We start from the raw sequence: 72,089 nt of genomic DNA, 5'->3' as shown, positions 1-72,089 counted from the left end.
TCTGATGATTTTTTTCATCCTAAGAACAAGAGAACGAGTTCTATCAACACTTTCCTGCTAAAAATTAACATCCCAACACTTTCCTTATGGAAAGTTTGAACTTTTTGACACCTCCATCCAAGCAGATCTCTAGAACCTCATGTAATAAACTAGAAGAGACGTTCCTAAAGATGGTAACGATGTATTATGCTGATATCTACTATGAAAAAGGCGTTATCAAATCAATTGTGATCCCTCATGCATCGACTCTCTCTACACCACTGAGATTCCCAAACCAATTAATGATTTTAATTATATATTTGCTTCTTAATCATTTTTTATCGAACCAATAGTGGGTCACATATTTCCCCCTCATTGCAAGTTATGTGATTATATATATTTGTCCCATCCACTATGCGGCAACACACATTCTTATCCCAAGGAAGCTCAATCTTAGGCAAGTGTCAAAAACCGATGTGGTAATGACATGGTTACTAGCCAATAAAATTTATTAAAAAAAGGGAAATTAGGGTAATAGTCGCAAGATTTAATTCCAAAGGAAAGGAAGTGTGTTGTTACTATATAGTGAGCTAATTACAAAGATTCTTATGAACGTTTGAAATTAGAAATGAAAGACTCGATTGGGAATTTAATAAAAAAATGGAAACACAACATAGGCGAGATCCAGATTGAAGACAAAAATAGGGTCTTGGTACATAAAGGCTCTAAAGAAATTAATAAAGATTTTCAACATCAGCAAACACCAAATCAACATCAAGCGTCTTAGCATGCCGGTACTTCAAACCCAAAGGAATTCATGAAGTTCCTTATGGAATAATTCAAATCAAATATCCATGAAGAAAAGCCCATAAGAATTATTCTATATAAGGAGCTCTTTCCTAGCTTGGAAGACGCGGATCATACATTGAAGATATATAGAGTTTAGGGTTCAAAAGAGTCATTGTTATTTTCATGTACACCACTATGTTTCAGTAACTTGGCATAGTAGGTTTGTCTAGTTTAGTTGTAAAATTCAACATCACTCATAGTTGTGATTGAGGTTGATCACTAGGGATTAGTGATTGGAAGTCCAAACACTTGGGTTAGTGTTTGATAGAAAGTGAGAGGGGTTCTTATATTTAGGGGGAGACCTAAATAGAAAGTCATTGGATAGTGTTAGGAAATGACATAGGATAACATATGGTTTGTTGTTACTCGTAAGACTGGTTGTTATAAGCTACTAATAGTGATTTTCCTTTCTTAGATTGTAAGCCAATCCTTCAAACGTAAATGCATATAGCATCAAACCGGGTTACCAATTGTTTGTGTTATTTATTGCTTTTCTGCTCCATCATCTTGTACAAGTTATTTCTGGTGACTCTGGTTTAACTTGTCGTACCAATTACTAGGACATCGCGTGAGACATATGTCTCTTGAGGAACAAAATTTCAATTGGAATAAAAGCAGACACCTGTTTTGGACACAATGAAAGATGGAGGGTCAGTCAACAAACCACCTGTTTTGGATGGCATCAACTATGATTATTGGAAGTCAATGAAGATTGTATTTCTCAAATCCATAGACAAAAAAGCATGAAAAGTCTAGATACAAGGATGGAAACATCCAGTGGTTACTTCTGAAGATGGTACAACCAGTTTGAAATCATAAGGTTATTGGACTGATGTTGAAGATGTTGATGCTCTTTAAAATTCCAAGGATTTGAATGTTATTTTCAATGGTGTGGACAAAAATATGTTCAGATTAATAAACATGTGTTCAGAGGCCAAATAAGCATGGGATATTCTCAAAACTGCATATGAAGGCACATCCAGAGTTCGTATGTCAAGGCTATAACTCCTTACCATCTAGTTTGAGAATATATGGATGAATGGAGTTGAATCTATTAGTGAATTCCACATCAGATTACATGATATTTCCAACACCTCTTTAACCTTAGGAGAAAATACGTCTGAAGAAAAGCTTGCCAGAATAATTCTCAGATCATTTCCTAAGGAGTTTGATATGAAAGTCACTACAATTTAGGAAGCTCAGGACTTTAGCAGCATCAAGGTTGATAAACTCATTGGTTCCTTACAAACCTTTAAAATATCCATCAATGAAAGGGATGAAAATAATAACAAAGGAATAGCCTTTGTTTCCAATACTTGGGAGAAAGAAAGTCCTGGTGATAAAAGGGAGAGCATGTCAAATGATATAGCTCTTCTTGGGGGGAAATTTTCATAAATTGCATATGATAGCCCATGTTTTTGGAGAAGGGAAAGAAATTGCATATGGTAGTCAACGTTTTTGGAGAAGAGAAAGAAATTCTAGAAATTGCATATAATAGTCCACGTTTTTTGAGAAGGGAAAGAAATTCCAGAAATTGCATATGAGAGACCACATTTTTGGATAAGGGAAAGAAATTCCATAAATTGAATATGATAGCCCACGTTTTTGGAAAAGAGAATGAAATTCCATAAATTGCATATGATAGTCCACGTTTTTGGAGAAGAGAAAGAAATTCCAGAAATTGCATATGATAGTCCACGTTTTTGGAGAAGAGAAAGAAATTTTATAAATTGCATATGATAGTCCACGTTTTTGGAGAAGGGAAATTAATTCTAGAAATTTTATAAGATAGTCCATGTTTTTGGAGAAGAGAAATAAATTCTAGAAATTGCATATGATAGTCCACGTTTTTGGAGAAGAGAAAGAAATTCCATAAATTGCATATGATAGTCCACGTTTTTGGAGAAGAGAAAGAATTTCCATAAATTGAATATGATAGTCCACGTTTTTGGAGAAGAGAAAGAAATTTCATAAATTGCATATGATAGTCCACGTTTTTTGAGAAAGGAAAGAAATTTCAGAAATTGCATATGATAGTCCATGTTTTTGGAGAAGAGAAATAAATTCTAGAAATTGCATATGATAGTCCACGTTTTTGGAGAAGAGAAAGAAATTTCAAAAATTGCATACTAACCTTGCTAGACTGACCTTGTGCATGTTATCCTTTCAGAAATTTCAGAAATTGCATATTTTGATGCTAGCTCTTGTGTTGTTGTTCTCATGATATGGTTTTGTATGTTCTAACATACTAACCTTGCTAGACTGACCTTGTGCATTCTATCCTTTATGCATGCTGACTTCTTTGAAGAATTAACCCTTTGCCAAATTATGGTAAAAGGGGAGAGTAATGGTGAGAAGTGGTGTATCTGCTGTGTGCAGGTAAATCTGGTAATTGTTTAGTGTTGACTGTTCAGGAAGTGTTAATGTTGTGCTTCATGATGAAGCATCGGGCAAGACATCTGGCCCTTGTATTTGTGTAAACAGATATGAGTGTTAGTATACTTGTGTTAGTAGACTTTACATACTAACACTTGAGTTTATAAGAGAGATTTTACATACTAGTGATGTGGGTGACCCATACTTAGGAGAGAGATTGTTGAATTTCAAGTGTGAAAGTATTAAAGTCACACATCGACTAGGAATAGAGGAAATGTTGAGTTTATAAGAGATGTGACTGATACTACCATTATCTTAAAAAAATTGGTGTATCCATGAATATTTGACATATTAACACTTCTGAACCTCGTTCCCCAGACTTTCCCAAGTCCCAACAAAACAATAATTTGTTCATCATCGAAAGAAAACAACTTTTTTTTTATGTTTTTAAGCTTTGACCAAGCTTTAACTTGTATCATCTCTTTTTTTTCTTTTTGTTTTTTTCATTCAAATAATGTCAATGAAACTAAATAGATAATTTCATGAATGGAAACTAATTTGAAGAGCATTTTATTACTTTATATTTAATTTATAATTCTTCACACTTATAAACAGTTCCTAATTCAAATGTACATATAAAATTTTTTTTAAGGGTTAAATATATTAAGTCCCCAGTCAGCAATCAAATGCCACCGTGGCCAGTGCATTATTACCAAGTTAGCAAATAGGATAAAAGGGAGTGATAAATCCAGGATTTATATTTTATAAGGGACCTTTAAGAAAAAAAACTTCCGGGAACCTAAATCAAAACACACTACAATGGCAGGGAGACTTAATATATTTAAAACTTTTTTTTAATAAGCAAAATAGATTAATGAAAATGAGCATAAGGAATACTCAAAAACCACAAATACAATAATGCAACTTTAATAAATTTAAAGAATTTTTTCACTAATCATATAAATTAACAAAAGATTTACTCTTAAAATCTATAGCCAGCCAACTCCATGAAAGCACTTTATATGAAAAACTATGTCTTCAAAATTGAAAAGTTCCTCCTTGAAGAGAATTTTGTTTCTTTTGAGCCATAAGCTCTAATAGGTTGCCATCCAAATCACAAATTTCCTATGCTTCTCGACTTTACCATTCAATTGATCAAAGAAACTCATCAAATAGTTAGGGACTTGAGATTCTTGACAAGTCTTCAAATTCATTCATCTACAAATCCTGTCCCACACTCTGCTTGAAATGGGACAGTTGAAAAGCAATTGTTGCGGAGTTTTCAACTCCTCAAAACAGAAAACACAAACTGCCTCGTGATTAGAGTGAATTAAACCTCTTCTTCCTAACTCACTCCTGATTAGAGTGAAAGGAATTTTGTCTAAACTACAAGACAGGAAAATAGAATTTGATTCCAAAAATTGCATTCTAGTGTTCAGGCCAAATAACTTACTCTTACAAAAGTTTACCTTGAGACCAAAGATAAGTTCAAAACCTCTCCTAAGGCATAATCGCTTTAATACTCCACAGGTTTTGCCAATTACTTTCCCCTACTAAGAAGGTATCATCCGCACACTGTTACATTTTTTACTCCACCTGATCATTCAACATAATACTATAGACCCCCATCCCTGCAACTCTCTCAACCAATCCAATCAACTCCCTTGGTGCTATAACAAGTGCAACATTATATCCAAATTGTGTTATTATTGGTTGTTTTGTCTTGTTGTTTCTATATATCTTAAAGTCTCACGTTGTTTTGCGAATAAAAGTAAAATGTATTTTTTATGAGAAATTCTAGATACACAAGATATCACCAGTATATAATATACAACACTCAAAATTTTCAACACTTTTTTAAAGGGTAAAACTGACTTTTATCACATCCAAAACAAAAAATAACCCATATTTCGGAGACAAGATCTTCTCCATTTTTTCCCTTCTCCATTTTGTGCATTACCAAAGTTTTTAAAATATTAATGTAATAATGTGACACATAATGAATACATTTATTTTTTATGCACTACATATGTCTCCAAAATTATAGTAATGGAGAGGGAAAATAGAGAAAAAAAATTAAGAGGATCCTTTCTCCATATTCGGACCCTTCAACTACTAAACTAAGAAAAGTAATGCCTCTATTATTTACATTCTAATCCCATTATAATCCATAGATTAGTGGCATTTTAAGGATAAATCTGTCATTACGGGGTAATTGCATTTTCATTAATGTATTAAGTTTTTAAATTATTAATTAATTAAGATTTTAATTAATGTTTTACGTTTTGTATACTGCAGACACAATCATCACATAAGCTTTTTCCAATACTCAACCATTTGGTGCAATATCCCATGCGCCTATTCTCATCCTTTCCAACTTCCGAAATCAATTTTCAACAACTTCCAATGATTCCTTTCATCCGTTGCCCCTTCGGTTTCTTATACTTCATCTATATCAATTGTACCAGCAACAGAATATTTCATCTTGCATTGTCCTCCTTAAAACAAACAAATTAAGAAAAGGATTAGGGTTTGGAGTATTTTACGTTCTCTTCTTCAGACTTCCTTCTCTCTCTCTCTCTCTCTCTCAAAAAAGCTCTCGGCGGCCGACTTTCATCGTCTTTCTCCGGCTAGCTATTTTCGTCCCTTCTCCGATTTGGTTCACTGATGATGAACACCACCCTCTTTTGATTTCTTCTTCTCACCGTCGAACGACGACCGCCTCTTCAAAACGGTTCTGAATCTTTAAAATAGGATGAGATCTTTTTTAATGTTCTGTTCTTTCTTTAATCTCTCTTCTTCTCTCTTAACGATTCTGAAGGATTTTTGTGATAGGAAAATGATGAACAAAATTTCAAGGGTTTTTTGTATGAATGTAAGTATGGCGTTTTTTATGGGGGGTTTCTGTTACCATTCAAAAACTGAACTCGGTAAAGGTAATATTGTGTTTGAGTATTTTTTAACTCGGGAATTTTTTATACTCTCTTTATGATTAATTGTTAAAAATAATGAATAAAATGAGATATTTGGGAACAATTTTGTGTAAGATTATGCATGTTTTTAGTCAGCCAAATCCAGTGATGAATAAATGCGTGAAGGATTCATTGCTTGCACAGAAAACAGGATCGGACTGCAAAGGAGTTTGCAAAGACAAGAGCCTTAGCCATGATAATCTATTCTCCACTTTGAATAAACTATGTATGTGGGAGAAGAAGCTATATCATGAAGTGAAGGTACAAATTTTTGTTAAACACAATAGCAGTAGTTGTGCAGGAACCTGCTTTGCACGTCTCAAGGAAAATCATAATTATGTAGTTAAAGAGATATTGAATCTGTATGTATAAACTGATATGCCTTCTTTTAGTTTTTTCAGGCTGAGGAAAAATGCGCATACTTCATGAGAAGAAGTGTACACAGTTGAAATGTATGACTAAGAAGGATGTGGATGCTCAAAAAATTGAATCAAGTTGTACTCAACATTTGCAGCTTCCAAGAGCTCCTTTAATGGAAGGATTGCCCCTGCCTCCGAACATAAAGGTAGAAATGTAAATTATTTAGTAGTAGCATCCTTGCAAATGTATTTTATGTTTTCACTATTTTAGATTGGTTTGATTTCCTTATTTTGTTGCTATGATGAAAACTCAAATTTATGTTTCAAGTGTTTCAGATTACTGTGATTGTATTTACTCTATTTCATTCTCAATTGCTTTCTTATTTCTTATCATTGTTTATTTGATTCAATTTGGTTCGATTCAATTCAATTAGGTATCTAACCAATGACGTTTGGTGAAGCTTCGTGCGACTAATCTCAAAGTGTTGACACGTCTGCCACACTTGATGGTGATAAGGTATCTAAGTTCTTTAGAGATTGTCCTGTATTGAACAACCATGTAATTTGGAATCAGAAAAGTTACACTACCCATAACACTCTACTCGACCAAATCAAGCAGGGAGAGGATACGTCACTCACGAGGGAAGATGATACAATTTTTGTTAAGTTTCTTGATTGTGATATTTGTGATTTGGCAGGTTGGTTTGAAACTTTAAAGGCTGTTTATTTTATAGATTAGAGAAGGTACAGTGGTAGCTAGAATCATGAAAAGTGTTACTAAGTCTCATAATTCAACAAAACCAGTTGTCTCTATTGGTTGTATATATATATATATATATATATATATATATATATATATATATATATATATTTTTATAATTATTTGTTAATGTTATTAACAGAAGCTATAGCTTAGTATAATTTTTCATTGATTTAGTAATAGCTGTGTCTATTTAGTTTGATGATTGATTTCAGTTCTACATGCCATATGTGATTCAGTTCTGTTTTGACTTTTGTTATCTGAGTTGGTTCTGCTTTCGTCAAAATTTCTCCTTAGAAACTCTTCTCTTGCTGATATGATTTTTGTTCCTCTTTGTACAAAAATGCAGAATTCTCAAGCAAAAGGAAATTCTTGGTGTTCTTGAAAAAAAAACGTCCCACAACCTAATATTATCCTCTTTTACTCTCAGAGATCCATTGGTTCTAACAGAGGTCTTCTCATAACTAAAGCTATTGGTATCTTTGACACTGCTCACGGGTAAATAATAATAACTAATTTAATCATTCTTCTAAATTATGCTTTCATTTTTTTTTCTTTTTTATGTATATCATGTGTTGGTTAAGTTACTTTTGTCATGTATATTATTATTTGTAGGAATCCCGATACACCAGGTATATGAACTAAAAAGCATGTTAATGCTTGGAAGCCTATTGTCGAGGTTATCAAAATTTCTTTGCATACATGCTTAATATAGTTTTTTTTTTAATTTTCATTTAACATAAATGAGGAATTATATTGATTTGAGTGACATGCAACTAACAAATTTTATTAGGATAAATATATTCGTCGAAAATGCAATTGTGAAAAGAATTGATGCAAGAAGTTAATAGCATAAATAATGATATGATGTATACTTTGACAATAAGGAGTATTAGGTATTAACTTAAGTGAGAAACTTTATTGATCAATTTGTAAATATTGAGCAGCTCGAGATAAACTACAGTTTTCATGTATGATGAATTTGCTTCCAATGAAAAGAATCCAAGGCCTGGTGTTTAGGCCAAATCACAAAACATTTTTGTAGTCGACATGAATCGATGCGTTTGTTACAAAGCATTAGGATGAAATTCATATTTTATGTTTGTCTCATGTATTTTATGTTTCCACTATTTTAGATTACTTTGATTTCCATATTTTGTCGCTATGATGAAAACTCAGTTTATAGATGGCATTCATAGAGTGCTTTGTGATACTTCGGCAATCATGTCAAACCTGAGCGGTAACCTGAGAAAATTACCCAAACTTTATTAATTCTCATATATTTTATGTTTTCACTTTTTTAGATTGCTTTGATTTATATATTTTGTTGCTATGATGAAAACTCCGTTTTTTTGTTACTGTGATTGTTTATATTTCAAGTGTTTTAGATTATGTTTCAAGGATAAAAGGTTTTTATTGTATTGTATTTACTTTCCACAAGACTGTCATATGTTTCTGTTATTGTTTTCTATTGACTTCTGCTTTCAGGATGATATGAGAACTTATGACATGTAATGTATAACTATGAGCAAGAAAGACCTTCAAAGGTAGACCTTCAAAGTTTTGTTTCAGAAAATATTGAGCAAGAAAGACCTTCAAAGATCTTCAAAGTTTTTTCTCATGTATTCCTTATGTAACAGGAAATATTGAGTTTCTTGGAGAATCGAAAAGAGAATAGATCATGGTACAAAAATATTGAGTTTCACATCTGCAACCTCTTCTGGGAAATACAATAGAAGAGAAAGACGTGGAGGCACTGAGATGCATCATGAGAGTTTGTTCTATGTGTTGCACCCCAAAATTTGCCCTCTTTCTCTGTGCTATAAGTTATGAAAGGACGTTTATTTCGTCGTTCAACAATCAAAGAAAAATACAATAAAAGGTTTTCATTATTTCTGGACAGTTTGGTTCAACTGATTGTGTGTGGTGCAAGTCATGATTTTGGGGATGTCGTACCAAGAATTAATTCGAGATCATGAGGAGTTTGTGAATCATTGCAAATCCAAGGCATACATCATTATTCAAGGTCTCAAATCTAAATATTCTTCTTTCATCATTCATGAGATTGGTATGTTGGTTCAAGGATAATGGATACATGATTAATCTTGATTCAATTTCTTATGAAAAGTAAAAGCTTCAAATTGGAAGGGAAACTACTTTGAGTATGTGGAATTCTTTATTTGAATTTGAGCAACAAGTTGAAAATAGTCCATTCAAAATTCAACTTAAATCATTCAAATTGCTTGCAAGAAACATTACAATTCAAACCTGAGACATGTTCATACAATACATCCAATTCTAATTTCCATTACAAAGGCAAATTACAGAGAAATGGTATTACAAAAAAGAAGAAGATAGGTTTACATCCATAACGAAGTCAACCCGTGCTATGCCAATTTCCCATCAAACTACATCACGGTTTAAGCACCAGAGAATCCGAGCTGAACCAAAAATTTCCACAGAACCCTACCATCTAGAAGCTGGTTCAATTCTGCAGCAAAGTAGAACAAATAAACCGAATAAAAACTGGTTCACACAAGAGAACAAGAGAAAAAGAAAAAGAGGGATAGCAGCATAACAGAAAATTCACGAGAAATATTCAACAAAAAAAAGCTAACAAACTTTCTGAATTTGCCACCTTCATCATCTTCATCTCATCTCATAGCAAAATCTTCGAACAACTTCATAGATTCATGAACCTTTATCAAACGCTTCTTTCTCTTCCTTCATATTCTTCAATTCATCACAAAACTCAGAAAATCAACCTTCACCATTCGCCTAATTTCTCGCAAGAACCTGCAATAGAAAATCACTAAACTCTACAGAAGAATAACAATCTTCCTCACACGAAAATCTTCGAGCAACTTCAATTTTCTCACCATCTCTGAATCTCTCATCATCGTTCTTCAACCTTCTCGTCACAAGACTTCAATCCTCATCGTTATCACAGAGCCTTCGTCACTTGCATCCTCATCGTGTTTTCAATCAACATGATCTGCAACAATTAACGTCATCGTCATCACCACATATCTACATAAAAAACGCAACAAGAATTCAATAAGGAGAAGAGAAGAATCAAACCTGAAAACTTCATCATCAAACCTCCTTCATACACCTCCAATCTTCGCCGATCTGAAACTCACTTCTCACAATACACCTTCGGCATCAACAATGCCACGACCTTGACTTCGGCCACAACAAACAACACAATATCATCACCTTCAATCTCATCAAACTTCTACGCATCATGAACCATCATCATCATCAAGAATCTGTGAACATCAGCAGCAATTTCAAACGGGCATCAACAACAACAACCTCACCACCACACATTATCATCGCCGAATCACTTCACCAAATCGTACGTAGCGACCTTCATCAATTCTTCAGCAATCGTCCCTGTAAGAGCATTCAATTTCATTCAATCGCTATAAATTTGTTCCCTTCGTCAACAATACAACAGCATCATCACGTAAAGTTCGCCGCCAAAGGAAAATGCGAGGAGGAAGAGGAAATCAGAGAGAGACTGTTATACCCCAAAATTTGCCCACATATTTTTCAAGAAAACTCCAATCTGAAAATTAAGGGTCTCATATAATCATGGATTTTTATTTCAACAAATGTCCTAACATATGAAACACTTAGTTTTTAGAATTTTTCGTATACGGTAATTTGGCCTGCAGTTGAATTTATTCTTACGCAAACACCAAATACTGTTTATTACTTCACACATGCTATTTATTTATTTACAGATAAATAGTACTGACACAATTGGTACAGAGTTAAATCTTTTTGCAGGCGCAGAATCAGGAAACTCAGACTGTACTGGTAACAATTAGATTATTATTATCTTTTGTTTCCCACTAATTTTTGTACTATATTCCATTATTTGCAAAAATCTTTTCAAATCTCTTTTTCAAAAATCAAATCTCTCTTTTTCCCAACACTATCTCCACTTTCTTTCAAATCTTATTTCCACTCAAATTTTCCTTTTGTACGGAATCACATCATTCCCCAACGTCTCTTTCCTTCTTTCCATTCTATAAATACCTCTCATTTTCTTTCATAAAATCTCACATCAAATTCTAACTCATCTTTCAAATTCCTACCTCATATCTATTTTTTCTTCTTCCCTGACAAGAATGGCAAAGTGGATAGAGACACTGTTTCTTACAGTCATCACCATTGCTACGGTGATCATGACTTTCATCTGCCTGCACAGTCCTGAGGAGTGTGGACCTGCAATGGTTATGCTCCCAATCATCTACATGTTATTGTTCATAGCATGGGTCATTAATCGTCATTCTTAAAATTTGCCGTATCTCTTATTTCTTAAATGTACCGTTTATTCGTCGTACTGTTCAATATAGTATGTGATATTTGTACTGTCAGTATTAAATGTTGTACTATTTGTCATAATATTGCTTAGTTACTAAGATAATATTTTGTGTGTTTTCTGCCAGTCAAATATTCCTATTTCTGTGCATTAAATGATTTTCAGGGTTATTATCGGTAATTTTGCCCGCATACCGTAAATATTAGTTATTTATTATGTCTGTGTTTGTCTAACAAGTCATGTAAATAAACTTTCATTTTTCACATAAAACAAAAACAAAAAACAACAAAAAAGAAAATTAACTTTGACTGTTGATTTTTCACTCTAACTGCTACATCAATACCTGAACAGTCAGTCGACAGCCAAACTGCTGGCAGTACAATTCTCAGTGTTTTGTACCATCAATCAAATCAATCTTTCACAATTCAAAATTCCAAGATTTTTGTTCAAAGAAGTCTTCTGAATATCACATGATTAGCAGAGACTCAACACTGCACAAAAATCAGGTACGCTTAACTGTCTCCTACACAAACAGTCCCTAATCAGGGTTTTTTTCTTGTTTTTACAGGGGCAACAAGTTTTTGAGAGCTCAAATGGATTTCATATACATCCATATATCTCAAAGTACCATCATACAAATTTTCAAACTTCAAATCACTCAGACGCACCGTCAGCAGCTCAAACAGTCAACAGACGACCCGTTTGACCAAAAAAGTCAACAGACAGTCAAAAATGAAATTTTTTGTCAAAGTCCATATTTTGTCAAAGGATTCATCATTTGATCATTGGATGATCATAATTCATCAAGGAAAGATCAAAAATCAACAAAACCCTAAGATTCAAAATTAGGGTTTTTGCCTGAAAAGTCAACTCAACTTTGACTGATCATAACTCTCTCACCCTTCATCCAAAAAATTCAAACCAAAGCTTGTTTTGAAGGAAATTCAATTATCTTTCAAATGCCATTGATCCCATGGTCATTGGATTCACCATTTGAAAAATATGACCAAAGACATTACAGGTCATTTTCAAAGTCAACAAAAAGACACTTTTTTCAAAAGGACACACAAGGAGCTTCAAAAATCATTTTGACATGAGACCAAAGACATTGGTTAGAGGACTCTTTGAGGTTTCCAAAAAGTGCAAGATCTCCTTCATATGACAAAAATTGAAGGATTTACACCTTGTTGAAGTTGGCTAAATTTTGGTAAAATGCATGAAATCAACATTGCTCAAAAATGTATTTTTTCCAAATGGGGCCAAGTTTTCAGCATTCAAACATCATTTCCATGTTACTATGGGCCTCCCACGACCAAGACTAAGCCCATACCTTTTTTTTATCCATTTTTGCATGATTTTATCTTACTTTAAGATTAAAATTAAAAGGAAAATGCATGGATAAAGGTTAGCTTACAAATCAAGCATGACTCACCTCAAAGAATCTTCATCTTTCTGCAGAGAATTGAAGGGCAAGGCAGGTGCATTGAAGGCAAGATGACTTGGTCAAGAATTCAAGCTTTTTATATTAAAAAATGCAAAGTTTCAACAAAGGCAACTAAGACACATCTTAGCTTCATTTCTAAGCACACATAGCTTATAAATAAGCTATCTTAGTTCAGCAAAGAAGGGGACACGAATTCAGAAGCATAGCATAGCATATAACACTTGTAATCACTTCAAAAAATTCAAAGAAAAACTCAAATTCGAATTTGTAATTTCAGTCCATTTCAATACAAACTAAGCATTCATACACCTTCCTTAAACATCACTGAAACTATCTCAATCAATTACAAGCCTTGAAGCTCACTGAATCGAGCTACACAGGTCAAAATTTGTTCAAACTAAAATCAATTCGTATCTGGTTATTCACACATGTTTAACAAGATGTAGACATACTATTGAGTTTGGTTTGAGGTGTAGATCATTTCTGGAAACTTAATTGAAGTTTGGACACGTATAAACGAAACTACCATTTTAGGGTTCATAGCTTCAAATTTAGGGCTTTCCAAATTAGGCAAAATTAGAAGTTCTAAATAGCACCATTAGATTCGTATGGACAAAACGAATTGAATGGTACCATCGCGCTAAATGTATGTGTGCGTTTGACCCTATTCGCTATTTTGCAGGTTTAGTAAGTAACCAATTACAGCGCTTTTGGTAAGAAAGCGCTATTAAAAGTCTTGTCTGAAGGTTGAAGACGAAGACGTGTCCCCCCCCTATTGGTTCTGGCGCGCGCGCTTTTTTTGAATATAACCCTTGGTTTCAGTGTTTTGCAGGCGTGTCATAAGTGATGTTCCCTCACCATCTGGACCATCTGATCTCATTTATGACTCATCCAACGCTCCTGATCACGCATGCACACCATGTTCCCTCACAAACAACCACACAGGATCAGTATCCTTTATTTCTATTTTATTTTCTATTTTTATTTTAATTTCTTTGTTAAATTAATTAAAAATAGTTTTAAAAATCCAAAAAATACACAAAAAATATTTTTAGACTTCTAAAATAATATACTATTTTCTGAAATAAAAATATTTTATTTTTCTTCATAATTTCAATATTTTGCATAATTAATTAGTATATATTTATATATTTGCTTTTTAATTATTCTAACCAATCAAAAAAATCATAAAAAATTTGTTCTTTATATAAAATATTGTTTATATATTATAAACTAATTTTGTACATATTTTGAATAATTTTCTTTTTAAGTTTTAATTATTTGTATAATTGTTTACATAATTATGTTTTAATTAACTTAAATCAATTCCCAAAAATTCCAAAAAAATTAGTTTTGTTTTTAAAATTAATTGATAAATATTTTGTACATATTTTAAACTTAATTTCTAGGTTTAAATTAATTTTCATCTTTTTTTCTCCATTTTTAATTTAATTAATCATACATTAATTATAATTAAAAGAAATCATAAAAAACCAAAAAACATGCCTTTTACTTTTCTTGCAATTTAAATTCCTAGATAAATGTATAGGATGTCAAATTCATGTAAATAGGCTAGTTTACATTTCCTGCACAATCGATGTAATAGCGTAGATTTACCTTCCGCACTTTACATTTCCGCATTTTAATTTCCAGCACATATAAACTGCGTGTATGTCAAAGATAAAATTGAACCGTTAGATCACTAACTTCAAAGATAAATATCTGAATCCAACCACAATCACACTTGCACCTCTTAAGGTAATCCCTTCACAATCTTTCAAAATCAAAGTCAAATTCTACTGTTTCGAGTACAAAATCGAACCTTGCTTTTATATCCGGTGAAAGGATAGATTTTTAAAGGAAATAGGATAAAGACCTTACAACTCAGGGTAGACCTCCTAGTTTGCTTGCTCAAATCAAAACAAACAAAATTCTCATACAATGTTGATTTTTCAAAACTTTCAAAAAAGACAATACTTTGTATACATCCAAACACGGGTTATTACAAAGTTAACGTTCTTTTCAAAACATCTTTCGAAAGATAAACAAGCATTTTGTATACATCCACACACGGATCATTACAAAATTCAAATTACAAAGGTATTTGAAACCACATATGAGCAATTTCAGAGCAATTGAAAAGTGATCGAAAAACAGGTGAGCTAAGCAAACTTAAGAGCCCATGGATAACCATGGATACAAAGGGTGCTAACACCTTCCCTTTGTATAACCTACCCCCTTACCCAGAATTTCTTAAAGGTCTTTTTTCTGTTTCTTTTATAAACCTTTCCTTAATTGGATAAAATAAAAGGTCGGTGGCGACTCTGTGATATTTTCAAAAAAATGCGAAAGCATTAAGCGACAAAAAAGAGTCAGTTCACGTATCTCTACAGATCAGAGGTATGGCCCGGTATTAAAAAAATCGGAGGTCCACAGAGACGAAGAGAAAAAATGAGAGGTTGATTTGTTGTCATGGTTCACGGCGGCGATTGAGGAGTCTGCGCCGGAGAAGTTAGTACGGCCGCCGCTCGCGTGTCGTGAGAGAGGGAAGAGCTTGTTCTGGTTCAGAACTCCAATGGCCACAAATATGTAAACCTAATCCTCTTCTTTAATCTTAGTTTGATGATGATTTTGACTAGGCCAATAGGAATTAATTGATATTGATTATGTTTAATGGATCATAAAGTCTGAGCTAAATGTGCATTTGATATGATTAATTGGTGGATCAATTGAATACTGAGATTATTGTCAAGAAAAATCTGATGTATTTGGATCAAACAAAAACTGGGTATACTCCTAGGGGCCATCGAATTGCCGATATAACACCCCCCTAAGGCCCACGCACCATTCTCTTTTTGGTGTAGATCAAAACTATACAAAAATACAACTGTTTGGGCCACCAGCCTGAGCCCTGCGCCCTATTTTCTGTTTACACCATATTTCCAGCATTTAAACCCCCCCTGACCAACATTTTAGCTTATTAGAGTTTAGGTTTTTCACATAGTTTTCTCCTATTTTCTTTTAGATAATAAAACATATAAAAATCAAGTAGTTTTGTTAGATTTTTGCATGATAGAAAAAATATCAAAAACATGTTTTCCTTGTTAGAATTTAGATGTTTAGTCACATAGTTTTGTTCTATTATTGTTAGATGAAAATGTCATAAAAAAAAACAATTTATTCTTGTTAGATTTTATTCTTAGAATTTAATTAGAATTTTACCTCTATTTTGTTTCACAATCTGATTAAGCGACTTTGTTCGCATTTCCTTGTTATTTTTAATAAGTGTGCTAGCTTGTGCAAGGTACTTTGAGAGAGTTTGATTGGAATTCAATTGCGTCGTGTTCCACTTTATTTGTGGGACACGAACTTATTCTTGATCTCTCATCCATTAAGATGTATTCCTGTATTGTCTGGATTGTATTTCTTGCAGGTTGCTTGTGTGGTTGCGTTTGATACGCACCACATAGCGGTTGTGATTTATTTTCACACCGCATCGCTTTGATGCTTATGCTAGACTCCTGACTTTGCTGGATGTTAGATTACGTGAAGTTTCTTAGATCTTCTTGCGTTGCTAGCTCACTGCGGATTTGCTATCCGTTCGGTATCCCCTTGGTCCCTTTTACTCTTTTGCGCACCATATGATGCCATGAGAAGTAGGGTAGGCATGCAGCATCATTCTTAACATGAGAAGTAAGGCAGACATTCATCTGGCCAAGCCCTCGAAAGAGGCTCTGTTTTTGCTTGTTTATTATTCCTCGCTTCTTTCTTTTACTTTCAGCCTGTCTCGGGTGGCTTTCCCCGTTGACAATAGCTTCGGGTGGCTTTCCCCGTTAGCTAACAGTCTGTGTTATGCCTGTCTCGGGTGACTTTCCCCGTTGACAGTAGCTTCGGGTGGCTTTCCCCGTTAGCTAACAGTTTGTGGCGTGTTTATCTCGGGTGGCTTTCCCCGTTGATAATAGCTTCGGGTGGCTTTCCCCGCTAGCTAAGAGTCTGTAGTGTATCTATCTCGGGTGGCTTTCCCCGTTGATAGTAGCTTCGGGTGGCTTTCCCCGTCAGCTAAAGCACTTCCCCTGTCCCCAGGTCACTACTTCGGTAGTTTGCTTGCTTTACGAGCCGAGCTCGTTTGTGTGCTGCATTTGCATTGATTACTACTTCAGTAGTTTGTTTGTTTCTCGAGCGGAGCTCGATTATTGCCATATGGTTGTGATGCTTGTTCACTATCTTCTTATCTGCTATGCCTGTTAGTATGATATCTTTGTGATGCTTGTTCACTATCTTCTTATCTGCCATGCCTGTTAGTATGATATCTTTGTGATGCTTGTTCACACCTGCACATGTATGCCTGTTACATGTTGTTTGTGATGCCTGTTCGCGTTATCACTTGTGATGCCTGTTCACACACTCACGTTCGTGTATGCCTGTTACATGTCTGTTTTCTGTTTGCGATGCATGTTCGCAAGTTCTTATCTGTGATGTCTGTTCACATGCCATGTTTGCTAGGATCTTTGTGACGCTCCTTGTTTGCATGCTCCCTTAGGGTGCTCGGTTCCGTTTCTCTAGGAGACGCGAATCGAGATAGAAACAAAAACTTTTGAGCCGAACTACGGCGCTCTAATTTCTCCACTGCACGTTGGAGGTACGTAGGCACAGGGTACGAACACCCTAGCGAGCGACTTTTCTCTTTTTCTCTATTTTGTTCGAACTTTTTCTTTTCTTATTTTCGTTCGACTTTCTTTCTTATTTGCTTATTCCTTCCATTGCGTGTTTCCTCTTATTTGTATATCTTCCATTGCATGTTTCCCTTTGCACATAGTATGATACACACACACACCCTTATATTAGAAAACTAGCAAGAATGGATCCTGTGGAGTACCACAGACGTGAGGGGTGCTAATACCTTCCCCTCACGTAACAGACACCTTTACCCGTTCTCTGAGACCTGTGCTGTTATTTGGTTTTCTTCGATATTTTCCATTCCTTATTGTAGAATAAATAGATGTTCAATGGCGACTTCATTGTATTTGTTTCGATGAGTTTTCCAGTTGCTTCACTATGCTATGTAAAGATGCCCCTAATCACAAGGACAACAGTTTTTACTATTAGGTCAATTAATGCCAGTTTTGTTGAAAAAAAAATCCAAATAACCATGTTTAAAAAATAATTTACACCAAAAACCATGTTTTCGGCAAAATTACCTGTATGACCAGGTTTTAGAGGTGGTCTCCACATAGGAGCCACCTCTGGTGGTGCCAATGTGCAAATCCCTTAACCAATGCGCCACCTAGGGTGGCTTCAACTTATATTTTGTTCTTCCAAGCCACCTGGGGGGCGCCTTCTTGTTGCCCTTTTTTTTAAAAAAAAATTTTTGTTTTTTTTTTATTGTTTTTTTACATTTTTTTTATTTTTTTTATTTATAAAATTGTTTTTATTTTAACATATTTAAAAAATATATATATTAAATTATAGCAAATAAGATCAGTGAATCAGCTAACTCGAGCGTTCATGGAAAACAATAGTTCATTCATTAATTAAAAGGTACATAGAAAATAACCAACAGAAAAAGATAAACTAAAACATCTAAGAAATCACTACGGTTAAAACAATGTCATTGGTTCCATGCATCATTTGAATGCAATCAATGTCGTATTCCACGTTATCCCAGAAACTTATCGTTGCTCTAGTCACAACATCGACCCTTGTTTTAAGCCTCTTGATGCTTCTTATCTGTTCGCCGGATTCGTACCCCCCTCTAAAAAAGTCATGAGAGTCCTCTTGAGTTGCTTGAAGGAAGAGATATTCCAAAACATAACCGGCATGGGAGGTTTGACGGGTGAGAATATGACATGTTTGTTCCTTCTGCGATACTCCGGTTCAGGTTCGATACGCCATGTTGATCTCCGGGGCGACAGCTCTGTTGTCCGGTGACATCCATCTGGCCGAATGCGAGACATTGATGTGTCTGTGTATTGGTGTTTAGTGTTTGTGTTTATGTGTGTAAACTCAACCCTGGGAACCCTAATTTATAATAGTAGCGGGTAGAAAAGTAGTGATGTTGCGTACTGTTTACAAGCACGCCTAACCTGTATGATAAATGCAAACACACTGATCAATGACTGACTTGATGGGACTAGACGAAAGCATGTGTATTTGACTGTCCAAAATAAAGAGTGGCAGTATGGGCCATGAAGACAATTTCACTACGAGACAAATACATAACTAGTTGATTTAATAAAGGATAATACAAATACAAATACAAATACAAATACAAATACAAATACAAATACATTGTCAATAAAAATACAGATACAAAATACAAATGACATATAACTAATTGTTGGTGGAGTTTGATCCACGGTTAGGACAGGTATTTCTATTGTGCCCGACTTCACGACATATGCCACACTTTCGTATCATTTTCTCATGATCCATCTCGGTTTTGATCTGGGTGTTGTTTGGGCGACCTCTTTTCTTTCTCCGCATGCTGTCATTATGCCAAACCACGTCCCCTTCATACGCAGGCCAATAATCCTCCTTTGCCATCACTTGAAATGCGTTTTTGTACACTCCGAGCAAGGTATCCGCCTTGTAAATGGGAGATAAAAGTGCTAACGGATCTTGATGCGCATACGAACATGCTGCAATTACATGAGAGCATGGCATGCGAAAGGCTTGAAACTTTCCGCAATCGCACCACCCTTCCTCTATAAGAACCCTGTATTGTTGTCTCGGAAGGCCCTCGTTATGGTCAATCGTTTCTTTAACACTGAAGGTCCGGTTGAATCGATCGAAAGATGTCACAATGTGGCTGTTGGCTTTGGCAGATTGCTCTTTCATGAATTTGACGCATGTTTCGCTGAATACTTGTCCGGATTCTAGAACTGCACTCCAACGCTCACCTCTTCTTGCGAAAAGAGAAGCCATCCTATAGTATGTTGCTTCCACCAAGGTAGTAATCGGAAGGTGTATGATGCCCTTAAACACTTCGTTCATAGACTCCACAAGATTCGTAGTCATGTTCCCCCATCGCTTCCCGTTGTCGTATGATCTGGTCCATTTCTCTCTAGCAAGACTGTCTACCCATCTTCCTGCATCTGGATTTGCCGCTACAATTTCATGTCGATAATATTGGAACGTCGGTTGAGTCAATGCATATCCGACATTGACAAGAGTCTTCCGAAGAGCCCTGTCTATCTCTCGCATGAAATTTTGTGCAATGTGTCGAATACAGTAAACATGCGTTGAAGTTGGGTTTTGCCACCCGTTTGCTGGATTGTTGTACGCACTCTTGATGGAAGCATGTCTGTCTGAAATCAAACAAAGTCCAGGTTAGGGGGTAACGTGTGTCCGAAGATTTCTGAGAAAGAAACCCCAACCTCCAGCAGTTTCTCCTTCCACAAGAGCGAACGCAACAGGAAAAATGTTACTATTTCCGTCTTGAGCCACAGCCATCAACAAGGTGCCTTTATATTTTCCGTACAACCAAGTTCCATCTATTTGAAGAATTGGTTTGCAATATGAAAATCCTTGAACACATGGGCAAAAAGGCCAGAAAAGCCTGTGGAATATCACATTTCCTTGAAGGCACGTTCCGTCTGGAGATTGCGCCGGAAGGGTCTCTAAAATAGTAACGGTTCCAGGAACTTAAATTTGAAGCGCATATAAGAAATGTGAGAGTTGTTTGTACGAATCCTCCCAATTTCCATACACAATTTCGATCGCCTTGGTCTTCGCCAGCCACGCCTTTCTATAAGACGGAGTGTAATTGTATGTTGCAACGATATGAGAGATTATCGTTTTCACCTTTAACGATGGATCTTTTTCAACTAGAGGCAAGATTTCTTGACATATAATGTCATAACTTAACTTACGGTGATCTTGTGAAACATTTGTGTTAACACACGTGTGATCTTGGGAAATATATCCTATAACCCATGAATCACTTCTCTTCCTGTGTGATGCATGCAACTTGAATCCACAATCAGTGTTTCTACAATAAATTTTGTACCTCTCAACATTGGCGCGATCAACTCTGAAATCAACATTGTTTGCCATATGAAATCTTTTTATGGCCATGATACATGCCTCCTTTGAACGAAATCTGTCTCCTTCTTTTAAGTGTTGATCTGTTTGAGTGTATGGATCATAGAAAATATCAGTCGATGGTTCGTCATCCCCATCAAAATTCAAGTTCCTTATGTGCGCTGGAGGCATATGCACTTGATCTGGTGGTACAACAACTTCCGGTTCGTCTTCACTTTCCTCGTTGACCAAGTTATCAACTTCTATTTCCGGTGCTTCTTCTTCTTCATCTACAACGTCGACCTCTGCTTGCTCGTCTTCAAGTGCATCAATGACTTGTGACTCAACCATTTTTGTGGGTTGAACTTCTGGTAGAGTAACATACAGTTCTATGCAGTCGTAACCAGAATACTCATGATTGGCGAACATATTTTGTATGTCTTCATCATCTTTGATCTCAACTTGGATAAACTTGACCGGGTTGTCCCCACGAAGAAATCGATATTGGTAAAAAAATTGGGATACACCACCCATTGCAAGCTTCGTCTCTAATCTCTCTTTGAAGTAACTGAAATTTGCTTTTCTGCTTAAACAAAATCGTTTAACCTCAGTGTTTCTAAACAGAAAACCAACTTCTTCGTTGTCATATGTCTCGCCAAAAACATGAGCGTTGATAATGTATTGTGGAGGGGCTATTGTTGAGTGGGTAGAGAGTGTTATTTCAGATGTGTAATGAGATGTGTAATGAGTTGTGTTATTTTTCACATTAGAGGCTTCCTTCATGTAGACGAAAATTGAGTGATGTCAATTATGAATGCGAATACTGTACAATCACATGCGAATAAAGTTGATGGAAAATGAATGTCTGTATCGTCACAAACGTACTGAGTTGATTTGAGGTATGCATGACATTGGTGAACTGCTGCACAATCGACTTGACCAGACTGCTGCATAGTTGATTTGAGGTATGCGAATACTGTGCACTAATTATTTTCGTTGAAACAGCAACAAGAAAACCCTAAACCCTAAAATTAAAAAAAATAACAAAGAAAACCCTAACCCTAAAATTTACAAACAAAAAAAACACAGGGTACATGTATTCGCCACCCCAGGTGGCGCATTAGTGTATTTTTTAATAGGTAGGCGCCACCCCAGGTGGCGCATTAGTGTAGTTACTTTTTTTTTGCCTTAATTTTGTTAAGTGGTTCCCACACGCAAAACAAATAATGCATAGTCAATTCAGCACATAACACGGGATGCAGGCCTAGTCTATTCTGCCAAAAACAAAGAATGCATAGTCAATTCAACACATTATGCATGTGAACCCATCTTTATCACTTTGAGATCTGTATCACATGCATGCTCACCACTTGGCTATCATGCACTAAACATCAGCAACCACCACCCCCTCTATAAATACTCTCATAGAATACTCTCTTTTCACCAACATTTCATCTGTTATCTCCACAAATACTTTGCATTTTCAAATCCGCAGAAAAGTTTCAGAGTTCTTGAAAATGACTCAACAACTTCTTACCATGGGTGAAACCCACAGAGGAACTAGAGCGAACTTGGCGACATATGTAAGTTCATACTTATTTATTGCTAAACAACTATACTTATATGATATCCATTTTAATCTATTTATTTGTGGTTCTTAGGTTGTTGACCGATTCCGTACACGTTCTCACGCTTATGTTGAACCCGACGAGAGGATTATTCCGAATCTACAAGCATGTGGCTTCGGACATATCATAAAAATGCACAACAACACCATAGACCGAAAATTCATCCTTGCCTTACAAGAGAGACGGAGGCCTGAAACCCACACGTTTCATCTTCCAATAGGTGAGTGTACGATTACTCTAGAGGATGTTTATATGTTGCTTGGTCTGCCCATTGATGGCAAGGTTGTTAATGGATCTGTTCAACAAGCTAACTCACTGTGTGAGAGAGTGTTGGGAAGAGATCTAGTTGTGCCTACTCAAGGTTCAAGAGGCCAGGGTATCAGTCTGGACTCCCTTAGATCTTACTATGATGAACCCATCTTGAGGGACAACTCTACCGAGGACTATGTTTGGTTAATGACTAAGGTCTATATTATGCTAATGTTTGGTAACCTTTTATTCCCGGAGTCGACAGGTAACACTGTCAACTTTTTTTATTTAAGTAAATTTGATAGTATTAGCAAGATTAGGAAATATAGTTGGGGGTCTGCCGTTTTGGCGATGTTATATCAATCGCTTTGTAAGAACGCGGTTGCCGACAAGTGCACCTTCTATGGATGTGCGTTCCTCCTACAAGTATGGGGTTGGTGGAGACTGCCTACGCTATCCCATGCAGGCAGGAACAACTACACGTTCCCTTATGCAATAAGGTACGTCTTTTTCAATACTATCCCTTGAATGCTAACTCTTTTTTACATAAAAATCTGAAATGACATGTTTGCTCCTTTTTTTTAGGTTCTGTGGTCCTAAATTGGATTACAGTAAGAATCCGAGGGGGGGTGTTATTTTGTATCGGGACCTATTGGATCACCTCCGAGCTGAAGATGTATTACCACTAAACTTATATATGATCATATAGATGTATTACAATCCATCATATTTTTTAATAATATATTATTTTTTTCTCCTACGCAGTTTAATTGGAGACCATACTTGATGCTAGACCATGAGCCAAACGAGAGTGACCAAGAAGTTTGAACTGCAGCGACACCTATAATAAGGTTCAACATCGTGGAGATGCACCAATCTGACCGTGTGAGACTACAGTTTGGCATGCATCAACCAATCCCGGATCCCCCCACTGATTTGGGTCGCTGGCATATTAAAAGAGTCAATCACCAATGGGATCACGCAGATTATCGTACATTCGCACCTGAACTTTGTGAGATGTGGAAGCAGCGTCGCCGCCGTCTACTACAATTCCCTGTTGCCCAAATCCCCATGTTTCCAACCGCGGACTACGTTGCTTGGTATAGAACAGTCACAACCCCTGATATGTATGTGTCCGACCCCTACTACCTACACGACCCCCGCCAACATCAATACAACCAACAACCACCCCAACAACGCCAACAACGCCAAACCTCCGAACAACCTTACCATGAAGAATATCAAACAACACCAACAACGCCCTACCAAAGTCAACCCATCCAACAACATTCATGGGGCTTCACCCAACAACTCCATGACGCCGACCCTTCCACTAGGCTACCCATCCAACAACAATCATGGGGCTTCACCCAACAACACTACGACGCCGGCCCCTCCATCTCCACTAGGCGACGCCGGCCCCTCCAACTCCAATAGGCAACCCAGCCCCGACATGGGTCTAGATGATGAATACGACCCAAACGAGCAAATGATCACTCAATCGTCACAATACCAACAACATGGCTACTCCACATCCCAACTATCACAACACCAACAATATGGCTACACCACACCCCAACAAACAATGCCTTTTTTCCAAGGCCAATCAAGCGCTGGGTTTTACCGACCATATGACGCAACTCCACCGCCAAGACCAATCTTTGAGGGCACGGGGACCCGACTATTTGACAACAGGATACAAGACTACATGTCCAACGAGCGCATGGAGGGGCTAATCCGAGGCCCACCTACCCAGACACAACAAGAACAACCAAGGAATAGGGGGGTCGTCGAGAAGTGGGTCGTCGAGAACCTTCCAACCGGATTCGAACAGTTCCATATTGCGGAACTGACGGTCAGAGGGGTCATGATCCGGGTCGGAGGGGTCATGGTCCGAGGAGTCATGAATAGCATAATATCCATGTTTTAAAAATTTTTTTTTTCGTATTTGTAATGTTTGTCCCGTATTTCCCATATTTGTAATGTTGTTTCTGCATTTCTCGTATTTGTACTGTTTCTACCCTATTTATATCATTAAACACTACGTGTCTAATTATTTATTTAATTTTTTTTTAATTATGTTAAAACAATTTTTAAAAAATCAAAAACAAAATATAATTAATATATAGAAACAATTAAAAAAACAAAAAAAAGGAACATACACTATGGCGCCACCTCAGGTGGCTTGTATGTTGGAAATACACTATGGCGCCACCCCAGGTGGCGCATTGGTTAAGGAATTTGCACATTGACGCCACCAGAGGTGGCTCCTATGTGGAGACCACCTCTGAAACCTGGTCATACAGGTAATTTTGCCGAAAACATGGTTTTTGGTGTAAATTATTTTTTAAACATGGTTATTTGGATTTTTTTTTCAGTTTTGTTTACTTACTAAGAAATGTGAAATAGTACAATTTTTTTAAACATAGGTAGAAATATATAGTTTTACTAGCATTTTACATTCTACTAATCTAATCTCTTACCTTTTACTTTTTACAATCTTCAGGAATTTTTTTTTTTGTAAAAAAGGTGAATTCAATATAATACTTTAGTATTAATCTAATAAAAATGACATCACATTTTAGGATTAATATGTTTAATTAAACCAAAATCACCACATATTAAGTTTAATTTCTCTAAATATTATTTATATTTAGGCTTTAAAGTATTATTTGGAGAAGTAAATATTTATTTTTAAAATAGGTTATACTCTTAAAACCTGCAATATTTGATTCTCCGATATATTAGTATAGTAGCAATAAAATTCTAAAATAACTCACATAATATTCACTCACAAATACAATAAAAATACTATATAACAATCCATTTATAACATACCTTTTTAGACTAATTTATTCTTTAAATTTATCTATAACTATCAATCTATATGTGATATGTGGATAATAATGAACAATAATATCTATTTAAATTTTTAATACAAAGTTATAAACCTTCCTTAATAGTGAATCATTTGATTTTTAAGAAATTTATTTACGTGGATCCTTATTTTTATAAAAAGAAAAATATTGTTTATATTATTTAGATTTAATTTTTAACTAATATGCAATTGAGTAAAGTGACGATAATAACGATATATTAATATCGATATTGTGAATTAAAATGTGACAATAATAACGATACACTATTAATATCAATATTGTGAGTAAATAATAATCAAGTTTAATATCTATTTTTTATTACTATCAATACTTATTATTTAATAATAATAATATACTATTATAAATATTATTAATATTTAATTTTTGGAATTTTTAAAATTGAAAATTTAATATTTATGATATATTTTATTTTAAACCCTAAACCCTAAATATTTTAGTTAAATTATAATTTATTAATTTTAATTTAAAGTTCTTACGCAACAGTGATGGTTACTACTTTTTTTAAATATTTTTTAATTAAAAAATAAGAAATTAAATAAAATTCATCCTCATATTCATTATAATTATTTTTAAAACATATCATTAAATATTTATTTAATATATGATCATAAAATCATATAATATCAATAAAATCCATAAATTTACAATATAGAATTTTTTAAAATTATAGGCATGGCCGACGGGCAGGCCCGGCCCAAGGGAAAGACAAGCAAGACCATTATCTTGGGCCTCACTTTTTTGGGCTATATATGAGGCCTCCAAATAAGTTAACTAATAATTATAACCCAGCAAAATCATAATTTTAACATAAAGTGGATAGTGATCTAGCGGTAAGGTAAATATAATAACTTCTTGAAAGCAGCGGTTCAATTCCTAGTAGTGTTAGTTATGAAAGTTGCATTTTCTTTCATTCTTTTCTTATAAATATGTGCAGTTTTGGTACAAAGTTATATTTTATTTTTTATTTTAAAAAATATGTGCGATTTTGATTTTAATATTTCATCTATTTTTATTTGGTCATAAAAAATTGACCAATATCTACTATTGTTTTCACACTAATAAAATAAATATTTTTAGTGAATAATTTTAAATAAATTTCTAAAATAACACTCTCTTTTTGATGTAATACTTAAATTATATAGATATAATAAGTAATTATTTTTATAATGTAACTCAAGAAATACATAAAATTATTAAATTTAATTCATACGATTAAGATAATAAAAAATAACATGAATTTTTTAATATTAATTAAGGATTAAATCAGTATATTTAATTTTTTTATTATGTAGTTATTTAAATAAAGGAAATAATAATTTAAAATTTTTCTTGATGGTCTTTGTTTTAAAAAAAATTAATAATATATATATATATATATATATATATATATATATATATATATATATATATATATATATATATATATATATTATGTTTAAAAGAATTTCATTTTAAATTCGCCTTAGGCCTCCAAATCCGTTGGACCGGCCCTGCCGACGGGCCGAACCTTTTTTTCTAACGGGCCGATAAAATATTTACTTAAATTGAACATCATATCATATGTTCTAACGGTGCGACAAAATATAGGTTTTTTAATCCATATATTAAATTTTTTGAATTTTTTTCAAACATTTATCTCAATTTGTTTATAATTAAAAATCAAAATTTTTTAAACAACTAACTTATAAAATAAAATACAAGAATAGTAAATCATTAAGGAATATTTGAAAAAAAAAAGGAATTAATTGATTCAGTAATGTAATATTTGAACATTTTTACGATGAATTTTTTTTTATATATAGAATTGGTGTATTTGTTGTATTTATAGTGGTCTTAAATGTCAATAGTCATTATTATTAACATTGAATGATATAATTAAAAGACAATTTTAATACAATATTTGCACATGATATAATTTTATCTATAAATATTATTTATTTTTTATGTTCTTTTTAAAAATATATGTAATATATTAATTATATTATATTAAAATTTGTGTGTTTCATAGCTTACCTATACATTTTTTGATGGGCCGAAACTACTTATAAAATTGCATTTAACATGAGACAATTATGATTGGTGGATACATAATTTCTTATAAAAACAAAAATTTGACGGGCCGAAACTACTTATAAAATTACATTTAACATGAGACAATTATGATTGGTGAATACATAATTTGTTATAAAAACAAAATTTTGTTATTCTTTTTGCATTTTATATACATTTTTAACCATCACTATATTATATTAATTTACTATTTATAACAACAATGTATGAACCGTATGTTCGCACGGGTAAATGATTTTTTAGTTATTTTCTGTATCTTTCTATTAAAATATACATTTTTCGACCGGTCAAAGCTACTTAATCTGTATATATTTTATTTACATTTTTAATCATCATTGTATTATATTTATTTACTACTGATAGATGACTATTTAATTATTTTCTTTATTTTTATATACGTTGATGTTAAATTAATGTTTATATGGCATTCAGAATTTCAAATATTATATTTTTTTAACCATCAAAGTAGTATATTTATTAAAAATTTTAACGATATTCTGCGACCCGTACGAACACACGGATAGATGACTACTTAATTATTTTATTTATTTTTGAACTAAACTATACATTTTTATGGGTCGAGATTACTTAATTTATATATCTTTTATATACTTTCTTAACCATCACTATACTATATTTATTTATTATTTATAATGATATTGTGCGATCCGTATAAATGCACAGGTAGATGACTAATTAATTATTAATTATATCATTTATTCTTTTTACTAAACCATTTATTTTTTACTGAACGAGACTACTTAATTTATCTATCTTTTATATTCTTTTATTAATCATTATTATAATATATTTATTTATTATTTATAATTACATTTGTGCGACCCGTGCGAACGCACGAGTCTGTTGCTAGTTTAAAGTCATTTTTTAAATTTTAAGATCCAAATTTTATATTAATAAATTTTTTCATTTATTTTTTTCTTATCACCACCGGTATAGTCCGGTTCGGATAATAAACTTTGGCATCGTGAGTCAAGCTCTTCCGGATAGCAGTTGCATTTTTATATTGAGATTTATTTGTAAGAGACTCATCATTAATGAACCGAATTGTTTTTAACCGTCAAGCAGAATTCAACCAAACTATGTTAAAATTCAGGAGAAATTTAGCCTATTATTTGCGTATGTAACTTGAACCAACTTGATATATTGAACTCAAATACAACACAAATCGACCATTCCACCGAGATTAAATTGTTTAACCCTTCAACCGAGACACTTTCAAACACATTCTAAGGGCATATAATTAATTTCACAAGAAATCCTGCGCGCACAAGCAAAAGAATACTATAAGAATGAGCTAAGTTGAGTTTTCAAAATCATCTACATATTAAATTAAGGTAAATTAATTGCAGTTTTCTTTTTGTGAAGAGATTTGGTAAAGATAATACCTGATATATTAAATTTGGCACATTGAGATATCATGTGGCGAGCCAGCAAACTCCATGGCCCAAGGGATCCTTTTTTTTATTTTAAATTTCTTTGTCCTAATACTTCTACATGTTGAAGATATTATAATGTTTTAGTCGTTGAACATAAAATATTATAATTTAAAGCCTTTTTTTGTTCAAGGTATTAATATAAAATTTCATTTTTTTTTTAAATTTTTAATATGTATCTTGTTTCCGTTTTTTATAAGTTAAAGACGGTTTGTAATTAACAAGTACCTTATACTCCTTATTATCAGCCTAACAGTTGCCAAGTAATCATTGATTTCAGCTTACATCATTATAAACAATACATTATTCAGTAGTCAACTTGTAATCTTGAACAGATACGGTTGGAACTTGCAACCTGATTGCAAACTGTCTTCTCTTCTTATCCTTTTGCAATCAGATTTTCAAATCTGAAAATGGCATGTGACATTATTATTATTATATATCTTCTGGCTCCTAAGAAAGAGCATGGAAATGCAATTTATATCTAAGATATACAATTTCCTTGTTTACCATATAAATAAGTGGTCATGACAATGAGACCTGCATTTACACATTATATATACTGCGATATATTCAAAGTTCAAACACTAATTATTTATACTTTGATGTACTAGTATATATATACTTTTGCAACTACTGATTATTATGTATAAAAAAAGACTAATCAGACAGAAAATGGTTTTTCCTAATAGTTACAAACTATACTAATGTGGAAGTGGATTCCTCTCTTACACAAGTCTCTCCTATTTATATATACACACACTAAGATATATAAGAAAGAAAAGGTTGTGTTGGTTTAAGGACTAATTCAACAAATAACAATATGTATCCTGCCGTAAATGAAACCGATCATGATCATGTATATGCAGCTAATAATCATAGCCATCCCCCTCAAGGCTATGTCATGCAAATGCCAAGTTATGGCATACCACATCCTTATCCTCCTCCTCCCCCTCCTCCTCCATATAACAGCAGCAGTTCAAGGGCCATCCCAAGAACACATCACTGGTCAACTGGTCTATGCCGTTGTCTTGATGATCCTGGAATCTGTAAGAATCATGTAGTAGCTAGCTAGATTCATTCACCTTTCTTTAAAACAGTACCATAAAAAACTGTGGTTAATTATATATTCTTTTTCTACTAACAAGGTTTGGTCACTGCCTGCTGCCCTTGTGTTACTTTTGGATTGATAGCAGAGATAGTAGATAAAGGCGATCCAAGTAAGTATAACCTTTATATAAAATTTAAGCAATTTAGTTACTACTATGTATCTAGAATAATTATTTCTCATGGTTAATTTGGTACTTTTATATATGAAGGTTGCACTTGTAATGGAACAATTTATGGGGCACTATTGGGTTTGACAGGACTTGCATGTTTGTATTCATGTTATTATAGATCCAAACTGAGGGCACAATATGACTTGCCAGAGGCACCTTGTATGGATTGCTTAGTTCATTTCTGTTGTGAAACTTGTGCTCTTTGTCAGGAATATAGAGAGCTCAAAAACCGTGGATTTGACTTGAGCATAGGTGCCTAATTGTTTTTTCTTTCTTTCTTCAAATACTACTATGGTTTTGTTTTTGTTTGACCTTTGATTTGTTTCTGACAATCAACTGAAATATATAGGGTGGGAAGCCAACATGGAAAGACAAAGACAAGGATCAGTTACAGTTACAGTGGCACCACCAATGATTTCACCAGCTATGACGAGATGAAAAAATAATGAAACCTTTTTAGGAGCTTCTTTCACTAGCCATGGCCATGGGAACGGTTGATGTTGTTTCAACTTTTTGTTTTGTATATATTTTGTTTGTTTTTTGGTTTAAGTGGTTTTTGTTAAACTCATATTTTTGTCTTATATCAGAATGTAATCCAAAAAGTTTCTCTGGTCTAAAAGTCAAAAGATTAGGACATACTATTTGACAGGACAACAATAAGTTGAATTAGTTGCTTTTATTTTGAGAGGAGGGTTGTTGTTCTTAGGAGTTTACCTCTTGTGTGAATTGTGTTGTGCACAGTTGGGACAGCAATCAAATAAAGCAATTCAACAGGTTGTTAAGCTCAACTTGATAGTGTTGTATACTTAAATACAATATGAGGCCTCATTATATATTCATCATGTACTTAAACATTTGTAAATTGCAAATTTTATGTCAAAAAAAAATTATGCAGACAAGTGTTAATTAGTTTTGTCAGGGCAGGGAGAAATCTTAAAAGAAGAATTGAATCTTAAATTTATTACCACAACCTTTAATGTCTTAACTCAAACCATTGGACTATTACATTGATGTTTTTAAAATTGGAACCTAGAGCAAAACTTCGGAGCTAAAGTTCATTTGATTTAATTTCAAGTGATTATTAATTTTATGTCTCTAAAATTCAGCAAAATTTTCAGTATTGTCTTACATGCGGGGCGGGGGCATTGCGCGCGGGGTGGATGGTCAAGTGCGAGATGGGCGGGTTAAGTGCACCGGGTGTGTTACGGGTTTGAAAAATAGGGGTTTTTGGATTCTTTGTCTTTATAAATGCAGTTCTAACACTTTTGCTTGCATGTGATGAAATTTTAATGAGAGAAACTTAGAGTGACAAAAGGTATGAATTCTTAGGATTCGTTGTTTTAAGAATTAAAAGACCTCTAGGAATATTCAAAGGGATTGGAAAAACACTCTTAAATACCTTGAGAGGAGTAGAGATTGGAAAAACTTGGTTAAAAAATAGATGTTCTTATAAATTTAGAAGACTACTTTCTTGTAAGTGGTCTTGTAATCTCTTGTAATAACTCTTGAAATATAATGGATCAAAGAGTTGTTATCTTTTCTATAGTAGATTGATTTGATTGAACTGGGTACATAAACAAATCGAGTGTGTATTCGTCTTTTATTATATTCGTATTCGTGTGGATTTGCTAACATTGTTTGGTACATTAGCTTTAGTTGGGCAATGTATTTTAATTGTCATTATTCTTTGTCTCACACATCAACATTCTTGATGTGACTCTTTCAATCAATTTTCTCAATAAGGGGTTAAGTTTACAAATAAGCAACATGAATTTTAAATGGGATATCAAGAAGTTTTCTAAAGACAACGATGTTGAGCTGTGGAAAGTGAATATTTAAATAATATTAACTCTACAGAGGTGTGTATAAGCATTAAAATGTGAGACATTGATGTCTCCATACATAACACAAGCAATGAAGACAAGAATGGTGAATATGGTCAGAAGTGTCATTATCTTGTGACTCAGAGATGAAGTCTTAAGAAAAGTCGCTAAGGGAAAGACTGTGGAGGATATATCGGCCAAGCTTGAACCTTTATATATGAAAAAGTCGTTAGCTCACAGATTATGTCTGAAATAACAACTCTACGCATTTCAAATGGTAGATAATAAAATCCATTATGGAGCAACTAATGTAACTCAATAAGATATTTAATGACTTGCAAAATATTTAGGTGAAGCTTGATGATGAGGACAATGATCTACTCTTGTCGAGATCAATTCCAAAATCCTTTAAGTATTTTAAATATGTTTTTCTTTATAGTAAGGTAGGCATTATCTCATTTGAGGAGGTCTGGTTGGCTATAAGCTCCAAGTTTCTATCGAAGATGAAAGATTTATAGGTTGACGATAATATGAAGGCTTGAGTGTTTCAAGAGAAATGAGTGAGAGTGTGGAGAAGTCTAAATCCATGGATTTCGATAAGTCAGATTTAAAATGTTTCACTTGTCATAAAATCAAACACTTCAAGAAGGACTGTTTCGAGAGGGGGAAAAAGAAGATTTTATTAAGATTATAGTTTTCTTATACGAGTATGGTTATGAGAGTGTTGGTACATAGAACATGGAGACAAAGAATAGTTGGGTCATAAACTCAAAATGCTCTTATTATATATGCCCAAGGAAATAATATTGAGACTTTAAATTTGGAAGAAGGTTGAGTCATCTGACTCGGTAACAATAAGAATTGTAAAGTTCATGGTATATGCACAATTAGACTTAAAAAGTTTGATGACCATGAATTCCTTCTAAGAAATTAAAGGTATGTTCTGGAGCTTAAGCAAAATTTATTGTCCATAAGTGTTGTGAAATTGATAGAATAATTAATCAGAAGAAATTATTTACGGTTCAATCACACCAAGAAATTTGATGTGTGGGGACAATGAACAATGACAACCAAAATAAATGGTCTTCAACAATAATAATCAATCAATAAGAAGAAAATATAACAGAAGAAAATTAAAGGTATGTTCTGGAGCTTAAGCAAAATTTATTGTCCATAAGTATTGTGAAATTGATAGAATAATTAATCAGAAGAAATTATTTACGGTTCAATCACACCAATAAATTTGATGTGTGGGGACAAAGAACAGTGGCAACCAAAATAAATGGTCTTCAACAATAATAACCAATAACTAGAAAATATAACAGAAGAAAATAAGGCGAGAAAGACGAAAGATTTGTTTACCTAGTTTAGTAAAAAAAAATTATGTTTGGCAGAGAGAGTGACTCTCCATTTCACTATACTCAAAAAGTTATTACAAGAGATTACAAATGAGTTACAAGAAAATAGATTTCGCCTTCAAATTTCTCAACCTCTACAACTCTCAGTATATGAATCACTCAAACCCAATATATCAAGAAGTATTGTCTGACCTATCTAGATAACACTAAAAGGTTTCCTTAAACCCCAAACTCCTACTTTTCTCTTTTGCTCTAAAGCCTAAAATTGTTATACTGCAAACACCTAAATAGATATATATTTATAATTATTAAAACCCAACATATCTATAACAAAACCCAAAACAAAGTCCATTAATTCTTAGAATAAAATATTATAAATATCTTATAATATCATTTTATATTAATTTATAGTATCTCAAAATTAATATAAAATATATATCAAATATTCTAACATTAATGAATGGATCCGCAAACTGAACAACCTAAACTCGATATTTGCGAACTGCCCGTACCGAATATTCTTTATGTTTTTTGGCTTCTAGTTTTTGTCAATCTCGAAATGTTTTCTTTCTCTTTATCACTTTAAGGTTTTAAGACATACTTCTGTTTGACAAAGACAACTTATCTAGAGAGGGGTGAATGATCCCCAAGTTAAAAATGTACTTTTAAAAAACTATTTTAGAAACATGCAAAAACCATGGCAATCGGAAGTGAAATCCTATATCAAACAAAATTGTCTAATCCGAACCAATTATTGGAAACTCAGATATGTGTAAGAAACAAAATGGAATGGGAAGACAATGATAAGAACACAATACAATATTTTCTTAATTCATCGTTTTACTATGATCACAATGATAACCCATTTTCAGTGAAATCAATTGATACACAAAATACAAATATCCAAATTATCAAACATTTAGTGTGCACTTTGATATTTCAGATTTTCCTTTTTGACTTTGTTAATATGAAAGCTCAATTACAATTCTAAGAATTGTAATCTAATCAACAAAACAATTTCAAGTTTGATACAAAGGATTTTTCTATATGTATCAATGCACAATCAATAAATTCAACAATTTGCGATTAAATGTAAAATAGAGAAGTAAAGAGATAGAGATAGAGAAAGAGAGAGAGGATACGAGGATTTGTTTAGGCAGTTCACCAATCGTCCTCGCTAGGCTATGTTTGCTCTCAATTTTAAAGTAAGTACAATAATCAATCTTACTATGCAAAATGTGTTTTACAAGAGAAATGTAGCAATCCAACCCTACAAAGCCTATGTTTGATGTTGATCTTAGCACTTTTCTTCCCTTTATCCGAGTTTGATCAAGTCACCCAATAATAATAATATGATTCACCGTATTGCACTACTCCTTTGTAAGAATCCATCGTTCTTCAAAGCCTTCACTCGGTCAAATCCATATTTCAAATTATCGTCACCCAAGATTTCCAATTAATTCACCGTCTCACGCTACTCCTTTGCAAGAACCTCCCGTTCTTCAAAGCTTTCACTCAATTGAATCTGAATTGCAAATATCTTGTTAAAACCCCCAAATCAACATCTTGATCTTAGAGGATAAACCTTCATAATTTTTTCAGTGAAACTCCCAAAGATTCTCAATCCAATTTGTCTGGTACACAAACCTAAATTGGACGTCATCAAACCGAATTTAGACGACACCTAAACAAAAAATGATTATGTGTAGTTTGTTTGTGTGTATGTATAGATATGAGGTTGAAGAGTAGTTTTTGAATGTGTTTATAGTTTCATTAGCTTTTGAATGGTGCATGTATGAGGTATTTATATCTGTGCAAGTTAGAGCCAAAATGAAATAAGAGGTTTAGAAAAATTATGTAGAATTTCTAGTTTGTAACAACATGTGTCAATACATACGAGTCTAGCTTCAACTCATGTTAATGCATATGTTGACCTAATTAGGTCATGTGTCGAAACACGAGAAACTGAATCTACACGCTTTAAAAATGAGTAGCAAGTATCGACACGTAAGTCGTATGTGTCGACTCATAGAAGAGTAATTTCTTCTATATGTTGACCAGAAGGTACCCATGTGTCGACACATCCAAACAGAAGCTACAAACTTTAATATTGATTCACATATGTCGACTCACAGCATGTATGTGTCGACACATAAACTTGTTTTTCACATAAAAACTAATTTTTACTGAATGAATTATTTTCTTAATGCACAAAACCTTTTCTAAACACATTCTAACATATTGTTATGCTTTCTAAAGCTAAGATGCACATCACGACTCATATGACACCGTCTAATGTACAATAAGGCTAAAGATCTTAGTTTTGACATCATGCAAAACATCTAATTTGTGAAAGTGCACTCACAACTTCAACAATCTCCGACTTGACGTGAAACCTTAGTGATGTCAATTTAACCATCAACCACCTTGATTCTCTCTACCGTATTGAAACTCTAATCAATAACCTTGATCAAGTTTAAGGCACACTTGAACTTTGATCTTGCCACTTGCATCCACTTGTTTCCAATTATCCTTTTCTGCTTAGGTAATCTGACAAGACCATACAAGCATGGTTATTAAACCACCATTGACTTCTCATACTTTCGAATGTCTCCCTAAAGTTCCATGTTTTTGAATTTCGCAACCCTTCACCCACATTCAAAGCATAACATCCAAGACTAGCATAATCGTCCCTTTGAGATGCTACAACCATCCTCCTTACCTTAACACGAGTCAAATCATAATCATAGATCTATGTATCTGTTCCTTCAATACTACTAGTATCCATAGTATAAAAATCCACTTTAAACCGAGTTTTCTCCGCCATAGTTTCTAAAAGGTTTATCCCTTGTTTTTTAAACTTCTCCCTCTTAAGAAATTCTATGCCAACTAAGTAAGTTTTTTTGACATCAGCTCTACCCCAAAAAACTCAATAACAACTCAGCGGTCACATACATTTTTATCTCTTGTTTTCTACAAAATTCATTATACACTTCTAAAATAGTCTCCATACATTCATAATGCCTTGACCTCGAATCTCATGGCTTTTTCTTGTCATGAAAGTCTACACTAGTTAATGATGAGTGAGCAACAACATTTGAACCTTATAAAATATAGACCACATATTTTAGACCCTTTTTCATTATGCAAAATTTTCAACACTCCACATTCAACTCTAGTGCAATATCCTCGATCATCAATTATACTTATATATAACAAATTTCGCTCGAGCTCTGGAACATACCTCACATTATGAAGAAGAAGCTCATAATCATCAAACATTTTAAGTCTAGTCGTACTAATACAATGAACCTTGCAAGCCTAATTATCACCAAGACGAACTATTCCACCTTGCTCTAGCTTCAAAGTCTCAAAGTATTTTATTCTTGGACACATGTGATAAGAGCAACCCGAGTCTACGACCCAACTATCTTCAATATTCAAACTAGATACCACTAGTGCATTAACATTCTCATAACTATTCTTATCTAAGGCAACCACAACTTGAACAAAATCATCATTGACCTTTCTCTTAAGACAATCATTCTTGAAGTGATAGAGTTTCTAACAATTAAAACATTTTACCTTTGACTTGTCAAAACTATTTGATTTGGACGTCCCTCTATGCTTAGCTCCTTCTCTTGAGACACTTAAACCTTCACCATTATCTTCAATCTTCAAATCTTCCGCCTTTGAAAATTCTTTGGATTTTACCGTCGTATGGACTTCATCCAAAGTGATAGTACCTTCCTTACCATAAAGAAGGGCATCCTTAAAGTGTTCAAAGGATTTGAGGAATGAACTCAACAACATTAGAGCATTGTCCTTATCTTCATCCAAAGTGATAGTACCTTCCTTGCCATAAAGAAGGGCATCTTTAAAGTGTTAAAAGGATTTGAGGAATGAACTCAACAACATTAGAGCATTGTCCTTATCATCAATGTTTATTTCAATGTTCTCAAGATCATCAATAATCTTGTGAAGTTCTGTCAACTACTCCACCATGGATTTGCTTTCCACCATTTAGAACGAGTAGAGTTGTTGTTGCAGACACAATTTCTGAGTCAAATACTTGGTCATATACAATGATTCAAGTTATTCCCACATCGCAAACGTACTTACCTATTTGGAGACTTCTCTTGGAACTTTATCTCCGAGGCATAAGATAATGGCGCCCCTGACCTTATCCACCATCTTGGTCATATGTATTTGTGTAAGCGTTGCAGACATCAATACTTCACCATTCAAGGCATCAATACACTTCTCTTGAATTAAAATTTATTGCATCTTTACTTTCCATAACCCCAAAGATGTTTTTTTCAGAAAATTTATCGATCTCCTATTTGCCCATGGTGCTCACTTGTAAACGATACCCCTTTGCTACACGGTGGGTGCCACTTGTTGTATAATTGATAAAATAATTAATCAAAAGAAACTATTCATTGTTCAATCACACCAAGAAATTTGATATTTGGGGACAAAGAACAATGGCAACAAAAAAAACGGCCTTAAGAAATAATAACCAATAAGCAGAAAATATAACAGAAGAAAATAAGGCGAGAAAGGCGAAAGGTTTATTTACCCAGTTCGATCAAAAAATCTATGTTTAGAGGAGAGTGCAGTTACCCAATTCACTATACTCAGATAGTTGTTAAAAGAAATTACAAATAAGTTACAAGAAAATAGCCTCCGCCTTCAGAGTTTCCAAGAACAAACTCTTATTTTCATTCAAGTGTTTCCCAACTCTCCAATTCTCATTATATGAATCACTCAACCCTGAGGTATAAAGAAGTATTATATGACCCTTATAAATAACTCTAAAAGGTTACCCTAAACCCTCATTTCTACCTTTTGCTTTAAAGCTCTAAAATTGTCACACTGCAAAAATACCAGAAGAGAAACATATTTATAATTGCTAAAATCCAATAGATCCATAACAAATCCTAAAATAAAACTCATTAATTCTTAGAATAAAATATTATAAATATCTTATAATATCTTTTTATATTAATTTATAGTATCTCTAAATTAATAAAAATTATATATCCAATATTCTAACATTAATGAATGGATCTGCAAACCGAATCGACCAAACTCAATATTCGAAAAATTGCCAGAACTTGACATTCTTGCTGCTTTCCAGCTTCCTCATTTCTGACAATCTCAAAACATGTTTTCTTTCTCTTCACCACTTCAAGGTTTTAAGGCTTACTTCAACAATAAACATGAAACATGTTTGATGATCTAGTTTATTTCATTAGAGTTTTACACGAGGTGTTGGAAATTTAGCATAGTGCAAGGATCATGGATAAAGGGACTAAAATGTATGGGTTATTTAGTTTAGATGATTCAGTCATTACTTGCCATGCATCATTATCTAGTAAAGACTTTCGTGACCAAACCAAGGTATGGAATTTGAGTTCAAGGCGTGTTAGTAAAAGAAAAGCTGACAACATTCTAGAGTTTATTTCAGATCAAATTAATGATTTCTGCAAGATACAAGGTATAAAGATTCATAGAACCGTTAATGATACACCTTAACAAAATGTCCTAGCTGAATAAAAAAAAAAGTCATTTTGGATAGGATAAAGTGCATGTTGTTGGGAGTTGGGTTATCAAAGAGTTTATGGGCTAAGAGTGATGCTACACAAACTTACTTGGTTGATAGATGTCCATCCATAGGAATATAATTCAAGAAACATGTGTACGTTTGGAATGGGAAACCATTAGACTACTCTTATTATTTGAAGGTTTTTTTATATTTGAGGTGGAGATTCCTACTAGGGATTTCGGAGATGGGGGTAATAAGGCTCTTTGTTTCCAATGCTAATAAGGGACAATCTACAGTGGCTCATATTTATCATTTGGCTCGCGATAGAGTATGAGAGAAATTGTACTGCCTCATAGATAAAATTATGTTGACATTATTTGTTAAAATCTAAATATGGCTGAAGGGCCTTTGCAAATGTGGTCTAGGACCTTTACAAATGTGACCTTTACAAATGAGCGCGTCCTGGATTGGTTAAGAAACAATTTATTTGCGGGAACCGGTTTTTGTCTGTCTGCTAAGCTTCTTTTCTGGTTTTCTATTGCAGGTGGAGCTATGATTTTGCTATTTTTTTGCGAGATGGTTTTGTTTTGATGGCATGATTAAGGTTGGAAAGACGTTTTGAACAAAGTTTGAAGAATGATATGACGACATGAAGGTTTAGGAGTGAACTTAGGACGCGTTTATGATTTTTTTGTTGTAATTTCTTAACGGAGCTTGAATTTGAATGTTACTTGAATGAGTAACTTTGTAATGAACAATTGGATTCTTGAAGTGTTCTTGATATTTTGAAATGAGATGTCTCTAAATGGTGAATGAAATTCAAACCATGTTTGCGAATTATGCATGAACGAAATTAATCTTGTAATTTTTCTCACACTTTTAGCAACTTAATCCACAAATATGAAAGACTCTAGTCCATTGCCTTCCATTGATGACCATTCACAAACTCAAGCAACAAACCATCTGCATAAATTGGATGCATAGTGACGAAGAAAAAATGACCTTGAGATCTTGAAGAGAACCAAAACCCTATTTCACAGCATTCCCAGTTGAAACATTGATGAAACCTTAAGCACACCAAACGACAACTCTAACCCAATGATCGATAGCCCCTGTACTGAGGCAAAACTGAGTTGCAAACACCAAGAGCCTTTTGAACCAATGATGCAACTGAATGGGTCTAAATCTTCAAGGAAATAATACTCGTTGATCCATAAAAGTTAAAGCATCTGATCACTAATCTTTGAGACAAGACCTTGGCCAAAAGTAAAGTCCAACAAATCAATTGGTGACCAACTAATTAGGGAAATAAACCCTAATATCAAGATCCTTGATCCCATGCTTTTGATGCTTATTTGATGAATGAATACAAAGTCATGTTAATGTCCTGATGGAGAGATGCACATGAATACAAAGCTTCAGCAAGTTAAAAATAAATTAGGAGGGCAAATTTTGGGGTCTAACAAGTGAGTCTTTATTGTATCTCACTCACTCAATGTAAAAATTTCACAAAACTACATTCTTTTGTTTTTGTATTCGGACGTGTTAGGGTACTCGTGATTTTAATAATACCACCCGAACTCGCCCGTGTTCACCCACCATAAATTGTTGGCTGGGCCTGTTAAAACCAAAGGCTTGTTTTAAACCGCCCAAGTCTTTTTTTTTTCTTTTTTTTTTCTTCTGGTTAGGCTGAGTCACAGTTCTCTGTCCAACCTAGTCTCTATGTGGCATTTCCCAATCATTATGTGGATCCACCATTGGTCTATCATAATTCACTTATTTGATAGTCACCTCAAACACTTCCATTATTATTGGTCCAAATTAGTCCTTTATATTTTTTAATATCAAGTTGATCATTTACATCCATAAACAATTATAAGTCTTTTAATGAAATAATGTTATAAAGAACACAATATTTCATGACATATCACTCCATCTTCACGTCTATACTCGAGATTAATGCCTATAGTTTTGGTTACTCTAATTCATAATATTTTTATGGTACAACCGTACAAGATCATTGATTACACAAATTTGAGTATGACTTCAAGAAAATAGAGTTTGGATTTCCAATTTGAGACAAAAGAAAAGTGAATAATAATGAGAATAACAATGTTATACACCAGACACACAAAATGCAACGTTTCATGACATGTCACGAATTTAACTGTCACTGCCACATAGATTTTTATAAAGTATTTTAATAAATGATTAATGTTGTAAACCATTACATGCACAGAATGACTAATTTAGTATTAAAAAACATAAATAACTCATATGTTACAAACATAAAACTTCTTTTTTGAAAATAAATAAGGTTTAAGCTAAGAAAAGAAAACTTACAAACGAATATATGAGAAAATGAAGTCCTTATCGAATCAACGAAAAGTAAAAGACAAATACGAGACAGTAGTTGCTCATAAATAACCAATTTAAAGTCACCGATACATCTTATTAATGCTAAAACATCTATACATGTATTAACTTCACGATACATGTGACAAACTTTCACTTTCTAATCAAACAATACCAATTGACGAACTTGGTGAATAACAATATTTTCGCAAGGACTCCCATGCAAGGGTGAGAATAAGCCAGACCAAAATAGGCCTTAGAAGGCCTCAACTTGACTTACAATACATTTTTAAACCTTAAGCATATATGGTCTATTATAGATGTTCTTGGCTACACTAACCTTTTTGAAAGTATGTCATACCTTAAAAGTCTGTTTTATATTAAGGTTTTTAAATAATCCATTTCATTATTTATTTATTTATTTATTTAGATAGACTATAACAAGACCTTTTTAGTAGTATAAGAACATGTCTATTTAATTAAATAAATTTTAAAAAAATTTAAATCCAACTTTTTTATTAAATAAAACTGGTTCGACTAAATTTAAATAGATCAAACTATATACCTTTGTAGATCAACTAGTATATAACCCGCGCGATGCGCGGTTGACTTATAATATATTATTGTCATAGTTTATGAAATTTAAAATTTCATTAAAATTTTAGATAATTATTTTATTTGTGGGGTGTTTTTCAACTAAATTTATTTGAGTAATTATTATATGTAGTTTTATAAACTTTAAGAATAACATAGAGGATCAATTGATTTGGTTTATGGGATTTTTTTTTTCTAATGAATTTATTTAAATAATTATTATATGAGTTTATTATAGTATTTGAAAATATATTGAATTTTGAGAAGAAATAAAAAAGATTGTAAATAGGAATTACATTAAATTTTATCCATTAGCCTGTACCTTAAAAATTTAATAATTTTAATGAATAAATGTTTATTTACAAATTAAATTAAATAAAAAAATGTTAACTTGAAGAGAAGGAAATGGAAAATTCCTTATGTGTCATCCTAACGATGCTTATTATTTTTAAATTATTTTTTAATATTGCAAAAATAATAATATACAAAAGAATAACAACAAAATTTATAACTCTGTTTTTTCATAATTAATAATCTTTATAATAATATTCCTCACTCATTCAATCAAAAGTTATTATTTTCCAATTAAAAGTTCTATTTTATAATTAATGGTGGCTCAACCTCTATTCAACCTGAAAAAAATTAAATTTCTAATTGATCAAATCTCCTATATGATATATCATTCAAAAAGATAAATAAATAATAAAGACAAAAAAGAAATATACTTATATTTCATATATTTTTTATTCTTTCAATTAATTATAGCAAGGAAAAAGAGAACTCAAATAATATATTAGTCTAATTTTGTATTACACTTTGTAAATTCAAAGTTCAATCTTATAAGTGATTTAACAACTCATTTTTTTCTTCATATATATTTACTTCAGATGTCCGATATTTAATCATTGATAATGAGTTGACTCACACACCGATAGATCGTAAGTTCAACTCCCACGGATGATGTGAGGATCCCCTTGATAGATGATTTGTAAGTACCTCTATAAGCGCGTTATTTGATCCTTGATGTCTGTCTTACCATGGTGAGCCCCCAAAGCCAAACTCACATAAACTTTTTCACAATAAAAAAATTACTATCTATTAAAAAAAGTTTATCGATATGAATTTTTATGCAAATAAATATCTATGCAATTTGTGTAAATATTAATTTAATGGATCTAAATATTAGAGTTAAAAACATCTAAATACTTACATGGGTTGCCATTAGCAAATGAATAATCTTTTACTCTGCCACGAAAAAAATTAATATTCAATACAGGTATATAAAATAAGAAAAAGAAGATAAAAATTATCATACAAATTTGAAGAGTAGCACAAAAGTGAAGATATGAAACTAAAGTGCGATATTTATACTCACCTAGAGCAAGAGCGAGTAATTGAATAAAAATTAATAAAATTATAACAGAAAAATTTATTATTAAATTTTGATATTAATAGAGTTATTAGGGGAGTAGTTTAAAGGTTGATAAATTTTTTTTTTTATAAATATAAATGACAATAATAATTTTTTAAATTGTAACGGTTCAATTTATTAATTATTTGGTTATATAATTTTTAATATACCATTCAATTAAAATAAATGTCTCGTTTTATATTACTTAAATCCATTATAATAAAAAAATTTCATTAATTTGTTCTTTTGTTATAAAATGTATAATAGACCTATAAGTTATGAGAATGAGATGATAATGAAATTGTTACATAAATTATTTATTTAATGGTGATTTTGTTGTATAAAAAAAAAATCATAAATTTAATATTTATTTTATTCATAATTTAAGGAACTATTAAATATTCTAATGATATAGGAGAATTCTTGTTTAGAATAAATTTAAGAAACTATTAAATATTCTAATGATATTAGGATAATTCTTGTACAAAATAATTTGTAGGAGTTGTATCCTTAGACATTAAATTAAGTTAATAAAAAATTTAGAAATTAAATTGAGAAACTTCATGTCGTTAAATGAGATTTTAATGGGATATAATTCACAAATTTAATAAATAAATTTAATGACAATTAAAATATTAAATGAATTAATTGGTTAGAAGTATAGATAGTGTAACAACAAAATTTTTGAAATTAACGTATATAATGATAATTTTCCATTTTAAAAAAAAATTTAATAATTATAAATTTTTTTAAATAATATTTTTATTTTATATTAATAAAGAATTAAAATAAAATGCCTATAAACTTTAAAATACCATATCACTTGATCTTTTGTTCCATTTTTAAGTTTTCAATTTATTGATATTCTATTTTTTTCAATTCTTTAAAAATTCAAAGTTAAGTTTTTTTTTTTGTTTAAACAAAGTTGATATTGATATTGTTCCTTGCATCGAATTCCATTTGGTTAATGATATTAATGTTTAAGAAATAAAACAGAAAATTAGTGACAATAATTTTTTTATTAAACTGCATTGAAAATGGCAATTATATTACATGTCAATTCAATAACTAATAGTAAAGTTATTATATTTATATTATTATTATTAATGGTATTATTATTATATTTATTCTTAATGTAGGGTTAAATTAGTAAAGTTAAAATTAGGGTGTGAGGTCAAATTAGTAAAATTACAATTAGGGTTTAAGCTTAAAGTTGCTATCAGGTTGACATGTGGCTAGGGTTGCCATCATGACAACCTTGCATTTATATATATTAAGGGACAATCTACAGTGGCTCATATTTATCATTTGGCTCGCGATAGAGTATGAGAGAAATTGTACTGCCTCATAGATAAAATTATGTTGACATTATTTGTTAAAATCTAAATATGGCTGAAGGGCCTTTGCAAATGTGGTCTAGGACCTTTACAAATGTGACCTTTACAAATGAGCGCGTCCTGGATTGGTTAAGAAACAATTTATTTGCGGGAACCGGTTTTTGTCTGTCTGCTAAGCTTCTTTTCTGGTTTTCTATTGCAGGTGGAGCTATGATTTTGCTATTTTTTTGCGAGATGGTTTTGTTTTGATGGCATGATTAAGGTTGGAAAGACGTTTTGAACAAAGTTTGAAGAATGATATGACGACATGAAGGTTTAGGAGTGAACTTAGGACGCGTTTATGATTTTTTTGTTGTAATTTCTTAACGGAGCTTGAATTTGAATGTTACTTGAATGAGTAACTTTGTAATGAACAATTGGATTCTTGAAGTGTTCTTGATATTTTGAAATGAGATGTCTCTAAATGGTGAATGAAATTCAAACCATGTTTGCGAATTATGCATGAACGAAATTAATCTTGTAATTTTTCTCACACTTTTAGCAACTTAATCCACAAATATGAAAGACTCTAGCCCATTGCCTTCCATTGATGACCATTCACAAACTCAAGCAACAAACCATCTGCATAAATTGGATGCATAGTGACGAAGAAAAAATGACCTTGAGATCTTGAAGAGAACCAAAACCCTATTTCACAGCATTCCCAGTTGAAACATTGATGAAACCTTAAGCACACCAAACGACAACTCTAACCCAATGATCGATAGCCCCTGTACTGAGGCAAAACTGAGTTGCAAACACCAAGAGCCTTTTGAACCAATGATGCAACTGAATGGGTCTAAATCTTCAAGGAAATAATACTCGTTGATCCATAAAAGTTAAAGCATCTGATCACTAATCTTTGAGACAAGACCTTGGCCAAAAGTAAAGTCCAACAAATCAATTGGTGACCAACTAATTAGGGAAATAAACCCTAATATCAAGATCCTTGATCCCATGCTTTTGATGCTTATTTGATGAATGAATACAAAGTCATGTTAATGTCCTGATGGAGAGATGCACATGAATACAAAGCTTCAGCAAGTTAAAAATAAATTAGGAGGGCAAATTTTGGGGTCTAACAAGTGAGTCTTTATTGTATCTCACTCACTCAATGTAAAAATTTCACAAAACTACATTCTTTTGTTTTTGTATTCGGACGTGTTAGGGTACTCGTGATTTTAATAATACCACCCGAACTCGCCCGTGTTCACCCACCATAAATTGTTGGCTGGGCCTGTTAAAACCAAAGGCTTGTTTTAAACCGCCCAAGTCTTTTTTTTTTCTTTTTTTTTTCTTCTGGTTAGGCTGAGTCACAGTTCTCTGTCCAACCTAGTCTCTATGTGGCATTTCCCAATCATTATGTGGATCCACCATTGGTCTATCACAATTCACTTATTTGATAGTCACCTCAAACACTTCCATTATTATTGGTCCAAATTAGTCCTTTATATTTTTTAATATCAAGTTGATCATTTACATCCATAAACAATTATAAGTCTTTTAATGAAATAATGTTATAAAGAACACAATATTTCATGACATATCACTCCATCTTCACGTCTATACTCGAGATTAATGCCTATAGTTTTGGTTACTCTAATTCATAATATTTTTATGGTACAACCGTACAAGATCATTGATTACACAAATTTGAGTATGACTTCAAGAAAATAGAGTTTGGATTTCCAATTTGAGACAAAAGAAAAGTGAATAATAATGAGAATAACAATGTTATACACCAGACACACAAAATGCAACGTTTCATGACATGTCACGAATTTAACTGTCACTGCCACATAGATTTTTATAAAGTATTTTAATAAATGATTAATGTTGTAAACCATTACATGCACAGAATGACTAATTTAGTATTAAAAAACATAAATAACTCATATGTTACAAACATAAAACTTCTTTTTTGAAAATAAATAAGGTTTAAGCTAAGAAAAGAAAACTTACAAACGAATATATGAGAAAATGAAGTCCTTATCGAATCAACGAAAAGTAAAAGACAAATACGAGACAGTAGTTGCTCATAAATAACCAATTTAAAGTCACCGATACATCTTATTAATGCTAAAACATCTATACATGTATTAACTTCACGATACATGTGACAAACTTTCACTTTCTAATCAAACAATACCAATTGACGAACTTGGTGAATAACAATATTTTCGCAAGGACTCCCATGCAAGGGTGAGAATAAGCCAGACCAAAATAGGCCTTAGAAGGCCTCAACTTGACTTACAATACATTTTTAAACCTTAAGCATATATGGTCTATTATAGATGTTCTTGGCTACACTAACCTTTTTGAAAGTATGTCATACCTTAAAAGTCTGTTTTATATTAAGGTTTTTAAATAATCCATTTCATTATTTATTTATTTATTTATTTAGATAGACTATAACAAGACCTTTTTAGTAGTATAAGAACATGTCTATTTAATTAAATAAATTTTAAAAAAATTTAAATCCAACTTTTTTATTAAATAAAACTGGTTCGACTAAATTTAAATAGATCAAACTATATACCTTTGTAGATCAACTAGTATATAACCCGCGCGATGCGCGGTTGACTTATAATATATTATTGTCATAGTTTATGAAATTTAAAATTTCATTAAAATTTTAGATAATTATTTTATTTGTGGGGTGTTTTTCAACTAAATTTATTTGAGTAATTATTATATGTAGTTTTATAAACTTTAAGAATAACATAGAGGATCAATTGATTTGGTTTATGGGATTTTTTTTTTCTAATGAATTTATTTAAATAATTATTATATGAGTTTATTATAGTATTTGAAAATATATTGAATTTTGAGAAGAAATAAAAAAGATTGTAAATAGGAATTACATTAAATTTTATCCATTAGCCTGTACCTTAAAAATTTAATAATTTTAATGAATAAATGTTTATTTACAAATTAAATTAAATAAAAAAATGTTAACTTGAAGAGAAGGAAATGGAAAATTCCTTATGTGTCATCCTAACGATGCTTATTATTTTTAAATTATTTTTTAATATTGCAAAAATAATAATATACAAAAGAATAACAACAAAATTTATAACTCTGTTTTTTCATAATTAATAATCTTTATAATAATATTCCTCACTCATTCAATCAAAAGTTATTATTTTCCAATTAAAAGTTCTATTTTATAATTAATGGTGGCTCAACCTCTATTCAACCTGAAAAAAATTAAATTTCTAATTGATCAAATCTCCTATATGATATATCATTCAAAAAGATAAATAAATAATAAAGACAAAAAAGAAATATACTTATATTTCATATATTTTTTATTCTTTCAATTAATTATAGCAAGGAAAAAGATAACTCAAATAATATATTAGTCTAATTTTGTATTACACTTTGTAAATTCAAAGTTCAATCTTATAAGTGATTTAACAACTCATTTTTTTCTTCATATATATTTACTTCAGATGTCCGATATTTAATCATTGATAATGAGTTGACTCACACACCGATAGATCGTAAGTTCAACTCCCACGGATGATGTGAAGATCCCCTTGATAGATGATTTGTAAGTACCTCTATAAGCGCGTTATTTGATCCTTGATGTCTGTCTTACCATGGTGAGCCCCCAAAGCCAAACTCACATAAACTTTTTCACAATAAAAAAATTACTATCTATTAAAAAAAGTTTATCGATATGAATTTTTATGCAAATAAATATCTATGCAATTTGTGTAAATATTAATTTAATGGATCTAAATATTAGAGTTAAAAACATCTAAATACTTACATGGGTTGCCATTAGCAAATGAATAATCTTTTACTCTGCCACGAAAAAAATTAATATTCAATACAGGTATATAAAATAAGAAAAAGAAGATAAAAATTATCATACAAATTTGAAGAGTAGCACAAAAGTGAAGATATGAAACTAAAGTGCGATATTTATACTCACCTAGAGCAAGAGCGAGTAATTGAATAAAAATTAATAAAATTATAACAGAAAAATTTATTATTAAATTTTGATATTAATAGAGTTATTAGGGGAGTAGTTTAAAGGTTGATAAATTTTTTTTTTATAAATATAAATGACAATAATAATTTTTTAAATTGTAACGGTTCAATTTATTAATTATTTGGTTATATAATTTTTAATATACCATTCAATTAAAATAAATGTCTCGTTTTATATTACTTAAATCCATTATAATAAAAAAATTTCATTAATTTGTTCTTTTGTTATAAAATGTATAATAGACCTATAAGTTATGAGAATGAGATGATAATGAAATTGTTACATAAATTATTTATTTAATGGTGATTTTGTTGTATAAAAAAAAATCATAAATTTAATATTTATTTTATTCATAATTTAAGGAACTATTAAATATTCTAATGATATAGGAGAATTCTTGTTTAGAATAAATTTAAGAAACTATTAAATATTCTAATGATATTAGGATAATTCTTGTACAAAATAATTTGTAGGAGTTGTATCCTTAGACATTAAATTAAGTTAATAAAAAATTTAGAAATTAAATTGAGAAACTTCATGTCGTTAAATGAGATTTTAATGGGATATAATAATAATAATAATAATAATAATAATAATAATAATAATAATAATAATATATATTATTTTTAGAGTTATGCATTACTAAGCTTGTGAAAAAACCCCTCACAATCCTTAAACCCTACTGCGCCTCTTCCCTGCCGTCCTCCTCTTCCTCCTTCATTACGACCACGAGTTTGTTTGCACAAGCCTAACCGCAAAGCATTAACCCCACCACAGTCATCTCCATAATATTCAGTTTCTCTTCATCCACCAATCCACCGAAAGCTTTTCTGGATTCTCTTTCTCAGCAGAACCATGGCTCTCGCTACCGAGGTATTATCCATAAACTCTCTCATCACTCTCAACCTCTCTTCCCCTTTGCGTTTCACCGTTTATCATGTCTTTGCAGGGCGCAACAAACTCCGTGGAGGCCGTCGCCTTCAGTTTTCTGACGGACCAAGAGATACTCAAGAGTAGTCGCGTTAAAGTAACCGATGCCATTCTGGTTGATAATCTCGGTCGTCCCGTCCCTAATGGATTATATGATCCAGCTTTTGGTCCTTTCGTGGATAGGTTTCCGTATGTATCTCATTTCCACCTTTTCTTATGCTAATTTTCAGTTTTACTAGGGTTTTGCTTATTCTTAATGGAATACACTAGAGACTCGTTTTCTGACTTAGCTTTGTGAACCATTGTTTTCTAATTACTGACTCTGTTTATTTTGATGTTGCATCCATACTTTTGTAAGTTCTGTTGTATTTACTTTTTGCATATCGATGCAGTTGTAAAACCTGTGGCCTGCCCAAAGATCACTGCTCAGGTCATTTTGGTCATATTGAGCTTGTTAACCCTGTCTACAATCCTCTCATGTTCACTTTTCTTAGCAATATCCTAAAGAAAACATGTTTCTTTTGCCATCATTTTAAAGCTAGTAGAAACGAGGTAAATATACATTGACGTGGAAATTTTACATGTTGCTTCTTTGATTTTGTGCTCTCGGTATGATATAGTTGTATTTATTGACGGTTGTTCCTATGGTTTTATGATGATTCAAGGTGGAAAAGCGTGTGTCCCAATTGAAGTTAATTATGGAAGGGAATATTAGCAAGGCCAAAAGTTTTGATGGAATTCAACTAGATGGACCTCTAGATTCAGGCGATTTTGATGTAGATGATAAAGACCAATGTAGTAGACCCGAGCAACTGGTAGAAAATTGGACATCCATTCAATTTTCCGAGGCAATGTCTGTTCTAAGAACATTTCTACATAAGGATTACAAGAAGTGTCAAAACTGTGGAGAAAAGAGTCCTAAAATAACTAAACCATTCTTTGGATGGTTTCACGTGGTAACATATTTGTTTCTCTCCTTGCTTGATTCTACTTTCAGAAGTGCAAAAAGAAAAAGAAAAAGTTGTTCTAGTTAGTTAGACGTGTCTATTTTGAAAAATCATGGGTATTGACTATCAGAAGTTTGAAATTCAAATGACGTGAACTCTTTAATTTTATGGTTGATTTTCATAGGATGTGTACATGCTTTATACCACAATTCAAGACACTATGTTGTGCCCATAGATTCAAATTTTGTAGGTATTTCTTGGTGCAATTTCTAATTTTTTTTTTTTCATGCCTCTTCTCCATACTTGCTATCTGGTTGTTGGTTCTAGAAATCTCTCTCTGATAATGAAGAAAGAGCAAGAAAACTTAAAGGCAGCAAAGCACCCTTGGCAAGTGAAACAATTAATGATGATATATCTTTAGGAAATATGGATATTGAAAGTCAAATATTGGCTAATAAGCTTTCTGAGCAAACTTCACTTTCTGCGCAAACTTCACTTTCTGGGTCTTTGCTACCCTTCCTGGTTAGTTCCTTGGAAATATTGGCTTACTGCATCTATAATAACTCCTCTGTGTTTCAAGTTGAAGTGTATAGATCATATCATTTAATTCTCTTTTCAAATTATAGGTTAGGGAAATTCTAAAGCTTTTGTGGAAAAATGAAGCTAAGCTGTGCTCGTATATCTGTGACATTCAAAATCAAGGTTTTGGAAAGAAAGCCGGCCACTCCATGTTCTTTTTGGAAAACATTTTTGTTGCACCAATCAAATTCCGCCCTCCATTGAGAACAGGTGATAATGTAAGTACGGTAAAAAGAAACTGTTGGCAAGAATTTATAAATTTCTATTAGTGTTTTGACAGCATGTAATATTGTGAGAATGTACTTTACGAGGCAAGCTTTTTGCTCAACTTGTTGAACGAGGAAAGGAAATGCATGAAGATGATCTCTATATCTTTATAACGATGAAGTTGTATTTGTATTTTCATAGCTACAGTTATAGTTATTATTTGATTGATCTTTCCGTTGTATTTTTATTTTCTCCAAGTAATGAAAATGTGCTGTATTCTGCTAGAACTGTTACATAATATGGAGTATTGGTGTGTTTGTATTCATTGGACCATGTAAAGAGTACTGTGGTCTATTGGTATTTCACAGTTTTAGTGTATATTGTAGTTGGTGCCCATGACTTGTATTATGAATTACAGTACAAATTAGATATGACAAAGTTAGAGTAATTTAGAGCTTCATTAGGGAATTTCATTCTTTTGTATTCCCTCTGTGCTTATTTAGTATATCACATCTTATCAATTTGGTAGGCCGTCTCTTTTTCTCTCCTAATTGATCTTTCCACATTACTATTCGGGAAGACTAGTGGAGTTGGTTGACCTTGGAAAAATATATTATGCATGAAGTTTATGTTTTATTGTTAACATGTGAGATGTTTGTTGACACATTTAGTCTTAGGGGTGTGTGATAGGTGTGTGATAGGGCTTTGGGTATTATGGGGTGCACAAGTTCCATAATGTAGACAGCCCAGAGTCTTTATTTTTATGGCATAATTAATGGACTGATGTCTGATCCACGGTGGACCATATGATGGATTTGCACACCTTATAATGTCAATGTTCCCTCATACACCTGCTTAATTACTTGTTCCTTGTCTTTTGTAGGTGGCAGATCATCCTCAAACTGTTATGTTGAGTAAGGTTTTAGAGTCCAACATATCTCTAGGACAAGCCCATCACAACAAGTTAGATAAATCAATCATTCTAAGACGGTGGATGGATCTTCAACGAGCTGTAAACCTCTTATTTGACAACAAAACTGCTTCCAAAAGTGAGAGTTTCATTTGGTACCGTTTTGTTTAATTTATTTTGGAATAGTAATCTGGAGCTGGGTGTATTTCTGTTGGCTTGTAATTGGGTTGATGGTAAAAAACAGCCTAATTAGCCTCTAATTATTCAATTAGTAAAAAAGAAAATACACCCAATGATAGTACACACACACACACACGGAGGAAAAACATTACAAAAAGAAAAATGCAAAGGAATTGTCAAAAAAACCAGAAGTCAATAACATATTTTTAAACAAAATTTCAATTCCATAAGATGAGCCTGTCGATCAATATATTAGCATGTTATTTTGTAACTATTTCAAATTTCTTACTAATAGTTCTTACCTACATAGAATTATCGTTACTTTTTGCTTGCCCCAGGCCAAAAAACCATGACTACTGGAATATGTCAGTTGCTGGAAAAGAAGGAAGGCATCTTTCGCCAGAAAATGATGGGAAAGAGGGTTAATTTTGCATGCCGCTCTGTCATATCACCAGATCCTTATTTAGCAGTCAATGAAATTGGGATTCCTCCATATTTTGCTCTAAGGTTAACATATCCTGAGGTGAGAGTTGTAACTACATATTTTGTCAATATGCATTTCTTTTACCTTTTCTGTCTGTTATTAGATAGCTGCATGATGTGGCTACCCCTAAAGCTGGGAAGGTGGTAGAGCATGGACCTAATAGTCCTGTGTAAACAAGTTTTACACTGACAGTACGCTCATATTACATTATATATGAAATTTAATTTGAATGCTCCTGTGTAAAACTTTTTTATCCATACTACTTGTGGGATTTGAGCACTCCATAATATACAAATCTCAATGAGAGTTGGTAGACAAAAGGTGGGGTATGGTCATGCTGGCACCATTACTTCTACGAGATTCTGGCCGGAAAAAATAAGGTCCTTTATTAGCATCCTTTCTTTGGTTAAAGAAAGAATTCCCAAAATAAACAAGAATATTTTTAACTAGAATAAAGCTTGACCATCAAAAGAATTCTTTGAGTATCCTTCTGGTATCATCAATTGAATGGAAATGATAAGAATAAGCAAGATCACCTTGCACACAAGGCTACCCCAAAGAAGCACTCTCTTTTCACATTAGAGCATTTTCTAGTTCACAGCTCTCAAAATGTTTTCCTCCCTTTCCCTAAGCAAAGCTAGTCCTATTTATATAATCCATAAGACCAACGAAAACAAAAAGACTAACAAGACTATCAAATAAAACTAACTAATAACCAACTTAACAACTTATCAACAACCTTCCTATTTATTTTAAGTCCTCACAATGCATCCTCCCTCATATGTGGAATACCCATTCTGCCCAGTCCTCCTTCCTAGTCAGAACCTGTTCTCATGCGAACAATGATTTTATCTTTGTTACTCATGTGCTCAGCGCTTGAAGAGACATAGTAAACACCACTTGAAGACTAGGAAACTCCAAGTTGTGGCCGGAGTTGACGAGCTCCTGCAATAAGGCCCTTTTGCAGCCTCAGTTGGGTGATTTTGACGCAATATGCGATAGCAGACAGAGCACCTGACTTTTGCCGCACAGCTGCAATTAGTGTCTAAGCAGTAAGCAAGGTCTTTTATGAAACCATAGTTCACTGTAAATGTGGCGCTGTAGCACCGCTTTTATGAACTTTGGGTGTTCATTCAATTTAGCAATCTGCATATGGTACCCATCACAAAATTCACAACCACCAGGGATCTAACAGAAGCAAATATTTTGGTACTGTGCCTTGTGATAATACTAGTTTTAGTATCGCTTAGCTGTCTTTAATCTTTATCGGCTTATGTAGTGTGCCTTACTAGATACAAGAGTTAGTTATAAGAGCTGAGTCATCAACAGCTTGTGTATCATGCATTACAAGGCTCACGAGTTAGTTACAGGAGCTGCTGCCACATCAACCTAAACTAATTGTAATGCCTCTGAGAGTTTATCAGTTGGTGTTGGTTAGTACCACTCTAAATGCAGGATAGTAATCACAGTCATTCTCTTGTAATTTGATCTTCAAGATCAATAAATAATTCATATTCAAAACTATAGAAAAATTTTCTTCACCTTTTCTCTCATTTTTCTTCTCTAATATAGTAATATGCCTTTGATTATTTTTTTGACTGCTTATATAAGTCTGATAGTCTTGGACAAACCATCTTTTTCCTTGGTACATCCTTTATAAAAGAAGAAAAGAAAGGTAATTAAATTTAAGCATTCTTGTTCATATGTTCAATAATTTGCACTTTGCAATTAAATTTTTAGCTTATTATTCTTCCCGAACATTAGAAACATAGATTGAGATATTACTTAATAGTGAAGGGAAAATAATCTGTAATGTAGTAGATTTATTATGTTGACAAATCAATCATGATTCATAATGCTTGCTGGCGTTTTGCAATAGTATAATTGTGTATTGGACTTTGCATGGAACATAGTTTTATTAGGTTTGCTATAACACATCAAGAGACCACTTTGTATGATATTTTGTTTCCTGCCATTGACTTTTTAAAAATATATTGCAGAGAGTGACTCCTTGGAATGTAGTCAAGTTAAGAGAAGCTATCCTAAATGGTCCTGAAACCCATCCGGGTGCCACACTCTATGCTGATAAAACATCAACACTCAGGCTTCCATTGGAGAGGAGGTTACGTTCTTTTACATCAAGGAAATTACAATCATCAAGAGGGGTTATTATGCATAATGGGAAGATACGTGACCATGAATTTGAAGGAAAAGTTGTGTATCGTCACTTGAAGGATGGCGATGTAGTGCTTGTCAATCGACAGGTAATGCTTTAACTCATTTGATGCATAATCAACATAGCCCACCCTTATATTCCTTTGAGGATATATATATATATATATATATATATATATATATATATATATATATATATATATATATATATATATATATATATATATATATATATATATATATATATATATATATATATTTTTTTTTTTTTTCTTTTTTCTTTTTTCTTTAAAAAGAACATGAAATGACGAAAAATCTGTATATGACAATAGAATGCTGGAACTATGCTGATTGCCTGTTCACATCATGGTAGTTGAAATCCCGATTTAAATCGTAAAGTCGTATGATTTTGTGATTATGCTTACCCTCAATGATAGTATACACATAATCCTATTTTGGTGGAGTCACCCTTGTAAATTGTCGAATCGTATAATCTACAATCTTTGAAACATTTCTTTGAAACACTTGTGAGCTATGCTTATGAATTTAAGTTTACACAAGTATTTCAAGTAATTTAAAGTTTTCTGTCTTACTAAAGCTATATTGTATGCAATTGTGCCCATATATGAGTGTTAGAATTTTTTATAATCTTGTTATTAGTGTTACGATTTGCCATTTTACTTCCCTTTCCTGATTTTGCGCAAAATCTTGATTTTTATTACCTTGGTTCACATCTGTTGAAAAGTTGATGTGGTCCATGTACATACACACTCACATGTGCGTGCATGGTCATTACACAAAATATTCATATATGCATTTTAGTTTGTGTTAAAATCTTTGTTTTCTTTAAGTTGGCAACAATTATTCTGATGTCATAACTTCCTAAATACGTGACATTAACGAGGCCATTAGTTCCTTATGGTTTGAATTGGACTTTGCATTCTGTCGCAGCCAACACTTCATAAGCCTAGTATAATGGCACATGTAGTCCGTGTTCTAAAGGGGGAGAAAACAGTTCGCATGCATTATGCAAACTGCAGGTAACACTTATCTTTTTCTTTGAGCTTGGTTAAGATTGCTGTATAAATATGTCTTTTAATTATTATTATTATTAGGGATAATTGACATTTATCCCCCTGCCATTAGGGCGAGTTTTGGTTTTCCCCCCTATTAATTATTTTTTTTGGATTACCCCCCTGTATTTTTAGGGTACCCCCCTAAGCGTGTAAAAAACAGTGAAAACTCAGGGGGGGTAAATCAAAAAAACAAGTTTACAGGGGGTCTTAGGGGGGTAAATCATAGAACTTTTCATATTTCAAGGGGGCAATAATAAAAAAATAATTAGTAGGGGGGAAAACCAAAACTCGCCCTAATGGCAGGGGGGGTAACAGTTATTTATCCCTTATTATTATTATTAAGAAATGTGGTTGGGCTTAAGTCATCCCTACAAAACCGGTTTGTAGGGTGAGGATTGCCCCCACTTATAAGTACATGTTCATGCTATATATTATTCGATGTGGGACTCTTAACACACCCCCTCACGCCCAAGACCTAGACAACTGGAGCGTGAAAATAAATGGTGGGTGGCCCGATAGTGGAAACCTGATAGTAGGTGGCCCACCGGATCTTAAACGAGGCTCTTGATACCATGTTAAGAAATGTGGTTGGGCCTAACTCATCCCTACAAAACCGGCTTGTAGGGCGAGGATTGCCCCCACTTATAAGTACATGTTTAGGCTATATATTATCCGATGTGGGACTCTTAACTATTATTATTAATTATTACTCCCTCCGTCTCATAATAAGTGTGTCATTTGAGCTTTTCACGGTTCTTAAGAAAATGATTAGATGTGTTGATTTTAATGATAAATTTAATATCATTTACTAAAGTACCCTTATTTATTATAGGTAGTGGAGTAGTTGGAAAACGTGGAAGTTAATATATAAGAGTATAGTAGTGGAAAAAATTAATAAATGTTTTATTGATATTCTAAAGAGACACTTATTTTGAGACACGGAAAAAGTGCAAATGAGACACTTATTATGAGACGGAGGGAGTATTATTTATACAGTTGACTGTATCCTAAAAACTTATTTTCACATACTAATATGAGTAATATCATTGTTTAATATGGTTTATGGTTTATAAAGTCAATTACTTCATATTTTTTTGCTTCTCTTCATGATCTCAGTACATACAATGCTGATTTTGACGGTGATGAGATTAATGTTCATTTTCCACAAGATGAAATTTCACGCGCCGAAGCTTACAATCTTGTAAATGCCAACAACCAATATGTGAAGCCTACAAGTGGTGATCCAATCAGAGCCTTGATTCAGGTATTTGCATACTCTGTTCAGGTATTTGAATACATAATTTTAAAAGGACTGCCCACTTCATATGGATCCTGACATTATAGGGGTCTAGAGAGAGAGAGAGATAATCAGATGCATCATGCATGCAGCTTAACTCCAGTGACCCAAGAGGTTGTTTTCCGAATTCCCAAGTATACCCACGACCAATAAAACACAGGCAAACTAATCTATTAGTCACCTATTTGCATAAATTGTTAGCAAGCTTTATTGTATATATCAGATCACCCATGCAATATGTGGCAAGGGCAAAAATAAATCGACAGAGGGAACACAAACATTAGAGTGTGTGACACTTACACTGGCAAAATAGGATTGTGCCACTTGTCTATCAAAAAACCGAGTTTTCTTATTATTTAAATGATTGTTTTGGGTGAGTTTCTGAAGTTTATTTTTCCCATTTCAAATACATTTCCAGGATCATATTGTAAGTGCTGCTCTTCTCACAAAAAAAGATACCTTTTTGAGCTGTGAAGAGTTCAATCAGCTTCTCTACAGTTCTGGTGTATCCGTGACTGCGTCGGGCTCTGTCACTTGTAAACCAGGACAGAAAGTATTCATGTCAAACTTTGAGAGTGAAATGTTTCAATTTCCTCCAGCAATATTCAAGCCAGAGCCACTGTGGACAGGCAAACAGGTTAGCATATATTTTAACATTTCAGATGTTATAAAAGATTATCTCTCCGGTCACAATATAAGAGAAATAACTACTTTCACACTAATTAAGAAAGTTAGTTAAGTATAATTAATTTTCTTGATTTCATGTATAATCAAAATAATATTTACTATGATATTCTTAGTTATATTTGATGAATCAACTACCAACATTAAATGCTGTTGAATTAAATTAGGGGTATACTAGTAATACAAGCATTAATTAGTTTGAAAGTTAATAACTTTTGATTATAATAGTGACCAAATTTTAAAGTCTTTTTTTTTGCTTATAATAGTGGCCGGAGGAAGTACTATCCCTGACAATGTTTGTTTCAATTTAGGAACCACATTCCTGGGTAAGGAGTGAGTATATCCAAGTTAGTATATATAAAGTTGACAAAAAAAATTCTTATAAAGGTTTCCAGGAATGATAACTTCCAATAATTTCACAAATTCATTTCCATGTGAGGTGGGAAGTGAATTCCTATGTGGTTTTGTATATAATTTATAACTACTATTTTTTCTAGGAATATTAAATTGTGTGCCAAACACTGTAATTAAAATATATAGGAATCAAATTCCCATCTTTATAATTCCGAGCAAGTTATTCCTAGGAGTAATTTTTGATTATGTGAAACAGACCCCCCCCCCCTATGTGAGACAACATAGGTTTTTTTTTTTCTTAGGCACATGGCGTTCCTTGTTTTACATGCCATTATCGTTGTATAGAGTAATTTTTGCTTCTACTTCTTTCTAGGTTATCAGTGCATTGCTATGCTATATCACTAAAGGCCGCCCACCATTTACTGTTGAGAAGAATGCAAAAATCCCATCTAGTTTTTTTAAGACTCAAATGAGGGAGGGAAAAAAACGCACTAAAGACACCTCAAGAAAAAGGGATGAGAATGAGGATAAATTGTTGATATATAAAAATGATTTGGTACGCGGTGTAGTTGACAAGGCTCAATTTGGTGACTATGGAATGGTGCATACAGTGCAAGAGTTTTATGGCTCAAATACTGCTGGCATTCTTCTGTCAGCATTAAGTCGGCTATTCACCAACTTTTTACAGGTTAGTCACCATTTATCTAGTTTTGCAAATATGATATATCTTATTGTATATGATTTGATTATCTTGCAAGATTCTGATTTATTTGGTCATTCAGATGCACGGTTTCACATGCGGGGTTGATGATCTTCTGATAACAGAAGGAAAGGATAGTGAAAGAATAAATCAACTTGAAAGCTGCGAAGAAATTGGTGACATTGTTCATCGTGAATTCATTGGAGTCATGGAAAGTGATAATATTGGTAATGCCTCATTTCATAATGTGATAACATTTATGCTCATTTTTTGGTTTATTGCTAGGCTGTCTATCCTGGATAGCTGTGCGGAGCGGCCAACCTCAAAAGTGAGACGGCGGGATAGCGTATAGGAGGATGACCACTATTTAGTCATTTATTGGACAAATTACATGAATAAACAATTAACTTAAATTCCTTAAAACATTCATAAATCAAAACATAAGGCTTATTAAAAAAAACTCAAAAAACCTACAATTCTTAATCAAAACACTAAAATCCACAAGTACTGCACTTCAACAAAGCCATGGTCATCAGTGGTTGGCACCAATCAACTCAATACAACACAGTGGCGTGGACTACCCCTGGATTTCCTTCTAGACCTTCCTCATTGCCTACACCTCAATTTCAAGTCAAACAACCTCAAGCCTATCTCACTGAAACTGAAGCTAACAACTCAATTTGCAGCATCCCAGCTGTATCTTGACCCGGATACCACTCATCATGTCACTCACAGTGCTGATAATTTATTGGAAAGCATTTTGTGGAAAGAAAACCCATGGATATGTAGTAAGGAAAGTAGATCAAATAGAGAGTACTCAAACAACTAGAGGTAGAGGAAGATATAGAAAAACTATTAAGATAGATCCCAAGAATGAGTTTGATAAAAAAATGGTTTTTGATAGAACATTATGGTATAGTTTGATCCATGTAGCCGACCCTCCTTAGTAGATAAGATTGTTGTTGTTCTTGTTGTTGTTGTTGTTGTTGTTGTCGTCGTTGTCGTTGTTGTTGTTGTTGTTGTTGTTGTTGTTGTTGTTGTTGTTGTCGTCGTTGTCGTTGTTGTTGTTGTTGTTGTTGTTGTTTCGTGGTGTACTTGGCATTTCCTTATTACCTTCTAGATTTTTGTGTAAAACATTAATGTGTAGGCATATTTGGTATTTCAGATCCAATCACAATGCAGTTGAATGTTGAGAAAAAAATACGCAGTAATGGAGAAGCAGCCTTAACATACTTAGATAGGAAGATGATAAGTAATCTTAATTCCAGAACTAGCTCAGGGGTATTGAAGGAGCTACTATCTGAAGGAATATTAAAACCTTCAGGAAAAAATTGGATTTCTCTTATGACTACTTCTGGAGCTAAGGGAAGTATGGTAAGTGTATTGTTGTATCTACATCATTCTATTTATCTTAGATACGGAGCAATATATGTACTGGATTTAGCGTGGCTTCCTTTGAATATTCCAAATGATTTTCTCTTTCTTACAACACCTGTTTGAAGTATTAAAATTTTGTGCCGAGGACCTTAGTAAAGTCCATTATTCCATGCTTTATGCGATGGAAAATCCTATTAATGAGTAGGCAGATGTTATCCAAAATTATAAAACAGCATCAACTCTTGGGCTTTGACTTCTATCAAGTTTAAACCAATTGACTTTTTTTTTTGTTGAAATCTTGGTATCCGATCTTGCATCCGACTAATCCAAGAGGACCAATTCCACCGCCCACTTGCGGGGGCTTCGTTTAAAGCCAGAGCCAGAGCAAAGCTCTGTATGGACATTGGCCCAGCGCAGAAATTGTTTGCACCTAGCGGGTTTCGAACCTAAACCCTTGAGAGGAGATCACTCTCAGGACCCAAGCCTCCACCACTAGGCCAATCCCTGGGATTTAACCAATTGACTTTTTAATTGAGCTAACTGTATTTTTAACCGAATACCATAGATGGATTGAAAATTCAAGGATGTTGTGGACTTTTTGTACACTTTCTTTTTTGGTATAGAAACAGTTTGGTAATTTAAGTTTTGTTTGCATTAGGTTTTGTTCGTTTCTTTTATTAACCAGACATTAATAACTAGTTTGACATTATGAACAATTGTTTCGGCGGTGTTTCTTGAACACACTATATATAATGCCATTTAGTGATATGAAGGTGATTTCATATGCTTTTGAACAGGTCAATTTCCAGCAGATATCTTCTCATCTTGGCCAGCAAGAGTTGGAAGGAAAACGAGTCCCACGTATGGTTTCTGGCAAGACCTTACCGTGCTTTCCATCATGGGATTGTTCCCCCCGGGCAGGAGGGTTCATTATTGATCGGTTTCTTACTGCTCTTCGTCCACAGGAATATTACTTTCATTGTATGGCTGGTCGAGAAGGGTAAGACAAAAGTTTCAAGACCACGAATCAATATGTTACTATTTATTGTTTATGTATTGTATCTATTTAAAATCTAAAAGCCATAATGACCCATAATACTAAAACACTTGCATCTGTTTCAAATACAGTGTTATCGAATGTGGATGGCAGACCATGGCAGAAAGTAAAACCTCTGTCAAATTAAGCCTCCATATCTGCCATAAAGTGCCATGGTGGTGCCTTTCTTCACAAATTGGTCATGGCAGCTGTCAAAAAATCTGCACCACTGTTTTGGAAATACCAATCACTTCAGTTGTTATTTAACTTTAAATGATAAGATTTTCTTGAAATATAAACAGAATGAATCACTTCATCAAATCATATAGAAATAGAAATAGAAAATGAGTAAATGAGAAAGATTCCAAGTTTCTCTCTTTAACATCTGGGTGGCAAACAGACATGTACTAGACATATAACTCAGTCTCATGCTGATGCATGGGATGACCAGAAATACAACCATCTGCTGCGATAGATTTTGGGTAGAGAGTAGTCTTCGTTTTTTTTTTTAGAAAGCCCAAATTAGATAGAAGGTATTTTACTTGTTTTTTGCAGATTAAAAGCTGTTGAATCCATTAGTCCTTTGCACATCCTTGGATTGTGCATTACCCTGGTTAGGGGTGTTCATAATAACATGTTAAGCTGTTCAACCAGATCTTTGCCCACCACCATTTAAGGAACATTAAGGTAAAATAAAAAAGTTTTTACACCAGTCCGTAATTTTTTAAACCAAGATGTCCAGCTCCATTTCTTAGCCCAATAGAAAACCGTAAGCGATCCATCGGAAAAAAACCCGCAAGAGTTCGGAGAAAAAACCGCAAAAGAAAAAATGGTTGCAATGTGACAGTACCGTACCTTTTGGATCGACGTCAAAGAAGAATGGCTGGTGGCTGATGTGGTGGAAGGTTTTAGCTGATGCGTTTGAGAGAGAGATGCTTTTGTGGTAGAAGAGAGCGGTAGCTTAATTTTGTTGGTGATATGGGCAATAGCTTGAAAAATATGGTTTCATAATTAGATTTGGGAAATACTAGTTTTATAACCAGGAATACTCCATTATTTAGATTTTATTTGGATATGGTTTTGGATAGGGGGGTTGGCAAACAGGGTAGGGTGGGGTCGGATGTAGTGGAGGGTGCTGGCCTAAAACTTTGACTCATCCGCGAAAGACGAGGGCTGGGCGGAGTGGGGTTGAGGGACCCTGCACCTCTAAAGCCTAAAAGTTGCAAAAATTCATTCCCGTGCAAGAAAAAAATGGGGCGGGACGGGCATAGTAGAGTGTGCGGGCCTAAAACCTTTACTCGGCACGTGAAAAAATGCTAGCAAAACAAGCATGCCGTCCGAGCCGGGCCCGTTTTGCCACCCGTTCTTTTTATGAGTCTATATCCAACCAATGAGCATCCCCTAACCCTGGGTCTCTTAGTTATGTTTTCTCATTCTATATTGTGCATACAACTTGCACTGTTTGCACAAGTATCTTTTTTTCTTTTTTAAGAAAACAGACCATTATATTTCTGTGTTTGTTTTTTAAATATGATAAATATGTTAAATTCACATGTTCACTATTTATGAAGTTGGGTACATGATACAATTTTAGGAAATGCCTAGTTTTATTTTGGATTGATTGTTTAAAAGCATTAGAGGTGAACTAGTTAGGTTCCGTTGAGTCTAGGAGAAACGATAAAAAAATACCTTCCAAAATTTTCCATGAAAATTAGGTTTTTTGTTAGAGCTCAATGGTGTCAATGAACAATGTGATCCCCATCGGAGAGGAGATTTTGGGATCTGCATTTACCTTTTCACTCCCAAATATGGATAATTGAAGCATGAAGTGTGTAGGACTAGATATATGTGTGGGGCCTAATGTCATTGTTTGTGTTAGAAGATATAAATATCTTATAATATCTTGATATTATTTTAGAGTATCTTCTACCTGTTGGGTTAGGCTTTGATACTATGCCACAAACCAGTTATACAACTGCAGCAATGCAAGTTATCTTACACTAGAATCACCAGTTTATAGACCAAACCTTGTTGTTACTAGATTACAATACACCACCTTTCCTTTCTCCCAACCGAATAAATTGTATTCGGTTTCTCCCAACCCAAAGCTTAAACTGCTAGGTGAAAATAGACGAATACTTTTAATAATATAACTGCAACAATGCAAGTTATCTTACACTAGAATCACCAGTTTATAGATCTAAACTTGGTGTTACTAGATTGCAATACACCACTCTCCCTTTCTTACAACCCAAAGCTTAAGCTGCTAGGTGAAAACAGATGGATACTTTTAACAGTATAACTGATACAATGCAAGTTATCTGAAATTAGAATCACCGGTTTATAAACTAAAGCTTGGCGTTACTAGATTACAATACACCACTTTCCCTTTCTCCCAACCAAATGAACTGCATTCAGTTTCTCTTGTCTTCTTGCTTTTTCCTATCGTTGTGCAAGCTCACCAAGTTTTGTTTGTGAAAATGTGTTGATATTTTTTAAATAGAAGGCTTAATGTATTCTGGTCATCATGTCCTGATAAATGACATCTTTTGTTCACAGGTTAGTTGACACTGCAGTTAAAACATCTAGGAGTGGTTACCTGCAAAGATGTCTTATGAAAAACCTTGAATGTCTAAAAGTTTGCTATGACCACACTGTCCGTGATGCCGATGGGTCAGTTATTCAGTTTCACTATGGAGAAGATGGTGTGGATATCCATCAAACTAGCTTTATCACCAAATTAGAAGCACTGTCAATTGTATGAACTTGTTTAATATTCTTAATAAAACCATAAAATTAGATATAGCTCTTGTATCCATGGTTTATGCATTTGTTTATTATTTTCAGAATAAAGAATTGGTTTACAGCAACTGTTGCCGTCAGCTAGATAGATCCAGTCCTTATATTAACAAGTTGCCTGATGCTCTTAAAGGAAAAGTAGAAAACTTCATTCGTGATATCTCTTCAAAACAGAGAAGTTCCAGTTCATTGAAACAAGAAGATTTGCTAAAGTTGATGGAGCACAAGTACGTCTCAAGTCTTGCTCAACCGGGTGAACCAGTTGGTGTGTTAGCTTCTCAGTCTGTGGGAGAGCCGGCAACACAGATGACGTGAGTGAATTAAATTTGATTGGTTTTTTATCCTCATTTTTTGCACATATAATAACACCGTAAGATGTTTTTTTTATTCAATCAGTTTCATGCAATAACATGGGTAATAAAAATTGTGACACCAGTTTTGTATGGTCTTGGAAACCTTGTAGAGTTATAGCTTAAAGAGGGAATTTTATCTTGAGTTTTAATCGAATAGAAACAGACACTCCACAAAAAGCTTGAACAAATAATTTATGGGATATAGAGGTCCTTGAAGCAATGTATAGCAGCTGACTATACACTTAAACAATTTGATCTTTGGTATTTTCACGAGCTCATTAAAGCTTTAAATAACTGCCCGTGGCATTTGCATACATTTTATTTATTAATCATAGCTCGATCTAACTAGTAATAAATACCATGTTTATGTTTCTTCACTTAGTAGAGACTGTGTTCAATTAGGTTTTATCACAAGAATAACTAAGACTCTGTATACGAGTTAGGAGGGGAGGAGAAGACAAGGTTTTTAGGGAAGGATATTTAAAAATAATAGAGAAATCTTTCTTTTTTTTTCTTGTTCAAAATCTTTATTATTTATTAAACACACAGCTCGACCCAATTAATGGTAAATGAATGTTTATCATTAATGTATTTTTAATTTTCAAAATACTCTAACAATATAGATTATAATTGAAAAATTTATTTAAGCCTTCCAAAACCCTTCAAACCCGTCATCCAATTCACTTTTTGAATTCCCCCAAATTAGGTGGTCGTATTATAAATACAATTAAACTCCCAAAAACCCTCTCCACCTAAATCTCTCAATTCTTTCACGTCATCTTTCCCTTTTTTTCAAAACCTCCCCCCTCCCTTTCCGTCCAAACTCGCAAGTAAAGTCTAAAGAAATAATTGTCTATTAAATTGGAGCATAACAATGCCCTCTCCTCCCACTCCAATCACTGGGTGTCCCTGAACAAATGGTTCTATTTTATATCAACACTTCTTGTTGAGCCTGCTAATGTTTTGTTGTCACTACTTGTAAGGAACAAAAGGGCACAAGCTAAACAATGAATTTTAATAGTTGGAAGTGGGGAAATGGCGTTTTTGATGGCCATGACATTCTCAATAATTGCAAAAAAAGACCTGTATCTATGTGAAAATTGTGTTTTGTATAGAAGCCAGTATTATGGGAATGCATATCTGTTTGTTTTCCTTTTTTGTTATTTTGTAAAATTTATTGGCAATCTTTGTGTGGCTGACGAAACGTTTTGGCTTCCTATTTTCTTTTTGTACTCAGTTTGAATACTTTCCATCTTGCGGGTCGAGGTGAAATGAATGTGACTCTTGGAATTCCTCGTTTGCACGAAATTGTGGTGGCAGCCTCAGATAACATCAAGACTCCCTTTATGTCATGCCCCCTGAGATCCAATAAATCTATGTGAGACACTGACATCTCTGTTCTCTGGTGTCTGTTTTTGGGGTGTTTGTGCATGACTCTTTCCGTGGATTTGTTTTTTCTACATAGAAGCACTGGTGTTTGATGAATTTGTTGTTTGCAGGGAAAATGCTATGCGCCTTGCGGACAAAATGAAAAAGATAACTGTAGCTGACATAATTGAAAGTATGAAAGTTTCTGTTGTACCCGTTGCCGTAAAAGACGGTGACATTTGCAGTATATATAAGCTTATGATGAAACTGCATAAACCTAAACACTATCCAAAATACACTGATATTACGCGTGAAGACTGGGAGGAAACTCTAAGAGTTGGCTTTGTGAGGGAGTTGGAGGATGCTATTGAAAGGCACATTTTATTGTGTGAGAAAATTAGTGGCATAAAAAATTTCCAAGGCAAAAGTGGTGTAGAAAATGATCATAGCAATGGTTCGGAATCTAACAAAAATGGTCAAACTGATGATGATGACGACGGTGATGACACAGAGGATGCTGATGATCTTGGTTATGATGCTCAAAAGAGTAAACAGCAAGCTATGGATGAGGTTGATTACGATGATGTTCCTGAAGAGGAAACATGTGAGATGTCGGAGGATGGAAAAAATGACGCGGATGGCAAAGATGACGAGGATGAGAAAGGTGATGGAGATGACGAGGATGAGAAAGGTGATGGAGATGATAGTGATATTGAAGTAAATGGGGATGACAGTGATACTGAATTAAATGGCAATGATAAAAATGTGACACTTGATGCAAATAAATCTCAAGGACTTGAAGAAACTTCGAAATCTGAACCCCAGAGAAAAGAAAAAGACCGGAGAGTTTATGTAAAATCTGGGGGGATGCGTTTTGAGATCCACTTTAAATTTACTACTGAACCTCACATTTTATTGGCTCAGGTACTTACTACTGCAATCATTTTCTGTTTAGTAGTGAACTTTTTAAGTAACCCAGCTCCAAGAATATTATATAGGGTTGATTGTGGATTTCCATTTTCTACTTTTCTGTCCATTCTAAACTTTATAGGAATTCTTGCATTTTCAATTACCTTTTACTTTCAAACCGCAAGCATGGACAAACCTTTGTGATAGCTAACTATGGGTAACTCTAATATCAATCAATACCACCTATTTAATGGGTTCTCATCTTCAACTTGTTCTCTTGATCAACGTTCTGTATTTAAATGATCTGTCATTATGATCGATTACTGACAAGTGACAATGCGTTTTACCATTTTGTGTTCCATGTAATTGGTTCTTTGTAGTGGACAACGGATTAGTTGTTGTTAGGATAGGTAAGTTCAACATCCTTTGGGATGTGGACAAGAAATATTAACAAGTGATTTCTAATGAAATATAACTAAGTAGTTATGTCAATTTTCAGTTTTGCTTCTTGCTCAACATATAAACTCATGGTTTTCTATTTATCTTTATTTGCAGATTGCTCAGAAAACAGCCCGGAAGGTTTGTATCCAGAACTTTGGAAAGGTTGGCGAATGTAAAGCTATTACATGTAAAGAAAGTGGCGTAATCTACTATGGTGAAGTTGATGGTAAAAGGGATGATATTCCGTCATCAGTGAAAGAAAAAATACCAGCGCTTCAAGCATCTGGTATACATTTTAAAACATTTTGGGAGATGGAGGACCTTAATCTTAGGTATGTTTATTCAAATGACGTGCATGCCATACTAAAGACCTATGGGGTGGAAGCAGCCAAAGAGATCATCATCAGGGAAGTGCAAAATGTTTTCAAATCGTATGGAATATCGGTAAATATCCGACACTTGATCCTTATTGCCGACTATATGACACACGCTGGTGGGTATCGACCTCTGACCAGAAAGGGGATAGAAGATTCTACATCCCCTTTGGTCAAAATGTCTTTTGAGACTGCATCCAACTTCATTGTTGAAGCAGCGCGTCATGGGCAGGTGGACACCTTGGAGACCCCTTCTTCTAGAATTTGTCTTGGTTTGCCCGTAAAGATGGGAACTGGGTGCCATGACTTGATACAGAAGATTGAAATATGATGAAATAGTAATGTTCCTCTAGATCTTTGGCCATCAACAAGTTTTGACACTATAATGGACAACTGTTGTTCGAAAAACGTTGTGATTATTTATCTTGCTGAAAAGTAATTTGTTTACAGATAATATTATATTTTGAAATGTCATTTCTTAACCTTACGTTAACGATAATTTACTTTTTTCTCCTGTTTTAATTTTTTTTGGTTCTAACGGTTTCTCGTATAGTACAATGTTTGTCTGTGTGCAGCGATTTGTTTTCAGATCCCTTTGGCGTACAATGGACCTTACTGATGCAATTTTTGACCTTCCCTATACTAATTACTTTGCAAATAATTTTAATTATATAATAAGTTGTGATATATTCGAAAAGATTGTTAACTATATTTAATTTTATTGATGTTATCAAACAAAACAATTCTATTTTTGTGTAATACTTCTCCCTTTCATTTAATTTTGCATGAGAACTTAATTCATTGAAGACTATTTTAATAATAATAATAATAATAATAATAATAATAATAATAATAATAATAATAATAATAATAATAATAATAATAATAATAATAATAATAGTAATTGTTTTAAATAGAGGAAAATTAGTTAGATTTTTTGGTCTACCAGATATGATTATTTTTGTGACATTTTTTTCTGCAGTAATCAACATTTTCAAATTAATGGCGTCATGAGGGGTGGTGTCCATGTGTCTTTTTAGAGTTGAGATCCTTTCCATTTCTCAAAAGAAGTGGAGAACACAATTATTATAGTTTTAATGTATAAATACATATATTTTTAAAATGTGTGACATATTTTTGAATAATTTAATTTGTATATAATGAAAATATTTGTAATGACATTCTCCATTTCTTTTGAGAAATGGAGAGGATCTTTATTCGTCTTTTTAGGTGTATCCGCTATATGAGTTGGCGCCTAAGTGCAAGGCTTTTAGGACACGCCAAAGGTATATATATTTTTTATTTGTTTTTTTTTTTGTTTTTCTTTAAATAACATAAAATATTTAATTAAGAAAAATAAAAAGTAGTACTATTTAATTCAAAAAACGATTATATGTGAGGAATAAGAAATGCATATATTTTAATATTCTGTACCGTAACGACCCTCGGGTCCGTACCAAAACACTCTCCTAACTCGTTAACCCCTACCCCTTTTAGGTTCTTGTTGTGTTTGTGTCAATGACTCTTATAATACTTCAATGCGCTCAACGTCGATGTAATCCGTCAACTCACCAAATTGTCCAGAATATACGCTGTCAAAAAGTCGGTTGCCTTTCCGCCAAAGCTTTGTTGTGGTGGAGGTGGTGGGGGGTCGAAGGTTGGTTGGTAGTACTGGCCAGTTGAATCGAGTTGAAAAAAAGCAATATATTTTATGGTGTTGAAACGATTTTTTGTTGAGTGCTACGGTGATGTTATGTTTGCAAGATGAATGGGTCATTTGGGTGATATTCGTCAGCTTGGCTCAGGTCAGGGCTAGGATGAGATCCGGGGGACCCGCATCGGGGTGCTGGTTGTACCGTCTTCGTTCTTGGTATAATATTTGAGTGTGTGACTGGTATTAGTCTTGGTATTGAGATTGGGTGCTAGTGAATCGGTATCGTCGTTGGGTTGGTTGTAGGTGTGTTGGTGCAGGTGGATCAAATAATATGGGTCAGACACAAACATATCAAACGTCGTAACCGATCTATACAAAATCTTTTATTCTTGAGTTGGTTTCATTTTGCATGGCGTGATAGGGTATTTTAGGACATGATAGTGACACCTCATCCATATCTGACGCCATTTTGGAGCGAAGTCTTTTAAATTCCTAACATTCCGTTGGTGGTTAACTCTACAGAGATGCCGATGGCCCAAATACGTCGGGGGACCTAGGATTTCTTTATGAATTCTGAAATGCGGTTTGACACAGTCATTGTGGTGCATCTCCACAATGTTGTACAACCTGATAGCCATTTTTGCAATCTAAATTGCTTCATCTTTGGGTGGAGTTCATGTTGCACATCTAGATATGGCCTCCAAGTAAATTGTAAAGAAAAAAATATTAGTAGATTACTTAGCAGATGGTTAATATTAAAAAGGGTTAATGAATTTTTTGGTCCTTCTAAATATTGCAGATTTCGTTTTTAGTCCCTCCAAACTTTTTCTTTAAGAAATCGTCCCTTCAAATTTTTTCATCTAAACTATTGGTCCCTAACGTCAAATTTGCTAGAGATTAGCTACGACTTTAGCCATCGATTAGCTACGAAATTTGACGTTAAGGACCAATAGTTCGGAAGAAAAATTTTGAAGGGACGATTTCTTGAAAGAAAATTTTGGAGGGACTAAAAACGAAATTTGAAATATTTAAAGGGACGAAAAAGTTCATTAACCCTATTAAAAATATATTACTTAGAAGAGGAATAGTTTAGCGGTAATACATCCTCTGGTTGAAGGTGATCCAAAAGTTGGCGATATATTAATATATTTCCTCTAGTATTTTTGCTGTAATCCATCCCTCTTTCACAAAACCTAAACCAAAAAGAGAGAAAAAAATTATTTACGATTATTTCCTCAAAAGGAATACGTCGGTCGCGAGGCCTAAAATATTTTATTCTTTTCCCCTCATTTTCTATTATTTCTTTTGCATGCATTCCCTTTAGTATTAGGCTTTATACTTTTAGCTTTAGACACCCTTAGATTAGAACGAACAAGAGTGAATCCCGTCGAGTACGATTGACGTGAAGGGTGCTAACACCTTCTCCTTGCGTAACCGACATTCTTACCCTTTCTCTTGGTCGTAAGACCTTGTTTTCTTTCCCTTTTAAGTTTTCTTCGGTGTTTTACTTTCCGGATAAATAAATACTCGACGGCGACTTCATTGATTTGATTTCTCCAGTTGCTTTTCACATACCTTTTTTTAAATTAAAAAAATGTTCATAGATGCGTCTCCGAACTAGGTGGGCATATTTAAAGCTCACGCCAGAACCCTTCTCTCTTCTCATTCTTCATTTTCAGAAAATAAACTTTCTCTCTACCTCAATATACCAATTTTAAGTTTTCACTCAAGATCAAGTTTTAAAACTACATTTAATTGTTTCTAACCATTGTCAACTCCTTCTACCTACTGCATTCAACACCAGAGCACTTTAATCCCTCACCAATACATTTTTGAGTAAGTTTACCATTTAGCTTATTTTTATTTTTGATTTATGTATTAGCTAAAATAGGTTAGTGTTCGTGTTTGGAGACTTTGTTTATACAATTAGGTTGAGTTTTATTGAGTTTGAATGCGCTTGGACAGTTGCATAAGCACTTCTGCCATTGAGACAGACACAATTTTTATTTATTTTGGATATGCATTTTGAAACTGGGTTGTATCATGTGTTCGGAGATGCATATTCAAACTCTTTCCGGTGTCATAATTTGTTTTAGTTTTTCCAAG

General features: G+C 33.3%; 2 protein-coding genes across 2 annotated transcripts; both read left to right on the top strand.

Annotated features, from left to right (window-relative positions):
* The first annotated feature begins 30,010 nt into the window (after nt 1–30,010).
* LOC131607422 (cell number regulator 1-like) lies at nt 30,011–31,781 on the top strand. Its single transcript, XM_058879428.1, has 4 exons — nt 30,011–30,447; nt 30,547–30,618; nt 30,718–30,930; nt 31,028–31,781. Exons 1-4 carry the CDS (start codon nt 30,222–30,224, stop codon nt 31,114–31,116), a joined length of 600 nt encoding a protein of 199 aa, XP_058735411.1. The 5' UTR covers nt 30,011–30,221; the 3' UTR covers nt 31,117–31,781.
* An 18,026-nt stretch (nt 31,782–49,807) lies between these two features.
* Nucleotides 49,808–68,851, top strand: LOC131602599 (DNA-directed RNA polymerase I subunit 1). Its single transcript, XM_058874752.1, has 21 exons — nt 49,808–50,022; nt 50,099–50,268; nt 50,472–50,631; nt 50,745–51,035; nt 51,354–51,548; nt 51,653–51,823; nt 52,696–52,861; nt 53,241–53,425; nt 55,387–55,650; nt 56,513–56,601; nt 57,754–57,901; nt 58,353–58,571; nt 59,346–59,660; nt 59,755–59,899; nt 60,838–61,046; nt 61,847–62,049; nt 64,645–64,843; nt 64,933–65,195; nt 66,475–66,615; nt 66,737–67,529; nt 68,070–68,851. Exons 1-21 carry the CDS (start codon nt 50,005–50,007, stop codon nt 68,658–68,660), a joined length of 4,935 nt encoding a protein of 1,644 aa, XP_058730735.1. The 5' UTR covers nt 49,808–50,004; the 3' UTR covers nt 68,661–68,851.
* Nucleotides 68,852–72,089: the final 3,238 nt, after the last annotated feature.

Source organism: Vicia villosa, linkage group LG5 (genome assembly GCF_029867415.1).
Source record: "Vicia villosa cultivar HV-30 ecotype Madison, WI linkage group LG5, Vvil1.0, whole genome shotgun sequence".
In the NCBI taxonomy this organism is placed as follows: domain Eukaryota; kingdom Viridiplantae; phylum Streptophyta; class Magnoliopsida; order Fabales; family Fabaceae; genus Vicia; species Vicia villosa.
The sequence above is the reverse complement of the archived record's forward strand: the minus strand, read 5'-3'. Positions and strand labels throughout refer to the sequence as shown.

Coding starts and splice junctions, on each gene's coding strand:
- LOC131607422 (XM_058879428.1), top strand. CDS start 30,222: ATGTATCCTGCCGTAAATGAAACCGATCATGATCATGTATATGCAGCT. Junction 30,619..30,717: donor AGTAGATAAAGGCGATCCAA/GTAAGTATAACC, acceptor TTATATATGAAG/GTTGCACTTGTAATGGAACA. Junction 30,931..31,027: donor TGGATTTGACTTGAGCATAG/GTGCCTAATTGT, acceptor TGAAATATATAG/GGTGGGAAGCCAACATGGAA.
- LOC131602599 (XM_058874752.1), top strand. Junction 53,426..55,386: donor TAAGGTTAACATATCCTGAG/GTGAGAGTTGTA, acceptor AATATATTGCAG/AGAGTGACTCCTTGGAATGT. Junction 64,844..64,932: donor AATTAGAAGCACTGTCAATT/GTATGAACTTGT, acceptor TATTATTTTCAG/AATAAAGAATTGGTTTACAG.